The sequence below is a fragment of the Teleopsis dalmanni genome, chromosome X (assembly GCF_002237135.1).
Source record: "Teleopsis dalmanni isolate 2A chromosome X, ASM223713v2, whole genome shotgun sequence".
NCBI lineage: Eukaryota > Metazoa > Arthropoda > Insecta > Diptera > Diopsidae > Teleopsis > Teleopsis dalmanni.
The window spans coordinates 61,721,317-61,792,274 of NC_051848.1; the positions used below are offsets into that span (position 1 = coordinate 61,721,317).

General features: G+C 29.5%; 2 long non-coding RNA genes across 3 annotated transcripts; both read left to right on the forward strand.

The window, feature by feature from the left end:
• Positions 1–35,177: 35,177 nt before the first annotated feature.
• LOC119662271 lies at positions 35,178–39,031 on the forward strand. Of its 2 annotated transcripts, XR_005250743.1 has the most exons (10): positions 35,178–35,727; positions 35,802–35,826; positions 35,928–36,018; positions 37,730–37,802; positions 37,904–38,030; positions 38,089–38,198; positions 38,258–38,488; positions 38,562–38,643; positions 38,698–38,839; positions 38,898–39,031. It is a non-coding gene; the product is annotated as an uncharacterized LOC119662271 (long non-coding RNA). The 2 variants fall into 2 exon arrangements; XR_005250742.1 differs by having other exon boundaries at positions 38,698–39,031.
• An 11,498-nt stretch (positions 39,032–50,529) lies between these two features.
• Positions 50,530–54,372, forward strand: LOC119662272. The gene is made up of 3 exons (XR_005250744.1): positions 50,530–50,596; positions 53,912–54,058; positions 54,172–54,372. It is a non-coding gene; the product is annotated as an uncharacterized LOC119662272 (long non-coding RNA).
• The last annotated feature ends 16,586 nt before the right edge of the window (positions 54,373–70,958 follow it).

The window sequence follows — 70,958 nt, forward strand, 5'->3', positions numbered from 1 at the left end:
ATATAATTTATCCGAATTTTGAGAAACATTCATCAACTTTAGTATTTGAATTTTTTTATATAACATGCACTTAGTAACTGTAAGTATCAAGTGATGAACTTGAATCCTGTCCATTTTGAAGCGCAGACTCACGTGAACCTATGCTGTACTTGACTTGTGTTATTCAAACCTGGAGTTTTGTCAATTAATAGTTCAAACTCTTCAAATGCTTCAAAATATGAAGCACAGACTTACGTTAAGTCTGTGCTTGAACCTATGCTGTACTTGACTTGTGTTATTCAAACCTGGAGTTTTGTGAATTCATTGTTTCACTAAAGTTTTAAAAGAATAAAGACAGTGTTGTGTAATAAATATTTATTATCGTTGTATGTATGTATATTCAATAAGAAAATACTGGATAAGCTGCATACCTACATTCAAATTATATAAAAAGTGTTCCAGACTTCAGATAACTCCAGATAACTCCAGAAAACTTAAAAATGTGAATAATTGAACTCTGATTCAATCACTTGAAGCAAAAAAGGAATAACTTAATCCAACTCTTTTAAATACTTTATTTCATCATTTGAAAGCAGTCAACTTTATTCGGCACTTCATTCAATCAATTTAAATTGCATTGATTAATACTTGAGAGTCTCAAACGTACTTAAATACTTCAGCTAGCGAAGTTGCAAGAAGTTGAGATACATCAATTGAAGTGCCATTGTAGTAAGCGGCTATTGCTTTAACTGTGTTGAGTTTCGAGTGTTTCGGTATTGGCAAAATTGTGCTCGTTAAATAGCATTTCGCAGCAATTAGTGTAGAATGGAAAATTACGCACTGATAAGGTACCTCAAATTTGCTTTTAATTAAAAAGATCTTGTGAATGAGTACCAGAAAAGTCGCAGTCGCAGTCCCAGTCGCAGTCGCAGTCCCAGTCGCAGTCGAAATGCTGAAAATGCAACACGTTGTGCCATTGTGCCATTGTGCATTGCTTGTCGTATGTACGGCATGTTCTTACATGCCTGCGGTCGCCTTATGTTTGAGATGCATTTGCATATTTGTATCTGACTTGCTATGTGGTATGATTAACTAGACAGGTTTTTTGTGCTTGGGTGTTTAGCATGCAGTACGCAAATTTACATAAATGTCTCTCTCAAATTGCATCTGCTGATAGGGGAAGACATGTTTGACGGTTAGCTCGAACGCACAAATAAAACTATATTTCTGCATATAAATGCACGAGTTGTGCACTACGAAGCCAATTTGAGTGATATAAGAATAAAATCTGTACAGTAACCACCTACACGAGGCAAGAAGTATGCAAATTCTGGTCACTATTAGTGTTGCTGTTTGATGATTTGAGTAATTGAAGAAGCAAAAAAGACAGCATTGAAATGTGTAGTCTTTGTGATTTTTAAAAATTAAATATATATAAAAAAAAATATTTTAATCAAAAATAAATTATTATTTAATGTTAATTTTTTTTCCCTGAAAGTGATGCAGCTTCTGATGAAAATAAATTATTTAAAATTTAGCAGGGTTCGAATGGAAATGAAAAGACAACAACAATAATTTTAATTAGTTAGCCAAATTTTAATAAATTAACTAAAATTTTTAATATTGACTTTTCATTTCTATTTGAAACCTTATGTCTCATAAATTATTAATATTAATAAGATTAATATTAATATTAATCGTTGGACAAACGATTCACATGGTTTAAACATGTTCAACTGAAAAGAATTAGTTGTGCCAAATCTCTTTATCACCTCCAACCGCTATTCAGAAATGAAAATCTCAATGCTAAGAACAGGAAACTAATACATATAAAACCAAATAATTTGTCTGTCACTTCTATGTGGATGTGTATCGTTTAGGAAAGCTTCAAATACTACTATTCGCCAGATAGAAATTGCACAAAGCCAGGCGCTGAGGAGACTTTTCAAAGTACCATGGTACATTAGGACGAATGACATCCTCAGGGACCTCAAGATTGATCCCATCAAAAAATAAATAAAGAATAGAGCCCTGAAATTACCATATTTGCGAAAACTGACAGACTTACCAACATCGCGTTATCATATCTCAGAATGGTTACAGGCTGCTCGGGGAAATATGCAATTCTGACGCCTATTATTGCTTAGTCTGATGAAGTGATACACAATAATCCAGTCAAAGCGTAAAGAGGGGTTTTGCCATAATTGCCATAATTGAACCCTAGAAAATAATATCCATCACTATCTCACAAATAAATTAATAAGGACGATTAACTGATGTTTTAATAGCGCGATTGACAGAAAAACAGTTTACAATTCAAGGTTTTTTTCTTATTCTTTGTAAAATCAGTAATTTTGACAATAGTTCTTTATTCAAGTCTGTAATTAATAGATGTTTCTGCACAAAATATAGCGTTCTATTGTGGTATGTTGAGCAGTCTTCGTCAGTTTTATATAGCGTTCTATTATGGTTCTATTGTGGTATGTTGAACAGTCTACCATAAGTCAGTTTTTGGTTTTTTAAGCGATTTTTGATTTTAGCATAACGTAGTTTCCTAAACATATTACCGTGACCGTAACCAGGTATCGTGCGGTCATTCCCATGAATAATAGTATTTTAAGTATATTCTCAAATTGACAGACAAGGCAATTGGTATTATTTAATATTTAAAGATAAGTTAGGATCTGGTAAGGAAATTAATGTTTGATTAAATGATTATTTAATTATCACAATAAATGTAAATAATCAACGAAATAGTCCATTTATTTTTATAAAGGTCTTTTTTCAAACTGGAAACTATGTTAGCATAAGTGCATAATATCGAAAGGGTACTACTTTTTAGAGAATAAAATAACCTTTGAAGAGTAAATAATAACTAATTGCAAAAAATAAAAAATTTTCATTACTTTTTGGTCAGGCCTTGTATAAGTAAAAAATAATGGATATTCCAAAAAATAATCACTTTTTCACAAATTGATTGATACTTTTTTAAAGGGATTTCTTTATTTAGAAAGTTTATAGGACGAAAAGGAATTTTTTGATTTTTTTTGCAAAAATGCAACTTTTTTGATACGCAGCCAAGGGGCCGAAATATATCAAGAACTGAAGTCTTCCCCCAAAATAGATCGACTATATTTGTATATTATGCCATTTTTTTAAAATATGTCAGAGTTTTTTAATGGGATACGCTTTTATTAAAACTAAAAATAAGTAAAAGTGTATTTTAATAAATAAAAGTAAGTTTCTGGTTAAGGGCCCAATTGCTGCCATTCAAATCTTTTTAATTTGCTGAAAATATAGCTCAAAAAATCAAAAAAATTCTTATGGTTGAGTACCAGTATTTGGGAGCTGCAATGTCGCTAAACTCGTGAAAACAAAAATTGAAAACAAAATCTCAATTAGTCAATGTCTTTATACCTGGTACCGCTAGCTTGGGATCTGTTTGAAACTAAAAAATAGTATTCTGATAAATTTTTTTTCTTGAGGAAATTTGTTTAAAAAATGTAGTATAAATTTATTTTTAAATGGTTTTAGTACGACCTTTGGTGATACCGATTCATTTATATAATATATTAATATTAATAGTTTTGAATTGGTAACTGCACCAGATTTTATATTTCCGGTAGTCCAGTTTTACACATCACTGATTTTGTTGCTTGTGGTTTTGAGATTTACATGCCATGGTGCAGCACGTGCTGCAACACAAATGCGTTCATATATTTTGCATGCTAAATACGAAATACGCATACCAAGCTGTCTATGTATCTACGCAACTATGTGGATAGTTATATATACGCACATGTAAATATTAAGTAGCAAATATATTTGTACGGCTTGAAGACCGATGTATTCGGATTGGTGTAATATATACAACAATTCGAATAAACAACGCTACCGTACGTGCTCGAAGCGTTGAGTGTTAATTGTTTATGTAAATGCTTCCTCTTCTTGGAATAGACAATTTTTCTTTAAAATATCATTCAAAATTGTTCATTCCATTGACAAATATTGATTCTTACATTATTTGCAGTATATAAAAATTTATTTCATTAACAGTGGCATTTCATACTGTTAGTGAGGTGATGATTTGGATTTTATACCAACTAAAGATAATATTGCATCTCAAAATAAAAGTGAAATGGTTGTCGCACCAAATAAAATATTCGACAGCGAAGGCGACAATGACGAGACGTCTGAAATGCAGCACAGTTCCACTTCTGAAGTTAGTTTTTACGGTAAAGATGGCATATTGAAAGCAGCTATATCCTATAAACGATTCCGCACAACAGGGCTGTCCAAATCAGATAAGATCGCGGACCAATATGAATCAGGGACATAGAAATAAATTTATACATTTATAATTCTTCCAGAGAAAAATAAAAATACGGCGATAATGATAAATTTAGTTTTATTAATTCTTTAATAATTTATTTTTATGAATTCTATTACTATCAACATTATTATTTGTTGCCATAAGAAAAATATTTAATTTTTAAGTAGGTTAGGTTAGGTTAGGTTACTGGGGCCGTCCGAAGACTCACTTAGACCATAAGGTCCATTGTGATACCCTAAAGAATTTGACACCTGTCCTTATAACCACTTGGTATTGGCTACAAAGCCATTGACACGAGCTATGGAAATAGAACCTAGCTCTCTTAGTGAATAGAAAAAGTGCGACCCTAAGTAGGATAGTCTATGTCTTTGGAAGGCAGGACACTGTAGCAGAAGGTGTGCTGGTGATTCCTCTTCATCATTCTCCATGCAATGCCTACAATGTAAGGAGGTCCTGATGTTGAGCCTCACGGCATGTCCTCCCAACGGGCAGTGTCCCGTAATAATTCCCACTATCCTGGATAAATTTGCTCGGGATAGATTGATTAATTCCTCCGATCTTTTCTTACTTATTTTTGGCCAAAATTCCTTGGTTTTTATGCAGTTGGTTACTGTTGACCATCTTCTTTCAAACATTTAGTATGTCCATAATTTTATTCGGTGCCGACAAGAAGCAACTGGTATACCCACACTTTCTTTTTCCAGAAGAATTCGTGCTGTCGTACCAATATTTTTAAAAGTAATATTAAAATAATGTTGTACAATGAAATATACATATACTAAAGTGTTTGTCAATTAAGTAAATTAACGTGAATATATTACACATATAATTTAAAACATTTTAATTTATTTATTTGAGATACCATAAAAATATAATAATGTGATATTACTAACATATAAAATATAACAAAGATAAATTTATCTAATTGTGGCAAAGATTAGAAAGATGTCGCGGGCCTCACCAATATTAGTCGTGGGCAGTACAATTACATTTATTCGGTTTGATAATGAACGGACACGTCACTGTTATTTGTAAAGTGATAAGACTATTCTAATTCATGATATATACAATCACCTTAATAAGAATTATAATGAGAAACAATTATAGTCCACAGGCATATATTACAATTGATGAATAATTGTTTCGCTATTGTGGCAAAAGTAACCCAAGTGTTTTCCAACAAAATCAGCTAAATATTGTATTAAACATTGGTGGGCCTATGGATTAAAAAGAAAATACCATTTATCCGATGGGTAAACTCTTGCTCATTTCATAAATTCCTCTAAACTGAAACGGAATGTTAGACTGAACGGCCATCCTAAAGATTAAACTGTTTAATTCAACATACGCGCCGTGATAGCTGGTAAATAAGCCCTGGCTACTTATACAGAGACCCCCTAAAATAATTTACAAATATTTTTTATATACCATTGTAGTATGTATATATAAAACAATTTGTTATGTAATGTTAGTTATTAGTTTTTAAGATTCTGAAACTTATTGTTAGGCTTTAATTTAAAGCGATTCAATAAAGACATATTGTTTATTACAAAGAAAAAAAATTATAGCGAAAGTTATATACAGGTAAAGATGAGGGAGCTGTACTATGTGAAGACAATCATAAGGAAAATATTGTCTTGCAATTAACATTGGTTAAGCATTATTCGATAAAAATGTATCTCCGAACTTATGAAAATCAAAGTTAATCGAAAATAAAAATAATATGTAATACATAAATGCATCGCAAAAACTCCATGTGCGTGGTATAAATATCGACCGTATGAGGTACGAATATGACTAACTGAATAAGTGTCCAACGGTGGGTTAATATATCTCAATTGGTTTTTAATTGATACGGAATAAAAAAAATCCCAGTTTAAAGACCGGTAAATAATTGTGAGACACTCGTTTCTCAAAAAGTTATACACACTGCCTGACTCATTGAAATCCATTTGTCCTGTTACGTTAGTGGGGTTTCTGAAGAGTCCTATACTGCGTTAAAGGCACTGAATCAAACGAAAAAATAGAGTATGTTAATATTGTTCCATCACGAAAACCAAAGTTCTACTATTTCCATATACAAAATATAACACTAAAGTTCAGTTTTTGTTGTTAAAGCACACAATTAAATTTAATTCAAAAACTTAAGTGACATGATTGTTGAATAAAATTTAAAGCATTTTGTGGTGGAACTGAGTTTTCCTGCACTAAAATTTCAGAGCACAAACGAAAAAAAAACTATCTAAACTTATGATTATTGTCGTCTGCATTTTTTTGGCCAAAATATTGCATGCAAATTGGCGACAACTAAAAAGCCATTTAAACAACACTAACAAAAATTTAAAATTAAATTTCCAACATTTTGTTTCACATGTCTCGGTCAAATAGAGCGCTTTGCGGTGTCAACCTAATAAAGTTGGTAACACTGCAACCACAAAAAGGAACGATGTCGACCAAGTATCATACAGGATAATCAGAGATGCAAGCCTGAAAAGTTTATGGTTATGTGAGGTTCACAAAAAATTGCCTCTATTTAGTTTTGGACATTTTAAATAGAAAAATTAAACTGCTCTTTCTATTTACCCATAGAGTTTAGGCAATGTGAAAACGATCAGAAAATATTAGTGATTGCATTCTCAAAATATTTTATAAACACTTTTCGATTTAACTCGGTTTTAAAACTATTTAGCCAAATTTTTTAATGGAGCAGATGTGAAACTGTTTCTAGAGAATATATTGGAAAAGTTTGCAATGCATCTTGGTTGGGGTGTACTGCAATTCAGCAGTCCAATGTACAAAAAATATGCATCGGTTTGAAGGAAAACCAAAATAAAAATAATTAAAAGTCGTTACGTTGTATTTTATATAAATATTTTTATTATTAATATTTATTTACAATTTATCTTAACTACAGATTACAAGCAAAGAGAATATATTAACAATCACAGAACAAACATTATGGTCAAAATATAAAATATTCTACAATACAGTATTTAAGATTAACTTAAAATATATTTTAATTAACTTATAAAGCTAGATTTCATTTATTTATTAATATAAAAAATAATAATTATTAACCCTTTATTCTAGAATTTTCTAAAAGTATGTTCATTTACCTTTATAAGTACAAATTATGAAGAAGTATTCGAAGAAAAAGTTAATTTTTTCCTTAAATAATTCAAATTATAAAGAAATATTCGGATAAAATGTTGATATTATTCCATAACTTAAACCATTAGAAGGAATTCGGAAGAAAAAGGTATAGAGTCGTATAGAGACTATTCAGAGTGTTAAACTAATAGCACAGGTTTACTTCTATGAATTCACAAGATAAAAGCTACCATAACCGACTAAAGTCACAAAAAGAAACCATCACAAACTAAAGTTATTCTACAGCTGCCCAATACCTGATTAGTAAGTAAACCGATTTATGACAGATAGGGAGCATAATAGACCCAATGGTCGTAGTGCCACATCCCGTAACAATAATAATAATACGACAGAAAAACTCCACTCTAAGAAGGCAATAAGCCAGATAAGAAGGCAACAAGCAAACAGATCCTATATTGATACAGTTAGCATTCTCGTCGAAGAGATTTACGATTGGTTGGTTATATTTTCATTAGTTCTCAATTAGTTCTTTTTACTACTTTCTTAGATACTCTGATAAAAATGGAAATCTGAGTTATCCTAAAAACATTACATTGATCCCTAAAATACATGAATATGGAGAATGAAATTTGTGTATTTTAAGAACTCATCCAGAAGAGAAGCAATGCTGCTTTCTCCCACTGACACTTTTTTTAACAGTCACTGAAATTATTTTGTATAAAAGTTTTGGTCAAGTAAATAGAGTGAAGCCCTATTCTCCACACAGGAGAGAAGAACAGGAGTAAGTAAGTAAGTAAATAGAGAGAGCCTTGAATGGCATATAATAATGTATAGTTTCCTTTGGTAAAACTTTCAAATATGCATTTAAAAAAAATGAAATAAATGCTTAAACAAAAGTGACAGCATTAAAGTTCAACTCCAATAAGACGAAAATAAAGTAATAAATAAAATAAAATTTGATAAAACCGCAGACAGTTTCTAAAAAATGTGCTCCACCGGATTACCAGAGCCAAAGTCTTTTCTGCACAACGCTTTCGTAGATCCAGTGACATCAATGAAAAAACCATAAGACGAATATTTAAGTTAAATCTCTTGCCAGTGCCACTGTGTGGATGTGAAAACCGGTTAATAACAGAAACCTTACAAAACGTATTGCAATACGATTTGCCCATATATAATTCTAAAAACCTATCTAAACTTAAATGATGAATGGAGAATGGTGACGAATATACAATGCTAGGGTGCCTATTCAAACGAAACAAGAAACCATGGAAGGCCATAAATAACAAAGAGACAAAGTTTGCGAAGAGAAATTATAGATTCTTGACATATTTGAAATGAAATGGAGAAAGAAATATAACGAGTAGGAAATGTTTTTTGGAGATCTTATTATCTAGTAGAAGTTAAAAGAATATTATCATCATTAGCGCCTTTTTAATTATTGCTCCTAGTAACAACAATTTGTATTTATTTCTATTTCCAAGAATATTATAAGTAACATATAAAGATAAGTGGAGAAATTAAACTGAAACGTGTTTTCCACCCAAAGTAACGATTAATTTTAACAACTTAGCACGTTTACCATCCACAGTTTCTTGTTTCAACTGACCCACACCGTCCATACATTTGAATATGTTAACATAGTCAACGATTTTTTCAGCCATACATAGAAGATGTATTCCACAATCATAGGTGTTTGTCTAAGATATACATGAGTCAATGAATTTATATTAGAAGACAAAACGTAAAATAACACTTACTTGCTGCAAACATTTCATTGGCTTCAATCTAAATCTTTTACAGTTTAGTGCAGCCTTGACTTGGTGCATTAATTGACTGGCCGCACCGCCGTTTTGATCACAGAAGGAGTCAAAATGGTAGAATGTTCTTTCTGGCCTGGATAACGCCAGCAATGACCAGTGGCTACCTCCAGCATGAGCCGTTATATTGTCATTCAATGCGAACAATATAAACATTTTAGAACCGGCATTCAGGTCATTTAACATGGTTGTTAATTCTTCCTGGCTTATAAACTTCATGCACTGGGTCACTGCTGGCGCTACAAAAAGTACTTCCGAATTGTTTTTATACTTCAATTTTTTAAGATATGCAAAATAGAAAGCTATTATTTGATCATTTAGCCAATGTGGACCTTTCAATATGTTAATATCTTTTGTGCGAAGGATAATATCATGGAAATTCAGGCAAACAGGATCCGATTGTTGTGCTTGTTCTTGTGAAGACAATTTCTTGGTTGGCTTAGGCATTTTGTGAAAAATTGAATAAGTTGATTGAAACAAAGTTCTCTACTAAAGAATATAATTAAATTAAAAATTACTGTTAATTTTAATTAAGTATAGTTGACGTACAAAATTAAGACGCTTTGGTGCAGAACGGAAACAAGACTTTTCAATAATTTAAAATCCTTAAAATTTAAAATTTAAACAAAAAAAAAATTAAACTAAATTTTACTATGTTTAAAAAGAATAATTCAATATTTACCTATCTGACAGAGGATCTTTAAATTAATATCAATATTTGTTTTGAGACTTGTTTTGATGTGTTAATTTTAGTGTTCAGAATCGAAGTCCAAACTAAATTTTTTTCTTGATATATAATATATGAAGCTGTCAATATAAAACATGTAACTATATATTTACATTGTCAATATTACATCTGCATTCAAATAGAATACCTCTCAGCCTATACACACGATAGCCTTGTTCTTTATTTCCGCTGTAATTATGGCTTGCTCCTGATTGCGATGTCAAATCAAGTAGATACCAAGAATATTTATAAGTATTCTTATTCTTATATCAAAGATATCAAAGTTTGATATGTAAATTTAATTTCGACTCTTTTTTAATTTTAACTCAATTAGGGCAAGCTCTTTAAAATTCACTAGTTCTATTCAAAGATTTGAGAAACATATAACATTTTTATATTCAAAATAAAATTTCAATTTCTATTTGAAATTTTTTCTATTTCAATGTTTATATGATATGTTTATACATACACATATGTCTACTTAAAAGCCAAGTACAACTATTTTATATATATATCGAAGAAAATGAGCAAAATTTCTATCTACTTCAAATTGCTACAAAATGGCAGTCAATACTCCTACTAAGAATAAATTTATCATAGGGTTTAACAATTAAAATTTTGACTTAAGTTGTAACCGAATTACAATACTTTCTCTTTCTACTCTTGTATGAAATGTCAAAAATTGCAACTTTTAAGAGCGAATTTCTCCAATTTCAGTACGTTTTGGAGAAAACATGGCAGAAAGCAACACAGTCTATTTTATAAACCGCTTATAATCTAATTTTCACACTTTGGATTTTAAGGAAAGGCGTATAATCTTGTAAGTACTGTTAGCAATTATTATAAGATAATATAATAAAAAATTAGGATTATTACAGCCTCTTTGAGCATATCTATAATTCCTTTTAAATTAAGGTACAACCAAAAAGTACCATAACCTTACAAAAATAAAACAGGACTTTGTACTCTAAACATTAGGGAAATTGATGCCTGATTAGCTAAAGAATGCTTATAGCCTTGAGCTTTATTTGAGTTCATTTTGTTTCAACATGTTTCCGCCAAACTAAGCGTTTGTCGCAGTGAAAGAACATGAAATTCGATATTTTAAACTTAAACTTAAATATTATTTTTATTAATCGAAATTAATCTTAAGAGCGAATTATAGTTATGGTATAAGGTATAGCTTCATCTACAACTCGAAATACAATTAAAGTTTTCGAAATACAGAAGCTAAGGACAATTTTTTTAAATTAAAGCTAATATATAGTGTGAAAAGAGAACAGACCTAACTTGCGTGGTATCAGCAACGTAACCAGAATTGTGCCAAGGGGGGATATACTAGAAAATATATTTTATACCACCGTTTTTGCAGTATATTACCTGTCTAGAGGTATAATGAGTGTATTATGTATACCTATTATTGTGAATTTTGTTTTTGCTTTGCATGTTGATTTTTTTAAGCGACACGTGTTCTATTGGAGCATTCATGTCAAAAGAATACAGCTAATATCACCATTCGTTTTTTGATATAGAAGACATTTTCGTATTTTTTTTAATACATGTGTGTTTATATAAAATCTAAGAAATTTTAAATTTGTTAAAGAAAAATATGTTTAAAGAGTAAAAAAATATTTTAGTATTATTTTTAATAAAAAGAAAAGTTCATTGGAGAATTTGCTCAAATGTGATTACCCAAAATGGAGTACAAATCAAAGATGAGGAGTCGCTTAAGGCAAAATGCTAGCGCCCTGGAAATGCCAGTAATGGAGTAACATTTTCCAATTATTTTGGTTCAGCGGAGCTGAAAATGTGCCAAACTGGTAACAAGGCGGCGTATAAAAAATTACATAGTTAACATGCCTAAAATATTCCAACAACACAATCGCATGAACATGGAATTTTTATGAAGAAAACGGAGCGGGGTGTATATGTGCACTCTTCAGCATTTTTATTGTTAAATTATGACAAAGTCAGGAGCTCTGAAGAATAAAGAATAAAAGTTGGAACTATCAGCGTCAGCAGTGCACTGCTATGTTAATAACAAAAGCAGTGGAAGTCATCAACTATTGTGATGATTTATGATATTCTACAAATCAAAATACTTTAACATACTTTGAAATGAAAACAAACAGGAGTACGCAAGAAATTGTCAACGGCAGGAAGATGAATTATTTGAAAGGACATATGCTGCAGACTTGCAGTAGACAGAAAAAATATTTTTCTTAAGTTTTTAATGTTTTTTTCTTTGTATTGCTTTATTCGTAAGAAAATCTAAGTGAAATCGGCACAGCTAGTGGGGGAAAATTATATTTTTTTATTGCGTTCATGAATATTTACTTAAGGATTTATGGTAATAAAATGTTTTGAAAAAGCATAACAAAAACTTCCATGACTTTGACTTTGGCCCCCTGACATTTTCAACTTCCCCTGTTGTGTTTTCACTTTATTTTAATTTTTTTTTTTTGGTTAATACATTTTACTTTCTTTTTGGCATTTAAATGTTTTCCATGTGTATGTGTATGTATACAATGTACACAATGTTGTCCTTTTATGGGCGAAGTCAATTGTCATTGTATTGTGACAATATTATTGCATACTTTTGAGCGTGTCTTGTGATTCAAGACCACATGTAATACTAGAGTAAATGTTTGATGTTCTCCAGCGCATTAAAAGCTTTAGTTGCTAAGTTGGTTTGATGAAGTTGCACTTTGATGTGACAGTAAATGGCAAAAAATTGAAAATTGAAAAAAAGGCATATTACCACCCAAATGGAAATTTATTCACTAAAATATTAAATCTTATTTAAAGCAGTATTAGTTGAAAAAAAAATATGTGTATATATTTATGTACAGACTTGCAACTAAATTGTCGTTAATGCTTAGGTTAATCGAAAAGTGCGATTGAACTCTTCTCACACTGAATTGATAATGTTTGGAGATGTGTGGCATTAATACCATATGATGCAAGCTATGTAGGGCAATATTAAATATGATGCTTTGAATCTAGTACCCACGCCCTATATAAATTCGTTTATATATATTCGTACAAAAAATCAACTTTTTAAATTTCAATTTATTTTATTCTTTTATGTGTTATTTATATTTATTTTTGTGAATACATATTCATATAATAGTTAACATGTATTTCAAAAATGTTGTATGTTTTACGCTTTTTTGAATATTCCAGGATTTTTGGTTAGTTTACTTATCATTTAAAAACAGAGTAGTATTGAAATTGAACAATTAAAAATAATTAAATATGTAAGCAATTAATTCAATTATTCTACAGCTGGCTTATGATTTCGTTTAAATTTGGCAGGACACGAGTTCGATTCCTGATACTAACAGTCTCGAAAATTATTTAAAATTAAAATAATTAAGTACAAGAAATAACTCAAAGACCACTGATGATGGCAAATACCCATCTAGCAATACTAGAAACAGCTGTATGGTAAGCCAAAAATTCAATTAATTAAAATAATATAAAAAGAATTTTTGTTGTTGTTGTTCAATACTGTTCGAAAAACCTCATCATTTAAAGATGGTAAATACTTTTCTCCATTTTGATTTTTTAACAGATTTACACCATAATATGATAAACCTTATATGTATATGACACACCTTATATTTATATAATATAAATATTTCATTAGCATTGATTTTTCGGAAATTTTAGATTAGTGGAGGCTCCTGAAGTCTACAAGCTGGTATGGTTTTTCTCTCCAAAAAAAAGAGATAGTGGCGTTTTAAATACATCTTTAAAACAATGTTTTGTTGCTTTGTTTTTTTTAATTAATTGGGCACATTAAAGAGTGAAATATCGTATCAGATAAGTAAATTCAACATACTTTATAAAGGTAATACACATATTTCTTATAATATGTAATTAACCATCAATTTCCGCGACTACCAGAGTTTCATAAAAAGGAAATATTTATGTTACCGCAGGCTTCTAGCAATAATACCTATGTGTAACTAATACTTGAACACCTAAGCAAGCAATATATATAATTTATACGAGAAACAGTCCATGAGATTTCTCAGATTTTCTGAAATGATCAGATTTCATTTTAATACATAGGACCCTATTAAAATACAAGATTTTCAATTTTACGTTTTTAAAGATTTTTTAGAAAAATAAAATATGCTTGTCTTCAAGATTTCGATCAAATTGCTATATATATAATTGTTGTATAATTAAGTAGTATAATTACAACTCTGTAATTATTAGTTGTAATACATATTATATATTGAATAAATAGAGACTCAGTCGAAGTCAGGCAGTCATAAGTAAAAGACATATCGTTTACTTATATATATAAATATATTACTCAGTTGGTTGTATAAAATATAACAATAATGTTTAGACATTGCCATAAGGCGTGGAATACAATAACAGCGAAATATACTACAAGACACACTAACAATAGTAGATGATTTTCAGATTATCTAGAGTTGCCATCGAAGGAAGTGCTTATTTTATGTTGTTATTTTTCGACATAGGCTCATTAGTGATCTCAGTTATTAAGCAAATATCATTTCTGCAATAATTCCATTTAGCAAAAAATGTGAAAGTCTTATATGAACCAAAAAAATTTGCTTTTAGAGACTGATATACATTTAGTTCCAGTCAAATTCATAAAGTAGGAGTATATATGTCATTAGGAGCATTAGGAGTAGTAGCGTTCATTTAAAATCAGCTTTCCCTAGTTTTTCCGTAGTAATTAACTTCATTACGTCGATGACTAAGTATTCATATCAAACCGTTATTCAAATATACAAGAGCAATTAACGTCAGTGCAACAAGAATATGCCAAAGTGGGCCTAAAAATCAATATCTCCACGACCAAATTTATGCGCAATAACTCTAATAATAACGCTCAATTTGTTATAAATGGTATAAACATTAAAGATGTCAATCAATTTAAAGACAACGGATGGTGGAGCCTTAATTGAAGTTTCTACATGGCTTCGTAAAGCCAAGGGGGGCTTTCGCCAGTCTTAAATATGTCTGGAAATCATCAAGTATCCATTTTAAAACCAAAATCATAATTTTCAGCTCCTGCGTCAAATCTGCTTTGCTGTATGGATCTAAGACTTGGTATGTGACTACAGCTATTACTCATTAGTTATAAACGTTTGTAAATAGATGTCTGCGTCAGATTTTAAGAATATGGTGGCCACGAATTATTAGTAGCGCCTGATGACACAAACTATCAACAGCCGATTGATAAAGAAATAATTCAGAGGAAATACGGATGGCTGGGGCATACTCTTCGCAAGCTAAACACCGAAATTGTTCATGCTGCACTCGTATGGAATCCACAAGGAAGAAGAAATCGGCCAAGGATAATATGGAGAAGCACCATTAGTAAAGCAAGGAGCAAATCGTTTAGTGAGCTAGTAATTGGAAATCTATTGTGATGAGACTAAGTTCATAAATGTTATTTCTGAACATGTCAATAATAATAATAATAATAATTAACTTGATTGACTGAATTATTTTAATGATTTCAAATAAAATTTTTGTAAATGAAAAATACTAGGCCTTTTCTTTTGTAAGCATATCGCAAAAGAACAACATCAAATAAGCACTAATTTTGATGGCAACTCTGGAAGAAACGGAAATTTTGTTAGGCTTATATATGCAAAGCACGTAATAAAATTTAAATAAAGTTTCTAAACTGTTTAATAATTCTTTGCATTTATGGATAAGGATATTTTAGTTTTCACATGATTGTGAATAAAATTCGTATTTTCAGGCTTTTTCAATAATTAAGTATAATTCTTTCATTTTAGTAAATTAAAAAGAATTGAGTATTATTTGTCAAATATAATTTGATAATTGGACATTTCGTACGTTCTTTCAAAAATCGTTCACAATATACGAATTTTTAGTCTTGGCAACCATGCGATTTGAGCTGCTCAATAGTTAAGCGGTTTCAAAAAGGTTGGATTAAATAAGCCAGCAGTGTTGTTGTTTCTTATGTTATTTTTAAAATAAGCGGTTATTCTTTTGTGATATGCTTACAAAAGAGAAGGTCTACTGTTGTTCATTGCTATTGTCATGTAACCACGTAATAAGTGCGGAGTAAACACAATGAGGATATTTAAGAATGGGAAGTTCACTTAATTGAGGGTTTGTTGATCTTTTCACATTTCTATTTCATGTTTAGTTTACCGTCAGATAAACCTAAAAAGTTAAAGGTGTTGAAATAAGTAAAAAGGCAGTTAAGGAGCTGCTTTTCATGATACGATATAGTATTCTTCCTACACATAAAGCTAAAAATGTTGACGTTATAAGTTTCGTTACACCTGCAGTATTCTTGGAGGACATGTATCATGCAGCGAATGACGGTATTAAATAATTCAAATTTTAAAATGTCACACCGTGTTGCAGCAACGCAGACATTTAAAATAAAATTTATGATTTTTGTGGTTGTCAACCGGGCTCTGATTTTATTTGCAACTTGTACTTCCCCTTCACGGTTTTTTCTATATTATTACATATATTTGCCTTTGTCACCTTCGGTTGAGGTGTTTTTAAGTTGACACTTTTTCAGATGGCTTTTTTATGTTATTTAATTTCGTATTTGCTGTCGTACCACACCATGGATTTACCGTGTGTTCACACCAGCAAGAATCGTGCTTATCGCACTTTAATAAAATTTATAAATTTGTTTGGAAATGTATCTGCAACTCTGCCTGTATCTAGTGTAGTGTGTGGTTTGGGGAAAAAATAATGTAAAAAGCCATTCACAAACAAAAAAATATAGCTGTGGAATCTCTATATCAGTGATTTTATCCGAGAAAATAAGAAAAAAAATGCATGCGGTTCAAAGTTAATTTGAAGGCGTGTGAAGCTGGGTTTTTTTGTATTTTTTGTGAACGTGATCCAATGCAAACTGTAAGTTAAGTCGTCACCGAATAGTATTTTATACAAAATGTTATAAAAAATATTTATGATTTAAAGTGGTAACTGAAAATAAATGTTTTAGTTACCTTTAGATGTCATGTCGCATGTAATTTATGGTTACTAATTTCAAATTGATTTATTGGATTACACCTTAACTAGTCAAAATTCAAATGTTACTACCTTTGGTTTTCATTTTGTAATGGCGACTTCAGCTTTAAAGTCAAGAGCAATTCTTACTGGAAAATCTTAAAAGTTGTCTTAAGGTATATTAAAAAGATTTATTATTAAGCTGTACGGTATCTACATTATATATATTTCAGCAATATATAAGCAAATTTTTTTTAGAAGTAAAAGTAAAGTAATTGAGAAAGAAGATATCGTAAATAATATATTATGTGGTAATTAGCAACACAACATATCTATCAGCTAAAGCTGATGTAAGATATATGCAAAATTGAATAGAATTGAATTCTAGTTAAATTGGAATCTACATATTTTCGAGAACAATAATATATTTAAACATATTTCGGTTTTAATAATTTCTACATATATACCCAGAATAGTTTCTGTATTTTCAAGCAGCTCAACTTGTCTCATTTCGTAGAGGTCTAGGTTTTTTATATTAGAAAATAAAAAATAAAATAAACATTTCAAAAACACACTACGTCAATATGTACATGTACATACATATTACTTTAAATGGTTTTATATAAATTATTTTTTATATATTTGAATTATTAAAATTGCCGTTTTCAATCATTTGAATCCACATACATACCGAATATATCAAGAAGTATACATACACAGATTTAAATTTTATTCCAATATTATTTTATCTCCTTCAAAATATGCTCCTTCTGAAGCGATTCACATATGCTTAACCCAATCTTCCATACACTTTTCGTAGGCCCGTGCAGGTATGGCTATTAGTTCCTTCAGCGAATTCTATTTTAGCGATTGAATCGACTCAAAACGCTTACCAAGAAGGGGCAATTTGAGTTTTGGGAACAGGAAAAAGTCGCACGGCGCCACATCTGGTGAATATGGTGCCTGAGCGATGACAGTGGTGGCGTGTTTGGTCAAAAAATCGAGTACAACAAGAATTTTCTATAGTAAAAATCACTAAATGCACTTGAGGTAGTCTCACATTAACAGCTGCTGTATACAAACTATTTGACAGATTGCGCTCAAATTTGTACCGTATGTCAAGAAAGGGTGTACCAACATAACAAAAAAAAAATTTGTTTGAAAAAGGTCTATTACTTATTACTTAAGTTAACAAACAACAAAATCCGGATACTTTTTGAGCAGAAGGTTTGTATATTTTAATTTTATTTTGCATTAGCATTTTTATAGTTAGAGTTACCATATCAAATATGGTAATTATTATTTTAGAAAAAATAAGGGGAAATATTGAACATACATAGTCGCAGACGTCCTAATCGTCGGAATCGTACTGGGGCTGCGCTGGCGCAGCTATTTGCAGCATTTGGACTGTTTGCAGTGGACATAGTGCTGTACCACAACACTGCCGTGATAACGTCAATAAAATTTTATGCGTTTTAGTTCTTTGTTTTCTATTTCTTTCACAAGTTATATGCCGGACAAGGCGTTCATTACAAGTGAGATCAGTTATTCACATCTAATACATACATTCACATCTGCTCACTATCGAATATTTATAAGAACGCATAAATTATTATTATTTATTCTAAATTATATAAAATTCATAAACAAGCGACCATATCTTTTTTGTGTGAAATTATTTTTTATTGATTACAATAACAAACATTTGTTAAAATAATGAGTATTTCAGAATCCACCTTTTGGCTTGACTATGGCATTCAAACGGTTAAAAAATGAGTTGCGTGCTTCACGAATGTAATCTTTCGGTATTTTGACACATTCCTGAATAATAGCTTTTTTTAGCGCACCCAAACTGGTACATTTTTTAGTCGTCACCTTGCTTTCCACCTCAACAAAATGGCACAGGTGCAATAGTCCATCGGATTTGCATTTGTCGAATTCAAATGCCATTGTGTGGACGAAATGAAGTGCGGAATGTGATTTTTTAACCATTCTTGGTTCACTCACTAAGTAAAACACAAGCAATCAATCAATCAAAACTTATTTTGGGATCTTTAGGAACAGTAAGCTCCATGAGACAGTGCCGAGTTTTGTTGCAACGTCCATGGTCTACGACCGAAATATTTTTGTGTCAAAAACACTCACTAAAGCAACACCCAAAACATTTTCCCGATAATAAGTTGTATTGACTTTCACACCAGGCTCGATGAAAACAATTGGAGATCATCCATCGGCGGTCACAACTGCGCATACTATTACTTGAGATGGAAAATTACTTCGGGTGGCCATTCGTAGTCTCAAATTTTCGGCACTGCAATCAGTTAAGTAAATGCGATCATTTTGATCAAATTCCTAAATATGGCTATCAATAATAGTTATATAAAATAAATAATTCACATTAGTAATAACAACTTTAACTGATTACTCGTAAACAGACCAATAAGCATGTAGACATAATTGAATACAATGACTTCGGTTAAAAAAATAAATAATATACAAATATGATCCAAAGGACCGCCGAAGAAGCAGTTCGGTTTTGAAACCTAAGAAAATTAGATTTTTAACTTAAATGCTTATATATATATGTCATAAGTGTTATAAATAAACTAATAAAAATATTTAATGTGTGAATTATATTTCATCCTGAATTTCACGGCTTCTTCAACTTAATACTTAGAATGTTTTCTCTTCATAGTTAATTAATGCACGTCTCCAAGTACCTTCTCACCAGCCAAGCTAAGGTTTTCATTTTAATGTTGCATGGAATATTTGATTAAGGTCCTAAATGAGATTCAAAAGTTATTCCAGCCAACTACACTTACGCTTAAGATCTTCTAGCTTACATCCTTAAATCTTGCTATTTATAAAGGCTATTCATCTTCAATATTTAAATTTCAGCTACAGTACTTTAAAATAATGCACTCAGAGCGGTTCATCAAACCTTAGAGGTTTCCTTTAATAATTTAAATGAAAAGCCAACTCTCTAATGTGAAAAATGTAATAGATTTAATCCAGATATTAGAGTATATGCGAGGTGTGAGCAAAAAAAAATGTAAATTAGAGTACTTTATTTTTTAATTCTCTGCAAGTAAGTCAAAATCAATTTAATTATTTTCAAAACAATACTCACAATTGTAACCTCGTCTGATTTGGAAATAAAACGTACCAGTCCGGTGCTTCAACTAACGCGGAACCTGCTTAGTACTATGGTATCAGTGCTGACGCATAATAACCACTGCATAATAGGGAGGCAAGCTATGAGACTGGGTCTAACCTATAATGTCGCGGCTGTGGTTCTAATGATAAAAAGAACCTGTCCTATTACAAACAAACACTATTCCCACTATTATTTGAGCTCAAGTTGGCTTTCCTGGATAGAAGACCGCCACTGCTATCTAACCTAAAAGATATTGTCAAATATATAGCTCTGTCGTTAAACGTACGTAATGTTCTTGAAATTTACCTTGAAATGAGTTCTACTTCTTTTTTATTGTATATAACTTAGGTAATACAAAAGATTGTACCTGAAATTTTGCGTTCGGACTTATCAAAATTACGTGGAGGGCGTCAGAAGAAAAAAAAGCTGGCACGGAGAAAATTAAAAAAGCTAATGGAATCAAAATGCAAATATTGCACTTGTGGTGAGGCGACCAGCAGTCAACCCCGGACAAACAAAGGATTGAAGAAACAACCAAATATAGTAGAGAGCAACCCCTCTAATGCGAATTCGGTTACATTGGCTGAGCTTAAAAGTGAACGAAATAAGAATGATCGTTTCATTAAGAAGAAAGCAAATACACTTAAACCATCCAGAAAGATGCATGACAATTCAGCGAAATATTCGCCAAGTGAGGATCGTTGCTCTCCTTGTAGTTGTTCTTCAAACACGACGGAGTTTTACGTAGAGTATAAAGAACCAGGGAATCCTCCTGCAGACAAGTGGGGAAAGGATGGTCGCATGATGCTGCGCCAGAGCTTGAGTGACCTTTACATGTGGTATTAGGACAGAATATGCATTCGCTTAAGTGTAAATATACCGAACAATGGTAAGCATTCAAAATAAAATTTATTTAATTTTTTAATAATTAAAGTATCATACATTAATACATTAAAAAAGTACTTTATGCATATAGTAATATAAGAAATGCTTTTTTCATAGAATGATAATTTGAAGACAAAGAACAGAATCTTAAGCAATAATCCAGATATCTGAAGCTGTTTAATGGACCTTTTATATTTATAACCATTTCGATTTCAAAATCTCTGGCTCTAATAAAACTTTACAAGCTTCGGATATGTTATCGTGAAAACCCCAATAACGAAATTACCTTGAATTTGATAGATTTAAGTTTGTCGGAAATTTGGACATAGAGTATGTTATAACCAGGCTTTTGATTTTTAAGCATTCAGAAAAAAATATATTAGGAAAATACATAATTCTAATTAATAAATAAATTTTGTTTGTGTAAACCTTTTGTTTTGAAACATTTTTGTGAAATTCAACAGAAATACACGATTTTATTAAAACTATTATATTCAGACCCACAAATGTATTTGTTTCAATTTTCATCAAATCTTTGAACTTGCAGAAGAAGCAAATTCAATTCTTCAAACTAGAATGGTCTTGATTGGAAACGAAAGTAGATAAAAATTTATTAATGTTTCAATATTAATGGAGGGTCTGCCATTTTCGAGAGATCCTTATTTTGAAAAACCTAAGCAACCGCCTTTACTAATAACCATGGAAAGACAATGTTCTAGATGTGCATGTTAGGTTTCTGTGGCCACATGGATATATCTCAAGGACATAAATCGAACAGGAATATTGGCCTTGGTTTTCCAATCGCTTTACTTCAAACAATATAATAAACAACAATCAATTTTTACAAAACTAGTCATTTGATTTGTGTATACATCTCGCAGAAATGGTTATCAAGCTCCGTTGCTTCACATTTTTTTAATAAATTTTGCAAAAAAATTAGTGTTCTTAAAATTGTGGATGAAATATCCACAACCAACAATAATAACAACAATAACTATTCATAGTACCCAATTGGTATTGACAGTTTACCATAAACCCAACAATTAATGAGACTCAAATAAATTTTTAGTTTGCATGAAATTATGTAGATGATAGATACTCAGTGGCACCCCGTCATTAAATAGTATGGAGCTTCCTTAAACGCTTTATGTGGGCTTACTGTGATACTGGATTTTTTGGTCACAGTAGCTATTCCAAGCGACCCTTATTTGGATCTGAAAATCAATTTGGCATTTTAATTGAACGGGCAGCTAAAAATGTGATTCACTTATTTGTCGTATTGACAAAGCAGCTCTTATTCCTCAAAGTCACAGCTACGATTATCACTACTGCATTGAAAATAGCTCTTAAGCGGTCGGTATACCTGACAATGAAACAGTGTCCTATCCAAAAGGTGTTTCTATTGGGTTTGTACTTTTCTCAACTATAAATTTTTAAGTATAATATAGAAGTGTTAACTGAAGAACTAACGACTGCATCTTAAATCGGTTTTGGAAAGCTTTCTAAATGATGTGATTATAAATGACTAGGGCTATACTTGAGACATGAAAATATAAAGAGTATCCGTAATTTATAATTTAAAATATCGGCATAAATAATCGAAATGGCAAAATGTTTGTTGAAGATCGGTAGCTGTTAACAAGAATATGGTACTCGAAAATCATTCTATTATACTTTCAGAGATCATATTAATATATTCTGACCACAGACTGCGTCACCGCGCAAATAATGTGAAAAAGTTTAATTTTATTCAAAGCAAGCATCAAAGTATGTTGCTGAAGACATAATTTTCTTTATACGGATTCTACCTTTACAAAATGGATCATAACTAATGGCAAGACGTAGATCTACGATTACAATATATAAACAAGCATGACTTTTTCGAATGATATTTCGAAGCAGAAAACAACTCAAAAAAGACGAAGCATACTTGCTCGAGAAATGACTAACAGTTTTTGTGATTAACACGATGTAGTTCCGAATTTCTTCCAAAGAGACAGATAATTTTTTATAAGCCACGGATTTCGTTTGTTTGTAATTTTTTAGAATCAAAATAATTTTTTTAGTACATAAAAACAAATTCATTGAAGAGTTATGCCACCATACCCCAATCAAGGAGTGTCGTGGCGGTTGTGTCTAATACCTAAACTAACATAAGTAGAATGATTGTATTCATTTCGGGAGATTTTCTCCAAGGCGAAAGTTATGCCCAGACATATAACTTCAATTTGGGCCGGCGGGATTCCTCAGAGTTCCGATGGGGCGTTTATCGACACAATATACCGGTGCGTGTGTAAGAAACACCGTAGTGTAGAGCCTGCTTGGCAGGTATTAACGTAAATTTCTGAACCTTCATACCCCAATCAGCCTGCAAAGAATATGTGTAAGTTTGGATTAAGAGGTTGCATAACTGTACTTCACGCCACGGGATCCATTTTAAAAACAGCGAAACTATTTTTTATCGGTTAAAATTTTTTTGTGTTAATGATTCTGGATACATTTCATATAAAATGGTACACGGTTAAAATTGGTAATGGATCTTGAATTTTTTCCTTTACATACAACAACTTCTTATTAAGTTATAGTCTAATTTTTCTTATAATTTATTGTCTGGGCATTAACTAAATTTCTTATTTATATATTAAACTATCTAATTGCTTATAAATAATATACAATTTTTTAAATTATTTTTAAAAATATTTTTTATGTCACCAACATTTCGACTATGGTCTATAGTCATGGTTGGTTGGTTGGTTACAGTGCTGGTCATTAGATAACTTCCATGTAACTCAATTAGCAATTTTTCGCGATTTTGCTACCACATTCCTAGCAAGAACCCTAGTATAGAAAATTAGAGACCAAATTTATTCCGCCGAATTTATGTAATTTAATAGGTTTTTCGTCCTCACCGATGAACATTCTGATAACTACTAAAGAAGGGGTTCCTAAGAACCTGTATCATCTGAACGCCAAAGCCGGGTATTTAGAGAGAAAATGTATTGTGATTTCATTTTACTGTGGGTTTCCACAACTTTCACAGTGAGGTTTATGGGAAATGCGCAGTTTTTCTGCACCAATGACTAGTAAGAACTGCAGTAAGCCTTGCAGTGTTCACGCGGTGGTCTATGTTATAGTCATAATCAGTCATAATTTATTTAATATTTAATGATAAGTGATTTCAATTCAAAATGATTTTTTACTTCATATGATTTAATATTTTTTATACACTATTTTTCCATATTACACATAGTAGAAACATTTTTAAAAAAATAATATATTTATTTAATAATATGCAAATGTCTCTTTATTGAATGCAAGTGTGGGATGAACAGTTTTACAAAGAAGACCGAAGTGCAAATATTATTATTTAAATAGCATTTTGTACATTTAGTGTCTGCTATCTAAGCTTTTTCTTGAAACCATTGCATTTGTGTCAAGCCATCAGAAATGGTGTGCGGACTTACTGTGTACATTCAATGTCGTATGCTGCAACATTTGCCACATCTCGAAATTCACCATTAAATTTTTATTTTCAATACAAAATCAGTACGACGTCATAGTATGAACGAGACTGCGGCTATATTTTATCTTACAAAAATATTCAATCTAAAAAATCATACTGTAGTTGCACATGTATATATGAAGTACATAATGTATTTATGAAAGATCATATAAATCACATAGCCCGCTGCCATTCGGATGCCGTTAGAGTCCTTAAATTCTACTCGTACTACTTTATTGTCATTGAGGTGACGCATCCTATTCGTATTTTAGTGCAGTTTAAGTTCTGCTCTGGCTCTTAACGGTGGTGAATGATGAAATTATTGCGAAACGTCAACCGACGTTGCTGCCGATAACGTTTGTCCTATGACTTACCTTTTAGGTTAGACATTAATTTTGCATTTTTCTTAACTTATGAAGAGACATTGGATTTTGTGGCATTTTGACAGAAATACCACATTGCTATGTACAAGTATATGGAAGAAATGTCTAGACAAATCTAAGATAATTGTAATTCTAATTTTATCTAAGAACACAGACTGAAAAATATTCAATTCAATTGATTATTGCATTATTGCACAAATGGAATCCAAAAAATTCTTAATCGCAACTAAAAGAATGTGTGTAATTTATTTGGATGATTTTTCAACTTAAACGAAAAGTGGCAATGACATAAAAAAGTGAATCATAAAAGTATTGAAATTAAAATCTATGCGATATCTAAATGATTTATTTTATTACACGCAATATTCCCCATAACTCTCATTGCGGAAGTTGTGGAAACCCGCAGGAGAAAGAAACCATAATACATTTTCTCTATGAAGGCTTGGCTCTGGCGTCCAGAAGATATAAGTTCTTAGAAAGATATTTTTTTGATAGTTTATCAGACTCTTCATCGGTGAGGACGAAAGACCTATTAAATTACCTAAATTTTTTGGGATGGATTTAATCTGTATTTTTCTTTACTAGGGTTCTTGCGAGGAATGTGATGGGAAGACTGCGAAATATCGTTAATTGGGGTACATGGAAGTTATCTAATAGCCTGCCACTGCAACCAACCAGCACACAATGTTATAAATGGATACATTTTTTTTTCTTATCCTTCACACATTCAGTTGGTTAAGATTTTCTAACCACAAAGATGCAGTCTTTGAAGGCTATATATATATATATATACATATATACATTTTGGGTTTTTGGGGAAGTTCATGATGGAAATAAAAAACGGTTTTTATCTAATGAGAACCTATTCCATGTAGCTTATTGAGACAATTCCAAATTGTCTAAGCTACAATAACGAAGCAAATAGAAAAAACAGCCTACACCATACGCAATGTTTATGTTCTGAACATACAAATTTCAGATTAATTAATTAGGAAATGTTATTGGTAGACAAAAAATTAATCTTTGTCTCAATATTTGGCAAAACTATTTGAAGTGAGAAGAGAGAAAAAATATCACTGAATACACATAGTGTCTCAGAAGTAACACTAACTGCTCCTATGTTTTTGAAAATAAGACCCATATATAACACTAGCTCTTACAAATCACAAGGTTAAGCGATGATTTCAATGTCATAATCTCAAAATTAATTTTAATTTTAGTTCATGTTTAATACATTAACTTTTTAAACTTAATTCATACTTCCGTAGTGTACTAGTCATAAGTGTACTATATACTTAGTAAATTTTGAATTTTAAATTTCTTATATTAATAGAAATATTTAACTAGTCCTCATTTAATTTTTATTTATTACTTATAATAAATAAGAAACGTGAATTCTAAAAATCCCATTAATATGTTATGTTGTTTTAATAATTTTATATTAAAAGTATCTGTAGGAAAAACTAATGATTTCAAAATTCATAAAACAGGATAATATAATATGAAAAGGTACGAGTATATATAAAAAATTATAGTTTCACAGTTAACAGTTTTGAATTAAACGCTATTAAATTTAATTGTAAATCAAGTAAAATTTTTTGCATGTATGTATTTATATCAGTGAACGAAAATAAAAGTAGTGTACTCTCATACCCACACACATCGAATAATTTTTAGAGTTTGTGTTCGCGAACACAACTACAAACAGTACACAAAAAATATAAGCGATATATCCGAGACACTAAAATATACAGTGTACAGTTCGCGTTGTGTTCTTTACCCGAAGGTAGTGATCTTTTCAATGAACTTTTCACGAAGGTAATGATCTTTTTGATGATCTTGTCACGAAGGGAGTCTACTTTTTTTGCGATCTTTTTCCGAAGTTAGTCTACTGTAAGTGATTTTTTAGTGTTTATCGAACAAAACGATTTGGAAATGTTTTCAATGTGCATTGTTGATGTTTCATTTGTATAAGAAGAAGAAAAATTTTTGTTTCCATATATGCGTTTTTAAATAAAGTGTAGTGTTTTTGCATTTATTGATATATATTTAATATTAAGAGATATATTACACAGATATAATATTTTTCTAAGGATGAGTGATTTGTATTATATTTATAATTTTAAGAAAAAACAAAAAAACAAATTTTTGACACTGTTTTTACACAATATTCTACAAAACAATAAATAAATAATATTTTAAAGAATTTTTTTATATCCTACATCCTATAACATTTAGATTATTGCATAGGAATATATAGTTTTTATTGTAACAATACATAAAACTACTTTTAGACTTTATTTAGTGTTCGTTTAGTTTTTTTAACAAAAATACATGTTTGGTAGTTTACTGTTTGTTTTCGTTGTCATTTTTATTAATTGTTGTTATTGTTTTTTTAAATAAATCATATAACGTGAACTTTATATACGTGTATTCGCTTTTTGAAATAAAAGTCATAAAATAACCTTTAAATTCCTCTTAGAACATATTTTTCAAAACTAATTTTTATTATTTGCCTTTACTTTTCTGTGCACAAATAACTTCTGCATTTTGCTTTTTATTTTTGAAAAGCAATTACAAGTCGCTAGTCGAGCGTTTTATTTTCACGCAGAGCGAAATAAAACGCTTTGTATATTTGGTGCTTGCTTTTTTATTATTTAAAAACTTGTTAAAATCGGGTTTCATGTTAAATTTATTAGGAAAATTGTAAAAAGATAACGATTGTAGATGGATGAATACCTAGAAAAAAAAAATTTCGTGCTTATGACTATTTCAGATAATATTGCATAACCTATATTAAGAGCTATAGTAATTTATTTATTTTAAATGTTTTTTGTTCTAACAATATGAATAAAATATACAGTGCAAAAAAACAATATAAAAAGGCAGTGTATGAAACCTTTAAGCAGATACTGTTTTTTATAGCACATTCATTTATGAATATGAAGACCGTAAAATTAAGCAATGTAATAAATATAAAAAAATCTATTTAAACACATCAAGTAGCAAAAAATATGATAAGTTTATTTAAATACATAATATATAAATAGCAATTATGAAAATAAAATTAATTAAAATAATGCATTTGCAAACAAAATCGTATTAAAATATAACATTTAAAAATAAAAATATTATTAATTAATTCAATTATTCTAATGTTGGTTCATGATTTCGTTCTTATATAAACACAATAAGTGAATTTGTTAATAAACTTAATAAACTAATAATAAACTTTCACAGCAAAGTAACAAAACTTCAGAAAAATATGCACACATAAAAATCAAGCGCGGCTTTGGGTCACTTGGTTAAAGTGCGCTGACACTGAACTTTGAATTTGGCAGGGCACAAATTCAATCATGGTACTTACAATCTCAAAAAAACAAAATTATTTACAAATAATTAAATATAAGAAATAATTCCAAGACTACTGATGATGTGTATTGGGCAATACTCGAAACAGCTGTATGGGCAGACAAAAATTCAATTAATTAAAAATAATATAAAATGAATTTTCGTTGTTGTAATTCACTACGAAAAACCTCTTTATTAAAAAAACAAGTAAAAAGTTTCATGTATGGATTATTTGAGAAAATGGTTTTTTCATTTCATCTACTTTAAAGAGATTACAATTAGGATTGTGTTGGGAGATTATGGTATCCGCGTTTTTACACTTCACAAGCCGTTAAGTGTCTAGTGCAATAAAAGCAAGTTCTATATGTTGATCTAAATAACATTACAGATTTGAAACTATAGATTTGAATCATATTTTTATAAAAATATTGTCCTTTAATGTCTCTGCAATTGAAATTTAACTGATTGCAGTAGGTACAAGAACAATTGAACAATTTTTATTATAAGTACTCGAAATAGAAGTTTTTTAGCACTTCATGAAAAGTTTTATTAATAAACTTCCAAATGAGTAAATTTAAACTTATTTCTTTCTCTTCAAGTCGTTCCCACCCATTTAACATTAAAAATCTTTTTGTTTTTAATAAATATATTTCCCGCTACTTTGTCAGAAATATTAAATTTAATATGCAGAAACCCAAACAAATTTTTTTGAAAATATCTAACATTACAAAAACAAATAAAATTCCCTATTGTCCTTAAATTTAATGCCAAACTTCCTTCATAAAGAACGCAACACATAAAGCATGTCCGGGAGTAGTAAAAACACTTTCAAAAGTACTTTAAACTATAAAAACTGTAATTAAATGTTAACATTCTTTGAAAAGAAAAAATCAAAAAACCCTAAAAAGCAAATACAGCATATAAAAGTTATACATATTCTAGTACAATTCCACCACGACTACATACATATAATATGTACTGTATATTGTCACAGTCTTCTGCTGTTGCGTGGCGTATGAGGAACCATAGAACTCATTCGCGATGATACAGAATTGCAGATATTGTCGTTTAAATGAAGTCCCAAAATACGTATTAAATGAAGTATTTGTTGTAAAAAATGTGATAAATGCTCTACACTATGAGTTTGGCTGCGTACTTTGGTTGTGGTATGCGCCGTAGTCAGTGCTGTGCACATTTTCATTAAATTTAAAAGTATATATAATTAAATTTTTTCTCTCAACCGACATACGTAACTGCACAAATTAAATTTTTTTAGATTTAATTCTGTACCCACATACATTTGTTATGAAAGAAATTGTCCGCGGGAGTGAACGAAAACAGGATTTTACATGGATTGGTTCTGCGTTATAAGAAAACACGTTATAGGGGTATTACCGTATACCCCGTATACACACATGTAAAGGTACGCAAAGCTTATTATGAACTGTACAAATCCCCGCGATATATGGGGAATGTCCGTGTTTTACGGGGGACTGAAATCGCGTAATATAAGGGTACCGCGTTATAGGAGGATTACTGTAGCAATAAGTTAGAGAAATAAAAGTAATACACCATTACAGAGAGTTTCCAACTGGGCATGGATGTTATCTAGAATTCCTTTACCAGTTCGGAATTATCAACAATCACAACAGCCATTTTTATCTATATAAAATTAAGAGTCTAGACCATATAATTAGAAAGTGTATGGAATTCGCATATACTAGACACAATCTAAAAACTCTATTGACGAAGTCAGCTCTTCTTTTATGGTGAAGTAGATAAAATCATATAGTTGAGAATGGAACGAATTCTAGAAAATGCAACCCATTGACAAAGACTATGAAATCTATACTATTCACACGAAGAAAAGCACGATGTGTGCTCTTGTAAATTGCGATATAGCAGTTTGTTTTCGAGCGGGAGATACCTATGTTGCGTTATATATGTTATTTTCAAAAGTTCCTGTATGAGTGCTGAACTACACTAGTATTAAATACGTGTAAATGGAGTCCTTCACTTACTTAATAACAGAAATTCTTAATGCAAAACTATAATATTTTGAAATAATAATCCAAAATTGTTCGAGAGAAGACTTCATCGTAAGATCTTAGGTTCTCTACAAGTTGGAGACGACTACCACAACAGAATGAACTGCAAGTTTAACGAACTTTGTCACGACATAGACATAATTCGGCGAATTAACAACCACAGATTTCGCTGGCTTAATTATGTAGTGAGAATGGATGAAGATAAGCCAACGAAAAAAGTGTTTGATGCAGTAGTTAAAGGCAGAAGGCGTATAGATCAAGTTGAGGAAGCACTAAGTGGACTTCATGTGCGAGATTGTCAGTCCGTAGCCCGGTAACGGGTTGTTATAGTCAAATAAGAAGAAGAAGAATCCAAAACTAAGCGTTTTAAAATTACGTATAATTATTTTTTTATTTATTTAAAAATATGTTTTTGTTGAATCGCTTTTAGTTGAAGCCTAATAATAAGTTTTAGAATCTTTAAAACTAATAACATTACATTACAAATTATATAATAAATTCTACAATGAATTATAAAATGAATTTATTAAAATTATTAATGAAATTATTAATTATTAAACAAAATTATTTTAAGGGGCCTCATAATAAATAGCCAGGCCTTACTAACCAGATACCACGTCGCAATAGTTGAATTGAACAGCATAATCTTCAGAAAAGCAGGATGATGGTCTATCATTCCGTTTCAGTCTAGAGAAGTTTATTATATTAGCAAGAGGTCTAGCCAGCGAATTTATATGGTTTTCAAGATTTAAAGCATGTTTATATCGTATTCTCAACTTGACTTTAACAATCGGACTTATAAATCGAAATATATGTTTTCATTTCCGATATACCAGGATGCACCAGTTATCATTCCTAGAATCTTTGCTTGAGCTCTTTGCCAAGTTAAGCATTTGTCAAGTTTAATACCAAAGTATGTGGCTATTTCTGTTTACGGAACTACAATACCGTTGAGAGTGATAGTTGGTGAGGAGAATCTGTAAGTACGTACAATTGTTTCATCAATTGAAGTGGAATATTATATTGAACACCAAATATTTAAAAATGCATTTAAAAGATATTTATTAAATATATGTCCACTTAACAATATTTTTAGATGTTGAGTTTTTAAGTTTCAAATTTTGGAATAGTTTATTGGTTCGATTATATTCAACTATTTATTTTTATATTTCAATAAAGATTAAAGACGAAATTTAACTTTTTGTAAGACCTTTTATTTTTTGGATAAGAAATATTATATAAAGTCCTGCATATATCTGTTTCTTTAACTCTTAACTAAAACAGAGAGTGATAATAGATAATTTGTTAGCATAACTAGTCATTTTTGATGACAACTGCAACATGAAACTGATGCTCGTTCGTTTTGATCCGTGAGGGATTCTTTATTTTTCGCTCTTACTCTGTATACTCATGAGTATTCTTCAATTCTCCACCTGCAAATCTGGCGCATTATATATTACATAAATTATTTAAAATTTTTTAAATAATTTGATTAATACAAAAGATCTAGAAAAACCATTGAAGTCTAAATTTCAATGTACAAAAAATCTCGAAGTGCAATCAAATACACTGACTTTGTTCTAGTGGTTTCTCACAATGTCACAAAGGTTTGAATGTTATGACATTAACTCAAATGGAAATAAATTTATTTATTTTTTTGTTACATTTGACTTTGTGATTATAACCGGACACTTTGCGTTCACATTGAATCTGTGCGAAGTTCATGGAGATTCAAGTTGCAACATGCTAGTACAGGTCCTCATAAACTCGTGCAACATCTTTAATGTCGGATGTTGCGTCGCATGTGCAAGGTCCCAAATGTAATTTTGTTGTACATTTGTAGTTCAACTTGCATCCTTACGTGCCATTACCATTTTTCTTAGTTGTTGTTGCTATTGTTATTGTTGTTGTTGTTTAATGTTTAATGCATGAAAATTACTAAAAATCTTGTTGAATCGTAATGAGATTCCTTCTATCTGTACAGTGCTCCTTACACGAAAAGGATCTGAAAATATTTAATCTATTCAGAATTGTTAAAGTAATTGAATGATTTGTTCAAAGTTCCTTTCAATTACAAAATTACATTGTCATTCAAAGGATATAATTGAATTAGTTTTATATCAGATATTAATATGACGAGTATTTATTTAAATTGAAAATAGCTCCGTTACTTAAAAAAAAAATTAAATTCAAAATTATTATGAAACATTGGATTCAAAGACTTAACCATATTTATTATATGCAAAAAAAATTATTTTTGGTATTAAAAAATAGAAATACAATATAAAAATAAAGATGTTAAACCAATTAAATGAAAATTAAGATATGTTGAATATATCAAAGTAAATAAAGTTCTTTAAAATAACTGTTTTTAATAAAATCTGTTGTCAAATGGACTTATCCGGAGAATTGAAACATTGCTATAATTTTATTAACTGTTTAGCTGCGTTACATTTTTAATACCGCCTCTAATGCCTGAAAATTCACAACTAAAACATTCACTTTCTACCGATCTTAGGTTTTTATTCAACTTTTTCTAAAATAATAAAATAAGCAGCAGTTGTTATATTAATTTTTATCAAAATATCGAATTCATATTCAAGGAAGTACAGTAATCCCTCCTATAACTCGGTATCCTAATAACGTGTTTTTTTATTACATGATTTTAATCCCCCGTACAACACGACCATTCCCCCATATATCACGGGGATTTGTACAGTTCATAATTAGCTTCGCGTACCTTTGCACGTGTGTAGAACGTGGGTAGAACCCCTATAACGCGTTTTCCTATAATACGAAATCAATCTACCGCGTTATAAGTAGGATTATTGTACTTGTAGAGTGAATTTGAATTATATTGTCAGTTAACTACAATATTTTGCTCTTTGAATAGTGAGAACAGTATAAATAGTGTTCACATTAACAAAAGAAATTTTTAAGTAGACTAATTAAGAGCTTACAGGATTAATACAAAATTTTGTTCGATACGTGGTGTGTTCAAAAAGTAACGAGAACTTTTTATTTTTGAGAAAACTACATGTTACATCAATAAAATTTTGTTATATGTTAATTAAGTGAATTTTTGAATTTATAAAACTAATGTATTTAATCATCAGTGGTCTTGGAATTATTTTTTATATTTAATTATTCGTGAATGAAGTTTCTTCGAACAGTAGCGAACTACAACCACAAAAATTCATTTTATATTATTTTAATTAATTGATTTTTTGGCTGATCATACAGTTATTTCGAGTATTACTAAATATCTTCATCAGAAATAATTCTCGTATTTAAGAGATATGGTTTACCATTCTTTATGGACTTCGGCATAATCTTAAGCCTGTGCAAATTTAAAATAAATGATAAAAAGTATATGGAGAGAAAGAAACATTGCTTGTGATGTTTCCAGGACAACAAATTTCGAGGACAACAAAAAAAAAATAGTTGGAACTGGGACACCAGTTCTGCGTCAATATTTTCTGCATCACTCCAGCACAGGTTAGAGTTTCTCGACCGTCACGAATTTGCGAATTGTACCTGGTTTAGAGAAGCTGATGTAGGTAGACGCTATCTCGTCGGAAATAATAATCGGAGGTAATTATTTCTGTTACTGAATGGAACTCGTTATGTTTTCTAAAATTTTTATGAAGTAATAAATAATGATAATACAATGTAAAGCTTGTATTAAATTAACAATAGATTGATTCACAATGACTTACATGTTGTTAAAAGTTAAGTTAGGTAAATTTACCATTAAACTTTTAGTAAAGTGATCAAGAAGATAGGGTGTCTTCTGATTTTTCATGTATAATGAAGAGAGTGTAAAGGGAGATTATATATTTTATTATATATAAAAGTGTTTACTTAAATAATGGATTCACTTAGATTTCCATTTTAAAATGTTTATTTATGCCTTTATATCTGCTACATTATATGTAAAGCCTCTCTCTTTAAAAAACTATATCATTTCTAAATATATGTTAGAGTCTTTGTATTTCGTATTGTTTACGACTCGAAGCTGCCACAATAATTTCGGCTTAGGCTATTTTAAATTTCTGAACTTATTTATAAAAATTAAAATATACTTAAATATACTTGAATTATTAATAAACAATTAATGCACAATTTTTTTTTTAACAGCTGTCTTTTTTTTTTACAACTACAAAAATGTGAGATTACTCTAAAAATGTTCGATTGTGCAGCAGAATTTGACAGATCGGGAGTGAATCTAGATTGAAGCCAGATTTATGTATCGAAAATGCCATTAATATCATTTTCATATTAAACAACAACAAAACAACAAAATGTGTGAAGACTTACTGAGCATTAAAAAAATCTGGTAGCAAGATTAATATAAAGGCAGAAAGAATCAATCTTGTCTTAATGTAAGTACAATATTTCATATGTGAATTATTTTTTTTGGGAACTCTCACACAAGAGTTTTGTTTGTAATTCTAGCTGTCAAAAATTGACAACTATAATGACAATCAAAACTCTCGTCTGAAACCAGTATTAAAAACAGATTAACTGAGGTGTCCCTACATATTTCAACAATTTTGGACTATTTCGTTATATAGATGTTAGAGATTTGCCTCCTCTTCATTTTAGTTGCTATTTACCAGTAAAATCTAAACATTTTAATCTAAATATATAAGAATTTATGAAATTAATTAAATCCATCTTTGAAATAAATAACTTTAATTATAGTTTAATTCATTGTTTAGTTATAACTAGTATATTCAACTCTAAATATTGGTTTTAATACGCAAATACATTTTTCTACTAATCAACATAGTCAACTTAGAATAAATTAGTTATATTGAAAATTTTCTGTTAAAATTTCATTAATAAATTTTCACATTAAATATTTTCTTTATATTTTCTTAATTAGCATTTTCCAAATTTTTGGTTTTCCTACATATTTCATATACGTCTTCCACTTCTGTGATTTGAATTGCTTTAAAAAGTTTCCGCTTTTGTGCTTAATTTGCATATAATTTTATAACACCAAATTAAGTCTCAACCAATATGGAAAATTTGTTCCAAAGTAGTTTCGCCTTTTGTAAACGCTTTACATGTGGTGAGGCCCCACTTTTATCACGTCTCCCGGTTGGTCAAAATGTTCCATTGGTTGAACGCAATATCGCTTCTGAAGTAGAAAGTGTACGAATTAAGTCTCCACTTTGCTTTGGATTACTAGGCACTACACCGGATTTGGTTACATCCGGAGTTTCACCAATGACCGATTTGAAAAGAATTAATTATACCTCAACCGCTAGAAAGAAGAAGAAAGACAGGCATGGTGCTCTGGCACACTTCAGGAAGTATTTAATTTCAATAACGCCAAAGCCTACGTATGAGGGATATTATCGGTTCAACCAGCAATAGAATTGTCTGAAAGCAATCACAAAGCTCAATTAATGCGATTGGTATGATTTAATTAAGAACTTTTTTATTAAATTATTAAAATATTTTTAAATTGTTTTTTTTTTTATGATTCCAGAGAAGAAAGTTCGATTATTTTTAATGTAAGTTATCAAAATCTATTAACGATTTTTTAATGATTGCTTTCAATTAATTTTATTAATTCAAAATTTTACTAACATATTATTAATTCGATTTATTATAGATTGGTTTTTCTTATGTAATCTTTGAAGAGAATTTATGACTGATCTTCCGTTAACTTGTGAACATCGTGGAAATAAAACCTTTTCTTGAAGGTAATAAATGTAATGATAAAAAAGATTTGTTTTTTTTTGACATATTATTCAATATATTAAATCAATATATTAAAAATTATAAAAACAATAAAAAAACTATATCCTATTATTTATATTACTGCTTTACCTTTAGTTCATGTAAGAATGCTTCTAACAACGTAATTAATATTTTCAAATAATTTTATCAACTTACGCTACTTAACTTAAGTCATCAACTTAATATGTAGAAGAAAACACTCAATTGTCATTTATGGTATTCTATTATTCTATTCTTTATCTATACTTTATGTTACTGTAAGTAACAAGCGTGCAAACCGTTTGTTATAGCACTTTTTCCATCCCATCTTATAGAGATCCATTTGGATCTGCTCATCAAAATAATAGTTTTTGTATAGGTACATTAGTGGTTCATCCATTGTCATAATCCTAGCACTCTTTCATATGTTTTTGATTTGTAGAAACAAAATGAATGCATTGGGTTATTCCCGGTGAACAGTGAATGATTTATTCGTAATTTTCGGTTAGATAGGAAAATAGCCTTCTTAAGCGAAATATTAAATGCCCATATTTCTCAGCATATTTCTACTACTCAAATACTTTTGTATTATTCAGAATTAACTATTCTGCGTTGCTCTTATAAATCTGTTGCCATTTAATTATTGCTTCCAAAAAAACGGGTGACTGTTTGGTAGGTTATCTAGTTCTGTTTTATTGTCATAGATGGTTCATCACTTGTTGTAACCTTACACAGGTTTTTACAAAAGTAACAGAGAAACTGTCAATTATTGCTGATAGTGGATTCACACAAGAGTTTTATTTGTAATTTTAGCTGTCATATTTGTAATTTTAGCTGTCATGTTTGTAATTTTAGCTGTTATTTTTTGTTTCAATTCAAAATGAAAGTCCAGTGTTAAGCATTTTTATAAGCATATTTTTCACATATTTTTCGGTAATATTCTTTTATATTGAAGGAACTAATGCTTAAGGTTGTCCTTATCTTGCAGTCTGTTAATCTTACTAATCTCAGATTATCAGTTTTTCACAGCATCAACTAATTTGGGTAACGTTTACAGGTTTTTATCTTCAACGAACAACGTCTGTGGTTCAATTATCCTTATTTCTAACTGGTTGTTTAGAAAGGTGATGATATCGATATTCCATACAATCTTCACTAGATTCAATTGTACTAGCTTGTATTGACCTAACTGTTCTTTTTTTGTTCGCTTATATCTCAGCTTAAAAGTACCATCAGAATCGGGGAGACGGTATAAGTGACTTCCCTGTTATTGTAGTTATTCTACATGTCATGACTATTAACACATTCACCTTCAATAAATGAACTTAAAACCTTGTTTTCACTGCTTACTCAAGTTAATTACTTGAGTTACTTTAAGATTTTGTCGTTTAAATTGGCACAAGTTACTTGAGGCATGTGAAAGAGCTTTTATATGTTGCAATTTTGCTTACTATATTTTCAAGTCGGTTAAAAAGCTTGGAAGCTCTTTGTGTGGTTAATGAAATTTACTTAGCAACCTCTAGTAACTTAACTGGTTTAACGAAGCCAGTGGAAACATACTATTACACAATTCAAGTTCAAATTATTATTTTAGATAAAGTACTGTTATTGCAAATATTTTTATGCTAATAAATATTATATTCAGATCAGTATTTTTATAACAGCTGCGTGGTATTTTTAATTTATACATATTAGATTTAATAGTTGAAGTCAATATTTTACAATACCGGACTCTCTCTATAATCGTACTTAATTGGTAAACTGATAAGTAAGTATTTCATTTGTAAAAAATGTTTCATGCTTTATTTATTTAGGTTTTTTCTGAATTATTAATTTTAATTCTTCTATTATTTTTAAAATATGAATCAGGTGTATGAATGGCGGTGTATTATTAGATGAATTTCTCTATATATAACATGGCCTGAAACTTAAAATGATTGCTTTGTGATTGCTTTCAAACAATATTATTATAAATTGATGGTCAATTATTTATGCTGTAAGCATTTTCAAATATTTTTAGTTTTATAAATTTTAATTTTGCTCTGTTTTAATAGTGTAAAATTACCGGATGGACCTACTGATTATGACTACTTGGCCAAAAAATGCACCGAAAAGTTCAGAAATAGCGCAGTAATTTTTTTTTTACCTGACTTCACTACATTATGTACTGTTTTTGATCATTTAATTAATTGTTCTACAAGTATAGTTTTTTTTTTATATCAGTAGTGGCAATAGTAATCCGCTGAACAAACGTCTTTCTCGAGTGAATTTATTATTTATGGCCAATTGAACAGGAATTTCACTAGAAAGCTAAGGAATGGCATGGTACTTAGTTCTCTGAACTATTGCACAGCTAATAATTTTAATTTATACGAAAAGTGAAAACCTTACCTACCTGACTTTACTAATTCATATATTAGATTTGACACCAAGATAATTTATAAATAAACGGAGGTATATATATGTATAATATAATATAATTAAATTTATTATGATATATTAAAAAAATGTTCTTCTATTGGAATAGTGGCGCGACATATACCTGATTTAACAAATTTGGATCCTACTGGATTTTTTTAATAATGAATACTATGTGCGTACAACTAATGGTATAAATTATTTTTTTCATTTATTATAAAAATTTGAATTTCATATTTTAATAGTTTATTATTTAATATTGAATACTTGGCTAAAATATTTACAGCGAAGTTTACTGATTTTAAATTATTAATATGTGACCATACTGGAACGGACTTCTACCGGATTTGACTAAACAAAATATATTTTGGGGGATGTGATAAAGTGGTATTAATCGACTATATATAGTTTTGTATAATTTTAAATTGATTGTTGTAATTGTCAGCATGTTTTTATCCTACATAAGTGCAAACACTATTCTAGACTTCTCACTAAGAACTGTTTAAAGGAAACTTAAAAATGAATTTGAAGACCTTATTTCAACGATAATAATTAATATGTGTAGTTAGAAAGTGATTGCTGTTAAAATTTTATGGTTTATGTTTTTAATAATGCATGCAAGTTAATATTTTTATTTTATTAAATTTTTTGGAAATTACGTAAATTTTTGAAGTATAAATAAATTTTTAAAGTATAAACAATGTCTTACTTATGTTCAGAGTATATGTTATTTATTAAAAGCACATAAATATTATATTGAATATAAACAATACCATATTTATTATTATAAAATAAAAAATCATTGATGTCTGGTCTTATAGTAACCCTGTTGTTACTTAACTTAATAAAATGTATATAATTCGAATTATGAAACAGGAAAATGAATTTATATTCGTAAATAATATCAACTCGCAACGAAGCCGCTTTTAAATTATTTTCTTATTTTTATTTAACTTACAATAAACTTAATAGTAAACTCTGAACTTTTATTTATTTGAATTTCTGTGTCAACAAAAACATAAAATGTAATAATACCATGGGCGTCGTATATAGAGAGAGGTTCATTTAAGGGGACCATTTTTTGAAAATTAAACCACTTTTCATCTAAACATATTTATATGAGTAAATTCACAATATCTAGTATAACGTGATTTGAAATATTTTAGGGGAATTGAACATTAAAACCCTCCCCTTTTATACACCATTGGATAATATTAGAAGAAATGTTAAGCCTATAGGGAAACTATTTACTTTTACTAAGAAGTTCTTAGTAAAAGTATCCGACATTATAAATAAATTTCGTTTTACAAATACTAACCGTTCTGGATTAAGTAAGTTTGTCCTTACAAAACAGGATTGAATAACTAAAGTAAATGTAAAAGAAAAATAATCAACAAAGAGAAAAAACTTAAGTGCAGACACACGCTAACATAATTTGTTCCCTTGAGCGTTTATAAAATACATACTAAAAATAAAGTTTTAAATTTAATAAAAGCGGAAGAGCTTCAACATTTTTTCAAAACTGGATTTCCGCTTCCGCTATCGTTATCGCTATTCTAACAATAACAATAACAACAACAACAACAACAACAACAACACCAGCAACTATAATAATAACAATAACATGAGGTTATATGTGCGGCTATTACGAGGGAACACAACAAAAAATCAATAAAATTTCAAGAGCAATCATAGGAGCAGCGAGGCAGTGAGGCAGTGAGTGGCTTCTCTACTGCGAGTTTAAATTTATTTGCACACAAACGTATACGTCGTGTGATTACACAAAGCCGCTGCTCAAATTCACGCACATGTGTCGCTTTTTGCACACACTCACACAAAAACACGTACACTGTACAGTACGTATGTGTTTGCTGGAGTGTTTGTCAACGTTTTTTCTAATTTATTAAGTTCCAATTTAACACAAAACACATAGCATTTACACAAAAATAGATTTATGGGTCGCACTTGAGCCTAGCCGAGCAGTCAATAAAATTGTCTAGCTTTTGCTTCTGGAAAATAATTTTATTGTTATAAACAAATATCTAATAAAAAAATAAATAATAAAAATATAAAAAACAATTACAAATTAAACATATATAAAAAATAATTGTATAAAAAAAATTAAACATAATATATACTAAAATATTAATCTAATATCGCATGTGTCAAATCGTATGCCTATATGGATCAGAAACCTGGCTTGCTAACTCCGAAATCGAAAGAAAATTGCAACTGCGTAACATATTAGACATATGTTGGCCTAGAACGATTTCAAATGAAGAGTTAAGGAGAATAACGCACCAAACAAACTTAAACAACGAGATACGAAGAAAGAAGTATGATTGGATTGGACACATAACATACTGCATAAGCCTTATGAAAACATTGCCCATGCTGCACTTACTCCCATGGGGGTCATGGGACTAGGCACAGAGACAGACCAACAATGACCTGGAGATCGGCAAATCGTGTAACGAGTTAAGAGCAATAGCACAAAATAGAAAAAAGTTAAAAACTTTTGTAGACTCCTTAAACTCTTGATAGAGTATGGAAGTAATAATAATATAGTAACCAATCTTATGTCGAAGAGTAATATTATACTACACCAGAGTTTTATTTGTAATTTTAGCTGTCAATAGTTATTGCTTTCAATGCAAAATGAAAATATTTGACAGCTGAAATTACAAACATAACTCTCATGTGAATCTAGTATTACAGATTGTTTTCGGTGCCGGCTAGAAAATGTCGAGCCGACCATACACAAAGGACGCTTGTTGCTTACTTACTTGTACTTGCAACCGGATTTTATAATCCATTTCAAAACGGCCACTCAACGATAATAAAATACATATTTTAAAAATATATAGTTATTTTTGGCTATTTAATTAGTTACTTTTTATTTTTTTAATGGTATTAGCGTAAACTGGAACTGCTGAGTTAAAAAATGCTACCTTATTTTTCCCGACATCTGCTTCTCTGATAATAACAGTTCAAAGTTTAAAAGTTTTTGTCGCACAGTGTTATTCCTGGTACAGGTACAAGTTAGAGAAATCTATTTTTTTCGGCACTAAAAGTTGCATATTTTGTGTTTATTAGTCTTGTTTTTACTGACACTTTTAACAGAAATTCTTTGTGTTCTGTTTAAGCGCTGATATCAAGTGTGGTTTTTTCGAAGTTACCAGCTCACGGAAGACAAGCGTCCTTTATGTTATCTTAAGATTATAATAAATAAATATATATAATATTTGCTAAGTCATCATATTTAGATTATAATTAATGGAAATATGTATCAGGCATTCTATATGGAGGTTGTTAACTACAAACTACAAAATTGTCTCTAAACATAGTTTTAATCCCAAATTAATTAAAATGCAGGCATCTTAATCTATACGGAGATTTCGTTCTCTATAGAAGAAGTAAAAAATTGATATTTTCACAATAACTAGATATAGACATTTTTATCATTTCTTTCTTTTACGCACTTTACCAGGTCAATTCTGGTAAAGATCGTTAAAAGTCTTTCGAAAGTTTTTTGAAAGATCGAACGAAATACTGTTTGAAAGCACAAAATCCTTTTCAAAAAAATATTTATCAAATGTAATTCATGGTAGAAAGCTGTCTTGTTCTATTTTCTTCTTTCTTTTTTAGCCTTTTGAAAGACCAAGAAGACTTTTTAGACTATTAAAAGACCGCTGACAGAATACGAAAGATCTTTCAAACGACCTTTCGAAAGATTTTTGAGTGTAGTGAAAGGATCAAAGAGTTAAAAGATTTTGAACATGTTAACGTATCCCATTCTGTCCTACCTTCGATTGTTTTTACTTTAAGCTATATATGTATATATTTATCTTTCAGGCAGCAATATATAATTCGATTTGAAACTTCTCGATTCTTTGTTAATATGGTACTTATCCGTTCAGTTTTATCTTATTGCACGTAGTTGTTCTAATGAAAAAGAGTCTACATAATGTGTTTAATATTTCCGCAAGATGTTGTTAGCTTCGGCTTGGATGTTTCTTCAATTATTCCTTCAATTTGGTGTCGCAAATTTTGATCTTTTCACCAGTGTACTCTTCTCTTCTAACATTTATTAAAAATACCACCTTTAAAGGATTATAACTTTATTTTTCGGCTGCTTTTAAATAGTTGAAGCTCACCATCATTTTAATTCTGTTTTTACCAAAACCAATAATTGAACCTCAAAGGTTGTTCGAGAAACAATTCCTTTACGAAGTTTAATTACAACATAAGTTTGTATATTAAATCATGATGAACAATGTTCTCAAGAGTCAAATTATTTACATTTACAAATATATTATACAACTTGTAAACTTGTTGAGAATTGTGATTAAAAAAAACTTTTTCATTGGTTTTTTACTTAACTGTATTTAGTAATTGAAACTATCTAAAGAAAAGGCATTAAATCCTTTAACAAGAATTAAGATCTTAAACCTAAATCTATTTACAACGAACTAGCAATTATAGTTTAAATCAATTGTTAACAAACGTTTAAATATAAATATAAATATAAATATAAATATAAATATAAATATAAATATAAATATAAATATAAATATTAAATATAAAATATATAATATAAATATAAATATAAATATAAATATAAATAATTAATATAAGAATATAAATATAATATGAATATAAAATAATAAATAATAAGTATAAAAATAAATATAATATATAAATATAGAATATAGAATATTGAATATAAATTAAATATAATACTATAATATAAAATATAAATATAAATATAATATAATATAAATATTAAATATAAATATAAAAATATAAATAATATAAATATAATATTAAATATAAATATAAATATAAATATAAATTAATATTAATATAATATAAATAAAATATAAATATAAAATATAAATACTAAATATAAATATAATATAATATAAATAAAATATAATATAAATATAATATAAATATAAATATAAATATAAAATATAAAATATAAATATAAATATATAATATAAATATAAATTAAATATAATATAAATATAAATATTAATATAAATAATAAATAAATCATATAAATATAAATAAAATATAAATATAAATTGATAAATATAAATATAAATATAAATATAATAATATAAATATAAATATAAATAAAAATATAAATATAAATTATAAATATAAATATAAATATAAATATAAATATAAATATAAATATAAATATAAATATAAATATAAATATAAATATAAAATTAATAATTTATGAAAGTTAAGTTATTATTAAATAAATTTTTATATATCAAATATTTTTCGTTTTATAAGATTTTTAGTTTTTTAAGATATAAACTAAATTTGGAATTAATTAATATTAAAAGTTTTTTAGTTTTATAAGATATTTATAAATAATTTAGTGTTTAATAATTCTAACCTACAAACAAATTAATATAAATTATTATTTATTTATATTAACTACCATATATGCTTTGGATTAGAAATTATTAAAAAATGTGTTATATTTTATTTTCTGAATGTTAAATGCATATTTGACTTTAATTTATTTAAATTCGAGAAACTAAATAATAATGATTAAATCAATATATGTGTATAGGCTAGATATCTTATAAAACGAAAAGTATTTGATTTTTAAAACTTTATTTAATATAGAATTATGTTAAATTTAAATGAAGAATTCGGAAAATATCATATTTGCCTCTTATCTCTTTTTGAAATTTTATTTAATTATACTTTTTATTAAAATGCCACTGTATATAGTCTGGAATGATTACTTACACAAAATAGAAGCTAGTATCTTATCTTTAGTAGCTAGTATCCTTAGTATCTCAAAGTACAAAAATAATCTTCGACATTGTCTTACACAAAGACATCCAACATATAACGAAAAATATCAATTAAAATAATCTCAATAAATCTCTAAAGAAGTTTGGTGAGCTTGTGAAAATTTGTGAAAATTTTAACATAATATATTCACGTGACATACGAAACCCACATGGAACTATTTTAAAATATTACCAATTGACATACATTTATGGTTTCTATAATACAATAGAATATGTCTTTCTTTAAAAACAATGATGGTTTGAATACCATAATAAATATTTGACTAACGTTCAGTACTTGATGCCTGAAGTTGGGATGGAAGTTTAATTGATTGATGATGATTATTTGTATGTGGTTTCGTTTATCTCTTAGCTAATTCTTATTATATGACAGACGCAAAACTCAAAAGTAAATAAAAAACTGAAACTAAAAATTTCTGCAATAAATAATTCAACCCGGAAGGTTGTTCTTAAAGCAATTCCTTTACGAACTTGCTTCAACTCAAAATTTCTGTATCAAATTATAATAAATGTTATTTTAAATCTTAAGCTATTTATGATCATATATTATTCAACTTTTAAACTGGGTGAGAATTGTAATTAAAAATCACTTTGTTTTTTACTTAACAGTATGTTTTTTTTGAGTTTCTTTTTAGAAAAAACCTTAGATTTTTTAACAAGAATTGAAAACTTGAACCTAAATTTAAGTAAAATAATTTAACAAGTATACTTTAAACTAATTGTTAACAAGCGTTCGAATAATTTGAAAATTTAAAGAATTTATTTTGACGAATACCTTTATAATATATGTACTTTGAAACGAATTAATTGATTTTTTTTTAAACATGAAAACGAATAACAACATATTTTTAATCTTGTAAAGATATATAATGATTGCCAATAGTCGACAGATGGCATAACCCAAAGCTACTTGTGTCTTAGACTATATGCAACCTTACATATATAATATATAAAACAGCAAAAAATTGTAGAAAGAAATAAATCCTTAACAAAAGAAAAATAATACATTTAAGCAATAATTAAATTTAATCAATAATTAAATTTAAACTTCTCCTAATTTCTAATTGAAGTAGTAAGAAAAGAAAGCTACAAATTCTAATAGTTGGTTGTTTGCGGGCAAGGGCTAAGATTACCCTGCAACCTTTTGTTATGATTGTCTGAGGTGATTTGATCTTTTCAAGTTTCTGACTAAACAGTTGATATGGACATACACTTTTTCTAATTTTTGAAAATTCTGATTTAACCAAAGGTACTTAAAAGCAACATTTGACGCAAATCTACAATATTAGCTCATTATTTTTGATGTTCCTCGATACTCTAGCGATTACCTTTATTATATTTGATTGAGTTTTTTGTAAAAAATCAATATTTAAAACACTTATATTGCTATATTATAACTAAAAACATTGCCTTATAATATAACTTTATACGCTGAAAACAAATTATCTGTTGAGAAGTCAATGGAGCCTATCTCTATTGATTCTTACCTTTTTGTTTCTATATACTTAAACACTATTAATCTTCTTTCTGGTAAGTACCTACATAAGTGACGTTATCTGCTTCGGGTATGGAGGTTACCACATTTAAATATAAAAATGTGGTGTTATCGCCGTCTATTGAAAATATCTTCTACTGATAGAGTTACCAATGAAGAATGCACCAAGAAAGAGAATTGCTAAAAACCATGAAAAAGTAAAAAAAATCATACTTGGAACACATAAAACGTGCACCCAAAGACGAAGTATTGCAACTTATACTACAAGGTCGTATAGAAGGTCGCAGAGGTGTTGGGCGGAAACAAGTCTCATGTTTAAGGAATATCCGTAACTGAACAGGACTTTGTAATATTGGCGAATTGTTATACTCTGCGGGATCTAGAGAGTTATACACAGCGATAGTAAATAACATATCGGAAATGTTAAAAGTTAAATGTCAGGTCTTATGATTAGTTATAAGTATTATTAAAGAAAATTTGTAGTATTGAAGATTTAAATTGAAAATTAAGTGAAAATTAACCTTTTATTAATAAATGCGACCGCTGACACTCAAAGTGAGTAGGCAATCTAAGAAGACGAATTTAATTATTCGTAAATAATTTTTTAAAACTGCAAGTACAAGGGATTAAACTCGTACTCGATTTGTATGTTCTCACTTTTTTTGGAATGTTGGAAATGTGTTGTGCAAGTTTATTAAGAAATTTACTTGCTGTGTTTATATTAGAACGAAATCATAAACCAGCTATAGATTAATTGAATTAATTAATTATATTTATTTTTAATTGTTATAATTTCAATACTATTCTGTTTGTGGAGGCATTATTTGTTACATACTTTTATATTATTCTTTCTCATGTATAGAACCTAATCTAGGAACGTAATATGGAGTAAGTCATGCTTATGTTACTCCAGATTACCATACTTTTTTAATACAAATTGTAATTTTACGTCAAGTATGGCGGTAGTGACTATTATAGTTAATAGAAACTAGCTTATTTAGTACTGAGGTTTCAAAAAACTGTTTCGGGTATTGGAAACGCTATTTAGTATGATTGCTGGTAAAGCACCACTTTTTAAAGTCGATGTGTTATGATGGCACGTTAGTTCACTGATTTTCATACGTCATTGACTGGTCCTTTTTCTAACAAAAGGATGTGATTTTAAAGTTAATTTAAAGCTTCTAAAATAGTTTTAGGATGTTACAAATTTGCATTATCTTCGGCAAACCTAAAAGTGACTAGATGATGACTTGTACGGGAGTATCTGATGTAGATTAAACCTATAAAAAAAGACCAAACTTCAAGACTTAAAGTAATACCAGCATTTATAGTTCAACGCACTGAGGAAAATGATTTGCACTTTACACAAAAATTTCTCGATGGTAGATGAGACTTAAACACTGGTTCTATATTGGTTACAATAGGTGTCTATATAATTTTATGAAAAAAATATCAAATGAAGTTTAAATTTATTATGAAATTCCAAATCATGTGATTCGCTTCTTCGGGAAACTCCACAGACTTGACTTTGTCAGCACCAATGTAGTTCTGATTTTTTTTTGAAAAATAAGTCATTTTTTCACATTTTATTTAATATTTGAAATTTTTATACATTTCCGTTTCATTTAAATCTAAACTAATTTTTGTTGTCCATCATACAAATGTAAATTGTTGTTATTGTATTTCCTAGTACAACCTGGCTCTGAAAACAATGCTCCTACTTTTTTTAAATTCATAGTCGAGGACTATCATAATTAATAAAAGAAAAAAAAACAAAATATAATCCTGTAAAAAAAAATCGAAGCTTTCAGATGAGACCCACAGAGAGACGCTTGTTGTTATTGTATTTCCTAGTACAACCTGGCTTCGAAAACAATGCTCATACTTTTTTTAAATTCATAGTCGAGAACAATAATAATTAATAAAAGAAAAAAAAAACTAAATATAATCCTATAAAAAAAAATCGAAGCTTTCAGATGAGATCCACAGAGAGACGCTTGTTGTTATTGTATTTCCTAGTACAACCCGGCTCTAAAAACAATCCTCCTAATTTTTTTAAATTCATAGTCGAGAACAATAATAATTAATAAAAGAAAAAAAAAAAACAAAATATAATACTATAAAAAAAATTGAAGCTTTCAGATGAGACTCACAGAGAGACGCTTGTTGTTATTGTATTTCCTAGTACAACCCGGCTCTGAAAACAATGCTCCTACTTTTCTTAAATTCATAGTCGAGGACTATCATAATTAATAAAAGAAAAAAAAACAAAATATAATCCTGTAAAAAAAAATCGAAGCTTTCAGATGAGACTCACAGAGAGACGCTTGTTGTTATTGTATTTCCTAGTACAACCCGGCTCTGAAAACAATGCTCCTACTTTTTTTAAATTCATAGTCGAGGACTATCATAATTAATAAAAGAAAAAAAAACAAAATATAATCCTGTAAAAAAAAATCGAAGCTTTCAGATGAGACCCACAGAGAGACGCTTGTTGTTATTGTATTTCCTAGTACAACCTGGCTTCGAAAACAATGCTCCTACTTTTTTTAAATTCATAATCGAGGACTATAATAATTAATAAAAGAAAAAAAAACAAAATACAATCCTGTAAAAAAAAATCGAAGCTTTCAGATGAGACCCACAGAGAGACGCTTGTTGTTATTGTTATTATTATTGCTTTATTATAAGACGCCGCGGCGCAGTGCCTTATCACAAAATAGCAATTTCATTTTAAACAAACAAACAATATGTGTGTACATATATTCACCCAGGAAACCAAATACAAAATAAATACACGCCGTGTGGGCAGGCAAAAGTGGGGGAATATCATAAAATTCAATGTACCTTTTTGCCACAATTGAATTGCTGACAATTATTTCCGGTATTTCACTTCGAACAATTCATTACAGTGTAGAAATAAAACGGGAAATAAACAATACCAAAAAAAAGAATGTAATGAAAATGAATATATTTTTACATTTTTCCACAATTACTTTGCATAGAAATGTTACAATGGAACGCAATAAAAGTTTACAGGTAAGTGATTTTGAAGCAATTTGCAGTTTATTTGCTTGCCTGCAAAGCAATGCCGTCGAATGTAAGTGTTCGCGCTAATGTTTGTATTTGCTTTGTATAGGTGCTGCTATGAGCTTCTGAAGGGAAGCAAATTATCTGTAAGAAAAAATTATGTAAAAAAACATCAACGCGAGCGAGTCTTCTGTAAGCGTACATGTAACGTAACGTTTCTATGTTTGTTTAGTAGTGAAGTGTGGATTTAACAATCATGTTTGTGTGCGTAAAATGCTTTGTGTGGCATACTGAGTAAGAATGTATGTGACGTTTGTGCGTGTATGTGTCGAACTGTTGTTGAGTGAACTTAAGTAAATTCAATTTATTTAAAAGCTTGTCAACAAGAGGTGAAATAAATGTTTTCATTTTGAGATTTTTATAGGGCAGAGCGGTTAGGAGATGAAGCAATAAAAAAAGATTTATTTCCGAATTGCCGCCTTAGAAAAAAATCCACATGAATATTTCAAATACTTAAAAAAATCATCTATAAATAAATATTTCATGTTTTTTTTTTCAAGAAACCTCTTGATTTAAGATTTTTACACTTAACATTTCAAAAATGATTAATTCCTGCTCCAAAGAGCTATAAAATGCATATCAAATAAAATAGAATTAGATAAAAACCAAAAAACCAAAAAACCAAAAATAAGAGAACATAGTAAAATAAAACCGCGCTAAGCACTCAGATATGAAAAAAAATGTACGCTCTATGGGTCGCTTATCCTAACTATGCCTTTTTATGGCGCCGAAACACGGGAATGTTACAGAAAAAAAAACCGAAAGAAATTTGATTCTCTACGAGTTGACAACGACTATTGTATCCAAATGAATCACGAGCCTTAACAGGATATTAACAGAAAATTCACAACCAGTGGCTTCGCTGGCTTGGGCATATCGTGGGATATGTGTTGATGCTCCAACGAAAAAGGTGTTTCAAGCGCCAGTTGGAGTAAGAAAGTATAGACCACTTATCTCGTTCTACAATTGTGGTTTTGTTTGATCCTGCTCCTGATCCTGAGAGTTTATACATAATTAAACTCCTTTTGCAATTGTGCGTAAATCCCATCCGTTTCATCAATAATACCAAAGCTCATAACAAAATTACGTCTGTCTTCGGCTTTGCAAGTCAAATTTGCTTGTTAAATACTAAGTCCTTTTGCTCTCCTTCGACCTTTGTTTACTGGAATGGGGGTTACATTCGCTGATCGCGGAAGGTGGCTGCAATCTTCCACAACCATTCCTAATAGATGGTTTTTGGGGGGTTTTTTAAAAAAAAAAAGAAAGAACGCGTATAGATAGCGTCTCCGATGAGAAAACACTAATTGCACTTGATGTACGAATGTGCAGAAGACGTGCACGTAGCAGACGTACCTAGACAGGAATACTGCATCAGACCGAAACTTAGCAACGGGTTGTTTTTGCCATTGAGATAAATAAAACTCTAAGAAATTATGAAAGTCATATCTAATAATACAAAATTTTTTAATTTTTTATTTCAAATTCAGTATTTTTTATATAAAATATCCTTTTAAAAACTTTTAAAAAATTATTAAATTATTTGAATTTATTATGAAATTCCTATATTTTGATATTACGAATATCAAAATTTCAAAATTGTGGTAACTTTTTCCATTTACAAAGAATGCATCCAAACTGGCTGGAGCCGAGAAGACAAATAGATTTGTACTTGATGATCTCTTTCATCGAGGTAGGAGTTACAACATTCCTGAGGTAAGAAACACTTATTTTAAGATGCGATTGAAATCTAGTAGACACCACTCGGTACTGTTTGGAGTAAATCTGATTGTAAGTGAGTTTCAATTACGATACGCGGCTTTGCTTTTTTTATATTAAGGTTTCTTGTGAAGAGTGTGGCAGTAAAACAATGAAAAATAGTTAATTGTGGTTAGCGGAAGAATTTCTTACAGGCTCTCATCGCAATCAATCAATTAACTTATTAACTAACTAACTATAAATAGAAAGTGGATAGCATGATTAAAGTACAACGTTTGAAGTCTATAACGTATAAAATTTATTCAAAAGACTGCTACTTTAAAGTCAAAACATATTTATAGCCCAAACAGTCAGCAATAACTAATACTTTTTAGTTGCTAACAGTTCACGTATACCACCCTGTACAAAGACTTTAAATATCTGTGGTAATGTTTTTTATTTACTTGTTCAACATTCCAACACAAGTAAATATTCAAATTAAATAGATAGTACATTTATAGTATTTTGTTTATAAGATACAATTTTAAAGTTATTGGCATGTTTTAAGTATGGCATTGAACCGAAATTCTTTCCGTTCCTGGTTTTCGTTCTGGTTCAAGAGAAAAAAAATATGTCGGTTCGGTTCCAGTTTTCGTTCCGACAAAAATATCGGTTTTTTCGGTTTTCGGTACGGTTCCGTGTCAATACTAAAAGCAAAGTTATTTCCAAAAATCATACTATCATCTAATTGATCATTAGATTCACATTCAACTTCAAAATAAGAAAATATTCTTCTAGGTATTTCTATTCCTAATGTATTTACGAAAGAAATCATATTCGCTCAATTATCTATACTAATCGAATAGATTTGTTGGGCATCAGTTTTGTATTTTTCTAAGACTTCTTCGACCATGTTTTTGATATAAATTCCAGTATGTTTACCTTTCAATTCCATTATTCCCAACGTAAACAAATTTATTTTACCGTCTAGAAGCAACTGTGCTTTGATTCCCAAAATTGATTTATTTAATCGAGTAGCTAGGTCAACTTTTAAAGAAAACATTTTATTATCTAAAACTGTAGGTATTTTAGTTATAATTTTAGAAGCCGTCTCACATATTAACAATTTAATGTTTTTGGCATTAATTGAAAAATTACTGATAATAGCAGTCACTATTGGGTCCATTATTCGTTGGAATCCTGAATAGTCCAACATTTCAAACGAACACCTATTAATGGTAATAAGTTTTAGTGAATTTAAAGTATTTTTCACAAAAGTAAATAAATAAAAAATCAACAACTGAAGAAAAAGATGCACAGATATCAAACTATATGGTGTTAAACCGAAAAAAACCAATATATTTTTTTCGGTTCGGTTCTGGTTTTCGTTCGGTTCGGTTCCGGTTCGATGCCCTGGTTATAAGTTTATAACAAGAAAGAATGTTATTTGACTCCAAAATTTTTCTTTTATTTTTAACTGTCATGACGTCAAGATGGTCGTCGAATTGGGCTGTTATACATTGGCGTTTATAATGTCAATATCTTTTCAAACCGCCTTAACCTTCAAAATATTGCTTTAAATTTGAATAGAATAAATTAAGATAAAAACTCTAGAACTGATATAGAAGAGTTCGTGACTTTAAGCGAATTATTAATGCAGTGTCAGATACTGTGTGAACTTAATGTTCAAAAACTTAATGTGCTAAAACATAAAGCCTGCTAAATAATTGAATTTTATACTTTGCGATAACTGTAGTCAATCTTTTTTACTCTTGTAAGTAATTCCACTTTGAACACGAAAAGAAAGTTATTGACAGTCTTTCTTCGCTCACCTACAAAACTTCTTGAAAACTTTTAATTTGTTTCGAGTGCAATCCATAGACAACTTCAACTCTTGAACTCGGGCTGTTGTGTTGTTGTGTTCATTCGCACTACAGATAATGCAGTTGTTCACATTCTTACTTGTTTATTTATTTATTTTTCTTTTTTTTTTGTAAATAATAGTTGTAACTATTACTGTTGTTCAAAATTTGTAGTCGCGTTCGGATGAAACTTGCTACAACATTCCAAATGTTGTTACATTTATGTCCGCCTCAGTAGGTTGTGGAACAGCGTCATACAATTTACTTCGTCATTTCCTGTCATTTAGTTTTGGTTTGAGTTTCAGTTTTAAATCGCTGGGGTAATCCTATCCTATAATTTCAGTCCATTTATTTGTTGTGTCTGTTGCGGGAATCAACTTTCGTTTAATATGACGCCGCTGTGTCAGTGACATTAAATGCAGGTTGCGAATTGCAGAGGTAAGTTTAGTCCAACTCCTTTCCAACTCCTGTTCTCACTGAAGTTCATTGCAGTGATGGTTATGATGAAAAATGTTTGATATTTAATGACAAAAGTATGTAGGTAAGTTGCAAGTTGTAGGTTGCTCAAGTATCTGGGTACTGATAGTGAAACCATTTCAGTAATGTTTCCTGCGGGGTAAATTTTTTAAAAGACCGTTGAAAAGATATAATATGAAGTAGATAAATATATAATAAACTTAATTAATAACACACAATATGAGTATGCTTTGAATTCAAAAATGCAGAAATAACATATTGTTAATATTTAAGATTTAAAAAGCCAAAAACATAACAAAATATGTTTATACATATAATATACATTTGTATTTGTTTAAAGTCTCAAAATAGACATACTTAAATGATAAGCTTTAATTTTTCCTGTTTCAATTGCATTGAAGTACTATGAGAAGTTTTTTAATTATAAATTGCATTTTAACTTCAGTAAACCCCTCCTTGGGTGAGGGTTTAACCATTTTTACTGATGGGTCAAAAACTAGAAGTAACGCAGGAAATGGAGTTCACTATATACTCTTATTATAGGCTTTCAGATCACTGTAGTGTTTTTCAGGCTGAAGTGATTGCTATGAGGCAAACTTTAGCTTGCCTAGCAGTAAATAATATACTTTATAGCTATATATACATACTATCGGATAGTCAAGTTGCTTTAAAGTTCTTGAGCTTGGTCCAATTTACATCTGAGACAGTCTTTGACAGTCTTTAATCTGGATTCTTGTTCATAGGAAAATGTTCGGCAAATGCAAAGTAAACGAGGTGCTTCAGAAAATCAGTCAGAATAACTGAAAAATCCGAGCATCTTGCAAACTGGCATTGAATTTTTTCCGTGCCGAACTTTTTAATAAAAGATGGGAAGATTCAACGGTATGCAGGCATCTGTTTGCAATTTGACCACGCTACAATTAAAGTAAATCAAGCTCTCTCATTAAGAAACCCTGCCTTGTAATAGGTTTACTTACAGGTCATTGTATTTTAGGTAACCATTTCAGAAGACTAAATCTCTCCTTTAACCATACCTACCGTAATTGTGGAACCAAATTGGGAATTGGGGAACCAAAGAATCGCCAAGGCCTGAGCGACCTTTACATGTGGTATTAAGACAGAATATACATTCCGAACAAAGGTAAGCATTCAAAATAAAATTTTTTTATTTTTTTAATAATTAAAATATCATTCATTAATACATTAAAAAAGTACTTTATGCATATAGTAATATAAGAAATGCTTTTTTCATAGAATGTATAATTTGAAGACAAAGAACAGTATCTTAAGCAATAATCCAGATATATGAAGCTGTCTAATGGACCTTTTATATTTATAACCATTTCGATTTCCAAATCTCTGGCTCTAATAAAACTTCACAAGCTTCGGAGATGTTAACGTGAAAACCCTAATATCGAAATTACCAGAAATTTGGACATAGGGTATAACCAGGCTTTTGATTTTTAAGCATTCAAAAAAAAATATATTAGGAAAATACATAATTCTAATTAATAACTAAATTTTGTTTGTGTAAATCTTTTGTTTTGAAACATTTTTATGAAATTCAACAGAAATACACGATTTTATTAAAACTATTATATTCAGACCCAAAAATGTATTTGTTTTAATTTGCAGCAAATCTTTGAACTTGCAGAAGAAGCAAATTCAATTCTTCAAACTAGAATGGTCTTGATTGGAAACGAAAGTAGATAAAAATTTATTAATGTTTCAATGTTTACTTTGCGTTTCGTTTTTTATGGAGGGTCTGCCATTTTCGAAAGATCCTATTAATGAAAAACCTAAGCAACCGCCTTTACTAATAACCACGGAAAGACAATGTTCTAGATGTGTACGTTAGGTTACGGTGCCCCCTGCCACAGTGACCTAACCTAAAATACAATGAACTATCAATGGTGAATTGAACCGTGCTTTAGCTTTAATTTGGCAGAGACATAATAAAACAATATTATTATGTAAGTTTAGTATGTTTTGTTCTAGTTCATTACATTTAAAACTACTTGGGGTCCATGAGCCATGTAAATATCTTTAACACTCCAAGAATGCAAGTAACACTTAACGAAGCAATACAGAAAAACAATGATATGTTTTGTGTTTTATACATGTATTTTATATGTAGACTTATAGCTGTTATTGTTGTTCTGATTTCAATTACAAGTATTTGAGAATATAGTTTAAAATTCCTATCCATATTCTTTATTCAGTGCCTTCATTAATATTATCATTAAATAAATAATTTACAAATAACAAATATACCAAATATAGAATATAAGCTCCTAAACTTAGAACATACATTCCCATTTTTTGAAAAACTAAAATATTATTAAATGTAATTTTTATTGACGGAATATTGACGGAAGGTAATAATCAAGTTCAGAATGTTGAATAGAAGAAATCGATGGAATACGTTCAATACAAAAGTAAGATAAGATAAAAAAATATACTATAATTAAATACCGCCATAATCTTTGATATATACTGATATATACATACGTCAGTATACTGGCTTCTTTAAATATATTTCCTAAAACAGCTGTTGTGTCTGCTCGTCTGTATTTTCGACGCTCGTAGAAACCGCCCTTGGCTCGTGGCTAACCCGTGTCCAATCTTCATATACCTGTGTGGCTTCTTTGTTGATCTTTGTTGTGTGATCCTTCTATAGTAGTGTATCTTAGGCCTATAACTTCACTTCTCCAATTATTGCTTTTTCCTGTTACTTCTAAAATTACTTAATACCTATCTATATCTAACTAACTCCATATTCCTTCATTTCATTTGTAAAGATAATTTTTTTTTATATTCAATATTATATTATATTATTTTTAATTGAAGTTTTGACTGACCATGTTTTGAGTATTGTCAAATATGCATTATCAGTAGCCCTGAAATTATTTCTTATATTTAATTATTTGTAAATAATTTTCCTTTTTTTTAAACTGCAAGTACCAGGGACTAAATTCGTGGTCTGCCATATTTGAAGCTCAGAGTCAACATTTATAAGTTAACTAACCCAAAGTCATACTCAACTTGTATGTTCGCACTTTTTTTTGGAATGTTGTTAGTTTGTTGTGAAAGTTTATTAAAAAATTCACTTGCTGTGTTTATATTAGAACGACATCATAAACCAGCTGTAGAATAATTGAATTAATTAATAATATTTTTATTTTTATTTTTAATTGTTAAATTTCAATACTTTTGTTTTGTAGAGGTATTATTTTTGCCTGAGTTTCTTTATGTATAGAACCTAATCTAGAAACGTATGTTAGTGAGATTGGAAATCAAACATATTTTTTATCCATATTATTTCCATCATAATTTTATATTCATTTTGCTTTTAACTTTAATATGACAGAAGTGGCTATTTTTTATTGATTTTAGCTCTTTGATAAATGTACATTAAATGTACATTAGCTTATGTAGGTTTATCGGCAAAACTAATTAAACTTTAAAATTTTTTTTGATAATTTTAGTTTAATTTGATTTTAATTTTTAAAATTAATAATAGTGTGTGTGTGTTAAAGTTGTGTAAACAGAGAATTCACTAAAAGTAGTCTTTAATCAAAAAAACTTTGAAAGACTAGAAAATTACTTAATTCTTCAAATCTTTGCGAAGACAAAATTATAATTAAACAACTATAAAAAAAATAGTTTCGTGTGAACAAATTATGTGAATAAAATTTATTTCTAAACAAATGCAAAAAATGATGAATGGTGTACGATGAGGTTGTGAACGGCTAAAGACCGCTGCAATTGGTATTGACTATCCGGAGGATAATATTTTTACAATTACAGTGAACCATAAAATATGTCACTTTTAGGCGCAGCATGTAGTGTTCACTGAACAACGTGGGACGTGCTAAGTAATGTATTCTCTTTTGTTCTTCCATTTCTAGAGACCAATAGTTAAATTCATTTCCTAGGCCTACATAGCACAGCGACATTACTAATGCAAATACTGCGCTTGGGTAAAGAAAAACAATTGCTAGGACGAATCGAAGGTACAAAATAATATATCAAAATCCTATCTAAAAGCCCAAAATTTAACAATCTTTGCAATTTAAAACACACAAGTACGTCAGACTTCATGCTATATAAAATTTACAGATTTGTGAGGGCCTCTAAGAAGCAGTCACCTATATATAGTATATGTTAGTATCCAAAAAGTTATAGCAAAAATAAAACTTGTGATCAAGTGATTAAGTTCAGCGAGACTTTTAAGTGAGCAAACGAAAGAAGTGTTAAAAAGAAAGATATTGTTGTCTTTATTCAATGCAGTACCTCAAACTGAAACAATTCTGATCAATATTAATAAATTTGTGATTTAAAATATTTAAATATTGCATACGCATGTGTTTTATGGATGTTCTATATGTTACAAATTTTAATTATTAACTAGTTTGTAAACAATAATTTAAATACTACGATCTATTCTCATATATCCAGATTTGTGACATATTTAGCGAGGTTAATTTAGCACTTTTTTTGAGCATAAAGTACCAACACTTTAAAAAAAATTTTGATGAGCTTGATTTTAAATTATTCCCGCATTATCAAGTGATGATTTCTAAAATTTTTCTTTTTTAATTTATTTTCTTTTATTGCGATCTGTCACTTAAGAATAGACAATTAACAATATTTAAGAGTAAGTGACTAAATACTTAACTGTGTACTGTAGTCATTAGCACATCCGTCTGTTGAAGTCATTTCTAAAACTTAATACTGGAAAATAATGATATTACGTGCATTCTCAATTAATTTTTTGAAATACTTCTAAATATAATATTATTGGGAAAATTTGAATTTTTAAATAAAATTTCATTGAGTTTTAATCAAAAATAAAAAATAAAAATTCTTGTATTGTATATTATAAAAATGTACATTTTAAAAAATTTTATTTTATAAGTTTTATTTAATATATTATTGATTTAATGATCACATTTAGTGATCATATATTATTGAAATATTTTATTGAAATGTTCTTGAACGGACTTAATTGTCAATATTTAATTATAAATAACCTTTGAAATAAATTTTAAAAAATATATTTACTGTCGCCAATATTTCGACTATTGTCTGTAGCTAATAGGTTTTTTTTTCATTTGTGCATTTTTTCTTGGTAAAGACATCTTGGATTTTTATTAAATCACTAACGTAGATTCATAAGCTATGACACTCCTCTTGTTTCAGGTCTGCGCCTTTCTTCAATTCACGAATAAAAAATTTGATCAAATTATTCTATTCCGGTGTAAATAATAAAACTTGTCGAGTACCTTTCATCTAAAGTGTAGCAGTCGTATTTGAAATGAGAATAAATTACTTTATAAAAACATGATTAATTTCTGCTCGATTATGTCATTGTATATTAATGAAACGAAGAGCAATAAGTGAATCTACCACATACCCTTTGAAATCATTAGAAATCTTCAAAAATCATTAAAAATATTAAACTTGAAAAACCCCAAAGCTACTTAGTGAAGATATTTTGCATTTCACCTAATGAAATAAAAATCGTAATGAATTTGTTGAGGATCACATTAAATTCATGCTATAAAGACACGCTTATGTTGGCATTGTAAAAATTGCCTAAAGATAGACAAGTGAACCAAACATAGATACTCTTGTTGAGATGGCGTACGTTAACTCATATGTGGTGTGTAGTAAACGTTACAAAACCATATGAAAATTTTACTACAAAAATTCCAAAAAAAAAAATATTTAGAATCAACAGCAAAATAAGAAGAAGACAACTTTGCAGACAGTTAAATTGTTTGGTCCCGCAAGGCATACGAGACAAGCAACTGCAGTCGAAAGGCGAACTAAAAATGCGTAAGTAGTTACGTTACGGATACGCCATGTTGGTAACGGCAGGCACAGACAAAGGACACCAACGACTCCATGACAGGTAAGTGAGTCAAAGGTACGCCGTTAATTTCGTACAGAAAGGGAAGTTTCAAATTTAATATTTTCAAAACAAACCGGAAACACATAACCACGCACGTGTGCGAGGCACGCTCATTGACAACAGTTGCAAGGTGAATCAAGACGCGGATATGCAAACTAGCAAAAAACTATTATTAAAGATTTCAGTACTACCGTCAGGCGGGCACAGGCCACAGAAATGCAACAGACACAGCAAAAAGGAAGACATTCTGTTTTAAGGGCATTTAGAATCCTTTCAAATTCACGATATTATGTGAACTACAACATTTGTTTTAGAACTAATAGTTTATTTATGACTCCACTCCCTACGATTTCTATTGAAACTACTTTCAGCGATTACAAGGAAAGTTTACGCATACGGTGCAGAAGTACAGCCTTGAGAGAAGCTATTAACGTCGTTACTCTATTTTCACTTTGCATGAAAATTTTTATCCAATAACATCACTGGCATCAAATCCAATTTTATGTGCGACTATACAGCGATCAGACTACGCTTGGTATAATGACTTGAAAGTTTACAAAGCAATTAGCTAAGAATTGCATTAGTACAAAGTTTGTACGTGACGGGGAGGTATTTACGTAGTTTATCTTTCATATTTACAGTCCTCTTCAAACACTTTTTTCCTAACTCGTGTCGACAGCTCGCTAGGTCGCTAGCTCGCGTTGAGGCATTCACTGTTCTGCAGACAAAAATAGATAAAGTGCACTTTGTTATGCTTTCGAGGTGCAATTCTATCGAATACTCATCCTTCCTAAGCTTCTTAAGTAAGATTCTCACGTAACGCAGCGAAACGTATATAAAATTGTATGCCATTTTGTAACATGAATACAAGTTTCAAAAACGACATCAAGGATTATCGTTTGACATTATGGAAAATCGAATTCAATGCAATAATGAAATAGAGTAAAATACATTGACGTATAAAATTATGAAAACTCATAAGATGATAGTACGCAACCGAACCATTGTTTTTTTTGTTGTGTCAATTTCATGTGAATATAACCCTACACATCTGTGATGTAAGTTTCCATACTTTTATCAAAAAAAAAAAAAAAAAACTAAACGAGTTATTAAAAATTAGTTCGTATGATTTACTTACGTATTTAGTTGACCGTTAGAAAGATGACAGCCAATCAAGGACGGCTGCGTGCACTAACCTTAGCCAGCTAGCCCGATCAGTGCCTTGTTGTTCCTAGTTGGTAGTACCGAGTGTCTTTAATCTTTGGATACCTGGTCTTTCTAACGAATATGCGAACGACATGATTAAGCTAGCAAAGTCACAGAATTTGTACATGCTTAACAATGCTATTGTAGCGGTATAGCTCATACCGCTCATCGTTCCATAGTTCGTATTAATAAAATGTCATAGTTTTTTAGGTATATAAAAAAATGCAAAACTTGATCATGTTTAGGCCCAGATATGGAAGGGTTTATGGAAGCCGATTGGGGTGAAGTTACGTTCAAAATAAAGGCTATCTCAAAAACTATATTTAAAGTAGTCGATCTATACTACGTTTTGCGCTCAGATTAACTTAAAACTATTAAAAAATAAAAAATAAAACAAACTTTCTGATCGTATAGTGTAACTAGACGTAATCAAAAACGTCTATATATGTGCAGTTGATCTGTAGTATCTACAATCCCTGCATAAAGCACTATTATTTAAATTGAAAACTAAAAATCAAAAATAATTAATTCAAATCTTATGACCGAGTGCCTTACGATTCAAATTACAAGAAATTAAATTTTATTTGTCTATATTTGAACTAAAAATAATTGTGGTTTTTATAATAAATTATAAATATATTGTTTATAAATAAATTAATTTATATTGCATTAGGTAAATAATTATTTTTAATATTTTGAATTATATGACAGATAGGTCGTGTGCTAGTTCGAGTAAATTCCGATAAAGTAAATTGAAATTTCCTAGGGATTTTTTGCACTACATTTATATAATTATTTATTTATTTATTTATTGCACTTATTTATTATTTTAAGTTAAAAGTTTTTAAATTTATATATTCATTTATTAAATATCTTATAAAATTTTCACAATGGTAACACCTAATTTACCAAATTTATACCTAATTTGTCCTACTCGAAGTTCTGGTAAATACCAACTTTCGCTGCCAAACTGACATAATTTACTATTTCCCTCAATTTATCATCAATTTACTCGAACTCGCACACGGCCTATGTAAACAATAATATATTTTAAATAGATTTCACTCTGTCAAGCATGAATTGAATGGAGCTTTTAAAAGACTGCTTAATATTCTAACAGTTATTTTAAATCAAAGAAGCATTCCCAACTGCTTAATGCAATATAAGCCAATATAAGGCAGGACACCAACAAAAACATTAACATATTTGAGAATGAAATGAAATTGAAACTGTATGTTCTTAATTAATTGTTTTTGTAAAACATACAGTTATGTTAACACAAAAGCTAAAATGTTCACTTCTGCAGGAGTACCGCTAAACTAACAACAAATTCAATCTTTTTATTCGTATTGAGTTGAATGTAAAGAGAACAAAAATCTAGAACTGATTGTTAAACTTTTGCTTAATTCTTAACTTTACTACTTAAAAGAAAGGAATTTAATATAGATGAATAAATTAATAAAAAAAAATATTAATAAAAATAGTTTTATAATAAAATGTATAATACAACTATGACCGTATGCGAGTTCCAGTATATTGATGGTAAAATAAGGGAAATTGTAAATTATGTCGGTTGTGGTATTTACCACAATTTCGAGTAGGGTAAATTAGATAAAAATTATGTAAATTAGGTATTACCATTGAGTAAATTTTATTAGATGTTTACTAAATAAATTCGAAAACTTTCAACTAAAAATAAATAATAAGTGCAATAAATAAATAAATATTTACATAACTGAAGTGTAAAAAATTCCTAGGCAATTTTAATGTACATTACCTCAATTTACTCGAACTCGCATAACGTATATGTATGAATATATTTAAATAAGTTAATTTAAAAATAAACTATTAAAAATAAATAAAATTAAAATGAAATTTTAAATTACATATAAAATAATATTAATTATATTACATTCAATTAATCAGTAAAATTAATATTTAAACAATTAAAAATTTATTTTATCAACATGCAAAATGTAAATTAAAATGTAACACCTAAAAGTGAATAACATAAACAAATTACATAGATGTAAATCACCTAACCATCCCAGCAACAATAACAATCCATGAAGGGTTGGAATCAATAAACAACTCGTAAGTAACATTCTTTGTTTAGAAAGCTTCACTTTTATTCTGCTTATGTTAAATTGAAAACTATGTTAAATGATATGTTAAATAATATGTTACGAATTCTAAAAAATAAATTTCTGTGTCCAAATATAATATGTTTAGTCATAAAATCTTTCATTTCTGTTGAATTTCATAAAAAAAAGTTAAAAAACAATTAAACATTTTCGCATATACTAATTTTGAGGTGATTAAATATTAGGAGTACATACTATTGAAAGCAGGCAGTGAAAATAACTATTCTAGTTTTAAACAAACTGACAGTCACAGACCATGCTGACCAATCTTACATGACCAATCTTAAAACATGTGTTTCTGCTATAAAATGTGCAACCATTGCTTTAAGTAATCTAAAATAAATATGGTTTGATTTATCTGTATTGGCTACTTTTGCAAATACCTCGATGGTAGAATAATAGAACGTTCTCAGAATATATCTTCTGTTTTCTGATCAGACTAACTGAACCGTAACTTACTATGATGTTATGGGAGCCTAGTGAAAAATCGATTCCACGAAATTATAGTTTATCGTGTTTTATTATAATCTGGTGCCTAACAAATTATAGCAATATTTCATAGTGTTTTCAAAACAATTATAATATACCTTCATTGCTGTTATAGCCAAAATGGCTTAGCCTTACTGACTGTGAATTTATTTAATTCTTTGGTTAGATGATTAAATATTAGGGGCACATAATATTGAAAGCAGGCAGTGGAACTAATTACTCTAGATTTAAACAAACTGATAGCCACAGCCCTTGATGACCAATCTTACATTTATAAAACATTTGTTTCTGCTATAAAAAATGAAAACATTGCTTTAAGTTATCTAAAATAAATATGGTTTGATTTATCTGTATTGGCTACTTTTGCAAATACCTCGATGGTAGAATAATAGAGCGTTCACAGAATATATCTTCTGTTTTCTGATCAGACTAACTGAACCGTAAATTGCTATGATGTTATGGGAGCCTAGTGAAAAATCGATTCCACGAAATTATAGTTTATCGTGTTTGATTATATCCTGGTGCCTAACAAATTACAGCAATATTTCATTGTGTTTTCAAAACAATCACAATATCCTTTCATTGCTGTTATAGCCAAAACGGCTTAGCCTTACTGACTGTGAATTTATTTAATTTTTTGGTTAGGTGATTAAATATTAGGGGCACATACTATTGAAAGCAGGCAGTGAAACTAATTATTCTGGTTTTAAACAAACTGATAGCCACAGACCTTGATGACCAATCTTACATTAATAAAACATATGTTTTTGCTATAAAAAAAGAAAACATTGCTTGAAGTTATCTAAAATAAATATGGTTTGATTCATTTGTATTGACTTCTTTTACATATACGTTGATGGTAGAATAATAGAACGTTCTCTGAATATATCTTCTATTTTCTAATCAAACTAACTGAACAGTAACTTACTATGATGTTATGGGAGCCTAGTGAAAAATCAATTCCACGAAATTATAGTTTATCGTGTTTGATTATAACCTGGTGCCAAACAAATTATAGCAATATTTCATTGTGTTTTAAAAACAATCACAATATCCTTTCATTGCTGTTATAGCCAAAACGGCTTAGCCTTACTGACTGTGAATTTATTTAATTTTTTGGTTAGGTGATTAAATATTAGGGGCACATACTATTGAAAGCAGGCAGTGGAACTAATTACTCTAGATTTAAACAAACTGATAGCCACAGACCTTGATGTACAATCTTACATTACATTGCTTGAAGTTATCTAAAATAAATATGGTTTGATTCATTTGTATTGACTACTTTTGCAAATACCTCGATGGTAGAATAATAGAACGTTCTCAGAATATATCTTCTGTTTTCTGATCAGACTAACTGAACCGTAACTTGCTATGATGTTGTGGGAGCCTAGTGAAAAATCAATTCCACGAAATTATAGTTTATCGTGTTTGATTATAACCTGGTGCCACGCAAATTATAGCAACATTTCATTATGTTTTAAAAGCAATCACAATATCCCTTCACTGCTATTATAGTCAAAACGGCTTAGCCTTACTGACTATGAATTTATTTAATTTTTTGGTTAGGTGATTAAATATTAGGAGCACATAATATTGAAAACAGGCAGTGGAACTAATTATTCTAGTTTTAAACAAACTGATAGCCACAGACTTTGATGACCAATCTTACATTAATAAAACTTGTGTTTTTGCTATAAAAAAAGAAAACATTGCTTGAAGTTATCTACCATAAAACAAACATATATGAATTCATTTGTATTGGCTACTTTTGCATATACGTCTATGGTAGAATAATAGAACGTTCTTAGAATATATCTTCTATTTTCTAACCAAACTAACTGAACCGTAACTTACTAGAATGTTATGGGAACCTAATTAAAAATCGATTCCACTGAATTATAGTTTATCGTGTTTGATTATAACCTGGTGCCACGCAAATTATAGCAACATTTCATTATGTTTTAAAAGCAATCACAATATCCCTTCACTGCTATTATAGTCAAAACGGCTTAGCCTTACTGACTATGAATTTATTTAATTTTTTGGTTAGGTGATTAAATATTAGGAGCACATAATATTGAAAACAGGCAGTGGAACTAGTTATTCTAGTTTTAAACAAACTGATAGCCACAGACTTTGATGACCAATCCCACATTAATAAAACATGTGTTTCTGCTATAAAAAATGAAAGAATTGCTTTAAGTTATCTACCATAAAACAAACATATATGAATTCATTTGTATTGGCTACTTTTGCATATACGTCTATGGTAGAATAATAGAACGTTCTCAGAATATATCTTCTATTTTCTAACCAAACTAACTGAACCGTAACTTACTAGTATGTTATGGAAGCCTAGTTAAAAATCGATTCCACGAAATTATAGTTTATCGTGTTTGATTATAACCTGGAGCCACACAAATTATAGCAATATTTCATTATGTTTTAAAAGTAATCACAATATTCCTTCATTGCTGTTAAAGCCAAAACGGCTTAGCCTTACAGACTTTGAATTTATTTAATTTTTTGGTTAGGTGATTAAATATTAGGAGCACATAATATTGAAAGCAGGCAGTGAAACTAATTATTCTAGTTCTAAACAAACTGATAGCCACAGATCTTGATGACCAATCTTACATTAATAAAACATGTGTTTCTGCTATAAAAAATGAAAGAATTGCTTTAAGTTATCTACCATAAAACAAACATATATGAATTCATTTGTATTGGCTACTTTTGCATATACGTCTCAGAATATAACTTCTGTTTTCTGATCAGACTAACTGAACCGTAACTTACTATGATGTTATGGAAGCCTAGTGAAAAATCGATTCCACGAAATTATAGTTTATCGTGTTTGATTATAACCTGGTGCCACACAAATTATAGCAACATTTCATTATGGTTTAAAAGTAATCACAATATTCCTTCATTGCTGTTATAGCCAAAACGGCTTAGCCTTACAGACTATGAATTTATTTAATATTTTGGTTAGGTGATTAAATATTAGGGGCACATAATATTGAAAGCAGGCAGTGAAATTAATTATTCTAGTTCTAAACAAACTGATAGCCACAGATCTTGATGACAAATCTTACATTAATAAAACATGTGTTTCTGCTATAAAAAATGAAAGAATTGCTTTAAGTTATCTACCATAAAACAAATATATATGAATTCATTTGTATTGGCTACTTTTGCATATACGTCTATGGTAGAATAATAGAACGTTCTCAGAATATATCTTCTATTTTCTAACCTAACTAACTGAACCGTAACTTACTATGATGTTATGGAACCCTAGTGAAAAATCCATTCCACGAAATTATAGTTTATCATGTTTGATTATAACCTGGTGCCACACAAATTATAGCAACATTTCATTATGTTTTAAAAGTAATCACAATATTCCTTCATTGCTGTTAAAGCCAAAACGGCTTAGCCTTACAGACTTTGAATTTATTTAATTTTTTGGTTAGGTGATTAAATATTAGGAGCACATAATATTGAAAGCAGGCAGTGAAACTAATTATTCTAGTTCTAAACAAATTGATAGAAACACACCTTGCTGTCCAATCTTACATTACATTGCCTGAAGTTATCTAAAATAAATATGGTTTGATTCATTCGTATTGACTTCTTTTACATATACGTTGATTGTAGAATAATAGAACGCTCTCAGAATATATCTTACATTTTCTAATCAAACTAACTGAACCGTAACTTACTATGAGGTTATGGGAGCCTAGTGAAAAATCGATTCCACGAAATTATAGTTTATCGTGTTTGATTATAACCTGGTGCCACACAAATTATAGCAATATTTCATTATGTTTTAAAAGTAATCACAATATTCCTTCATTGCTGTTATAGCCAAAACTTCTTAGCCTTACTGACTATGAATTTATTTAATTTTTGGTTAGGTGATTAAATATTAGGAGCACAGACTATTGAAAGCAGGCAGTGGAACTAATTATTCTAGTTTTAAACAAACTGATAGCCACAGACCTTGATGACCAATCTTACATTAATAAAACATGTGTTTCTGCTATAAAAAATGAAAGCATTGCTTTAAGTTATCTACCTTAAAACAAACATATATGAATTCATTTGCATTGGCTACTTTTGCATATACGTCTATGGTAGAATAATAGAACGTTCTCAGAATATATCTTGCATTTTCTAATCAAACTAACTGAACCGTAACTTACTACGAGGTTATGGGAGCCTAGTGAAAAATTGATTCCACGAAATTATAGTTTATCGTGTTTGATTATAACCTGGTGCCACACAAATTATAGCAATATTTCATTATGTTTTAAAAGTAATCACAATATTCCTTCTTTGCTGTTAAAGCCAAAACGGCTTAGCCTTACTGACTATGAATTTATTTAATTTTTGGTTAGGTGATTAAATATTAGGGGCCATACTTCGTCTATGGTAGAATAATAGAACGTTCTCAGAATATATCTTCTATTTTCTAACCAAACTAACTGAAACGTAACTTACTATTATGTTATGGAACCCTAGTGAAAAATCGATTCCACGAAATTATAGTTTATCGTGTTTGATTATAACCTGGTACCACACAAATTATAGCAATATTTCATTATGTTTTAAAAGTAATCACAATATTCCTTCATTGCTGTTAAAGCCAAAACGGCTTAGCCTTACTGACTATGAATTTATTTAATTTTTGGTTAGGTGATTAAATATTAGGAGCACAGACTATTGAAAGCAGGCAGTGGAACTAATTATTCTAGTTTTAAACAAACTGATAGCCACAGACCTTGATGACCAATCTTACATTAATAAAACATGTGTTTCTGCTATAAAAAATGAAAGCATTGCTTTAAGTTATCTACCTTAAAACAAACATATATGAATTCATTTGCATTGGCTACTTTTGCATATACGTCTTTGGTAGAATAATAGAACGTTCTCAGAATATATCTTGCATTTTCTAATCAAACTAACTGAACCGTAACTTACTACGAGGTTATGGGAGCCTAGTGAAAAATTGATTCCACGAAATTATAGTTTATCGTGTTTGATTATAACCTGGTGCCACACAAATTATAGCAATATTTCATTATGTTTTAAAAGTAATCACAATATTCCTTCTTTGCTGTTAAAGCCAAAACGACTTAGCCTTACAGACTTTGAATTTATTTAATTTTTTGGTTAGGTGATTAAATATTAGGAGCACATAATATTGAAAGCAGGCAGTGAAACTAATTATTCTAGTTCTAAACAAACTGATAGCCACAGATCTTGATGATAATAAAACATGTGTTTCTGCTATAAAAAATGAAAGAATTGCTTTAAGTTATCTACCATATAACAAACATATATGAATTCATTTGTATTGGCTACTTTTGCATATACGAGCCTAGTGAGCCTAGTGAAAAATTGATTCCACGAAATTATAGTTTATCGTGTTTGATTATAACCTGGAGCCACACAAATTATAGCAATATTTCATTATGTTTTAAAAGTAATCACAATATTCCTTCATTGCTGTTAAAGCCAAAACGACTTAGCCTTACAGACTTTGAATTTATTTAATTTTTTGGTTAGGTGATTAAATATTAGGAGCACATAATATTGAAAGCAGGCAGTGAAACTAATTATTCTAGTTCTAAACAAACTGATAGCCACAGATCTTGATGACCAATCTTACATTAATAAAACATGTGTTTCTGCTATAAAAAATGAAAGAATTGCTTTAAGTTATCTACCATAAAACAAACATATATGAATTCATTTGCATTGGCTACTTTTGCATATACGTCTATGGTAGAATAATAGAACGTTCTCAGAATATATCTTGCATTTTCTAATCAAACTAACTGAACCGTAACTTACTACGAGGTTATGGGAGCCTAGTGAAAAATTGATTCCACGAAATTATAGTTTATCGTGTTTGATTATAACCTGGTGCCACACAAATTATAGCAACATTTCATTATGTTTTAAAAGTAATCACAATATTCCTTCATTGCTGTTATAGCCAAAACGGCTTAGCCTTACAGACTATGAATTTATTTAATTTTTTGGTTAGGTGATTAAATATTAGGGGCACATAATATTGAAAGCAGGCAGTGAAACTAATTATTCTAGTTCTAAACAAACTGATAGAAACAGACCTTGCTGTCCAATCTTACATTACATTGCGTGAAGTTATCTAAAATAAATATGGTTTGATTCATTTGTATTGACTTCTTTTACATATACGTCTATGGTAGAATAATAGAACGTTCTCAGAATATATCTTACATTTTCTAATCAAACTAACTGAACCGTAACTTACTATGAGGTTATGGGAGCCTAGTGAAAAATCGATTCCACGAAATTATAGTTTATCGTGTTTGATTATAACCTGGTGCCACACAAATTATAGCAATATTTCATTGTGTTTTTAAAGCAATTACAATATCCCTTCATTGCTGTTATAGGCCAAACGGCTTAGCCATACTGACTATGAATTTATTTAATTCTTTGGTTAGGTGATTAAATATTAGGAGCACATAATATTGAAAGCAGGCAGTGAAACTAATTATTCTAGTTTTAAACAAACTGATAGCCACAGACCTTGATGACCAATCTTACATTTATAAAACATTTGTTTCTGCTATAAAAAATGAAAACATTGCTTTAAGTTATCTAGAATAAATATGGTTTGATTCATCTGTATTGGCTACTTTTGCAAATACCTCGATGGTAGAATAATAGAACGTTCTCAGAATATATCTTCTGTTTTCTGATCAGACTAAATGAACCGTAAATTGCTATGATGTTATGGGAGCCTAGTGAAAAATCGATTCCACAAAATTATAGTTTATTGTGTTTGATTATAACCTGGTGCCTAACAAATTATAGCAATATTTCATTATGTTTTAAAAGTAATCACAATATGCCTTCATTGCTGTTAAAGCCAAAACGGCTTAGCCTTACTGACTATGAATTTATTTAATTTTTGGTTAGGTGATTAAATATTAGGAGCACAGACTATTGAAAGCAGGCAGTGGAACTAATTATTCTAGTTTTAAACAAACTGATAGCCACAGACCTTGATGACCAATCTTACATTTATAAAACATTTGTTTCTGCTATGAAAAATGAAAACATTGCTTTAAGTTATTTAAAATAAATATTGTTTGATTCATCTGTATTGGCTACTTTTGCAAGTATCTCGATGGTAGAATAATAGAACGTTCTCAGAATATATCTTCTGTTTTCTGATCAGACTAACTGAACCGTGACTTGCTATGATGTTATGGGAGACTAGTGAAAAATCGAATCCACGAAATTATAGTTTATCTGTTTGATTATAACCTGGTGCCAAACAAATTATTGCAATATTGCACTGTGTTTTTAAAGCAATCACAATATACCTTGATTGCTGTTATAGCCCAAACAACTTAGCCATACTGGCTGTGAATTTATTTAATTCTTTAGTTAGATGATTAAATATTAGGGGCACATAATATTGAAAGCAGGCAGTGGAACTAATTATTCTAGTTTTAAACAAACTGATAGCCACAGACCTTGATGACCAATCTTACATTTATAAAACATTTGTTTCTGCTATAAAAAATGAAAACATTGCTTTAAGTTATTTAAAATAAATATTGTTTGATTCATCTGTATTGGCTACTTTTGCAAGTATCTCGATGGTAGAATAATAGAACGTTCTCAGAATATATCTTCTGTTTTCTGATCAGACTAACTGAACCGTGACTTGCTATGATGTTATGGGAGACTAGTGAAAAATCGAATCCACGAAATTATAGTTTATCTGTTTGATTATAACCTGGTGCCAAACAAATTATTGCAATATTGCACTGTGTTTTTAAAGCATTCACAATATCCCTTTATTGCTGTTGTAGCCCAAACGACTTAACCTTACTGACTGTGAATTTATTTAATTCTTTGGTTAGATGATTAAATATTAGGAGCACATAATATTGAAAGCAGGCAGTGGAACTAATTATTCTAGTTTTAAACAAACTGATAGCCACAGACCTTGATGACCAATCTTACATTTATAAAACATTTGTTTCTGCTATAAAAAATGAAAACATTGCTTTAAGTTATTTAAAATAAATATTGTTTGATTCATCTGTATTGGCTACTTTTGCAAGTATCTCGATGGTAGAATAATAGAACGTTCTCAGAATATATCTTCTGTTTTCTGATCAGACTAACTGAACCGTGACTTGCTATGATGTTATGGGAGACTAGTGAAAAATCGAATCCACGAAATTATAGTTTAT